The sequence below is a fragment of the Coregonus lavaretus genome (genome assembly GCF_964263955.1).
Source record: "Coregonus lavaretus genome assembly, contig: HAP1_SCAFFOLD_348, whole genome shotgun sequence".
Classification (NCBI taxonomy): domain Eukaryota; kingdom Metazoa; phylum Chordata; class Actinopteri; order Salmoniformes; family Salmonidae; genus Coregonus; species Coregonus lavaretus.
In genome coordinates this window covers 100,107-172,195 of record NW_028158992.1, presented here as the reverse complement: position 1 = coordinate 172,195, position 72,089 = coordinate 100,107, and the positions used below count along the sequence as shown (strand labels likewise).

The window sequence follows — 72,089 nt, the reverse complement described above, 5'->3', positions numbered from 1 at the left end:
TCTAACCACAGCAGTACCAGTCATGACTACAGTCTAACCACAGCAGTACCAGTAATGACTACAGTCTAACCACAGCAGTACTAGTCATGACTACAGTCTAACCACAGCAGTACCAGTCATGACTACAGTCTAACCACATCAGTACTAGTCATGACTACAGTCTAACCACAGCAGTATCAGTAATGACTATAGTCTAACCACAGCAGTACCAGTCATGACTACAGTCTAACCACAGCAGTACCAGTCATGACTACAGTCTAACCACAGCAGACCAGTAATGACTACGGTCTAACCACAGCAGTATCAGTAATGACTACAGTCTAACCACAGCAGTATTAGTAATGACTACAGTCTAACCACAGCAGTACCGGTCATGACTACGGTCTAACCACAGCAGTACCGGTCATGACTACAGTCTAACCACAGCAGTACCAGTAATGACTACAGTCTAACAACAGCAGTACCAGTCATGACTACAGTCTAACCACAGCAGTACCAGTCATGACTACAGTCTAACCACAGCAGTACCAGTCATGACTACAGTCTAACCACAGCAGTATCAGTAATGACTACAGTCTAACCACAGCAGTGCCAGTCATGACTACAGTCTAACCACAGCAGTACCAGTCATGACTACAGTCTAACCACAGACGTACCAGTAATGACTACATTCTAACCACAGCAGTACCAGTCATGACTACAGTCTAACCACAGCAGTACCAGTCATGACTACAGTCTAACCACAGCAGTACCAGTCATGACTACAGTCTAACCACAGCAGTACCAGTAATGACTACAGTCTAACCACAGCAGTACCAGTCATGACTACAGTCTAACTACAGCAGTACCAGTAATGACTACAGTCTAACCACAGCAGTACCAGTAATGACTACAGTCTAACCACAGCAGTACCAGTCATGACTACAGTCTAACCACAGCAGTATCAGTCATGACTACAGTCTAACCACAGCAGTATCTGTAATGACTACAGTCTAACCACAGCAGTACCAGTAATGACTACAGTCTAACCACAGCAGTATCAGTAATGACTACAGTCTAACCACAGCAGTACCAGTCATGACTACAGTCTAACCACAGCAGTACCAGTCATGACTACAGTCTAACCACAGCAGTACCAGTCATGACTACAGTCTAACCACAGCAGTACCAGTAATGACTACAGTCTAACCACAGCAGTACCAGTCATGACTACAGTCTAACCACAGCAGTATCAGTCATGACTACAGTCTAACCACAGCAGTATCAGTAATGACTACAGTCTAACCACAGCAGTACCAGTAATGACTACAGTCTAACCACAGCAGTATCAGTAATGACTACAGTCTAACCACAGCAGTACCAGTCATGACTACAGTCTAACCACAGCAGTACCAGTCATGACTACAGTCTAACCACAGCAGTACCAGTCATGACTACAGTCTAACCACAGCAGTACCAGTCATGACTACAGTCTAACCACAGCAGTACCAGTCATGACTACAGTCTAACCACAGCAGTACCAGTCATGACTACAGTCTAACCACAGCAGTATCAGTCATGACTACAGTCTAATCACAGCAGTATCAGTAATGACTACAGTCTAACCACAGCAGTACCAGTAATGACTACAGTCTAACCACAGACGTACCAGTCATAACTACAGTTGACAACTCATGTTTTGTTTTAAATCCGCAATCTGGATGGATCCCTGCACAGCCTCATAGAGGATCTAGTTAATTTCTCTAACCTCTCTGGATTACAACCGAACTATGCTAAGTGTACCATATTACCTATTGGATTGCAAAAAAATACTGCTTTTACATTACCGTGTAGTTTACCAATAAAATGTTCTGAATGTAAAGTGGACATACTCAGTATTCATATCCCGAAAGAAAGAAACGATTTCACAACAATACATTTCAATAGAAAGTTAGCAAATATAGATAAGCTCTTGCTGCCATGGAAAGGTAAATACCTGCCTGTTTAAAATCCCCCTGATTAACTCTTTAGTCATGTCCCAGTTACCCTATTTACTTATGGCCCTGCCTACACCGAACGACTTGTCTTTAAATTATATGAGCAAAAAATATTCCACTTTATTTGGAATGGCAAGCCAGACAAAATTAAACAGGCCTATTTATATAATGAATCTGAATTTCGAAGGGCTGAAATTATTAAATATTAAATCATTAGACCTCTCACTAAAGGCTTCAGTCATACAAAAGTTGTACTTAAATCCGAACTGGTTTTCCAGCAGATTGGTAAGAATGGCTCACCCCGTGTTCAAAAATGTCATTTTTTCCCTTTATTCAGATTATAACCTCTCACTTTCGGTTATTTGAAAATGAAAACATCTCCAGAATATTGCTATTTTTTTTAAATAAGCTATAGAAAAGCTGGTTGCAATTTCAGTTTAATCCACCAGAAAAGACAGAACAAGTATTACAACAAATATTATGGTTAAACTTAAATATCCTAATTTATTTATTTGTTCAAATTAATTTTTGAAGAAAAAAAATAAACATTTTATAGTCTTTGTTAATGATATCATAACTACGACTGGTAGAGTTATATTACACATGCAGCTAGCAGAAATCTATGGAAATGTCTGCTCTACCCCAAAAAAAGATGGAAGCCACAATCTATCTGCAAAAAAATAAAATAAATAAAAGCTGGAATTTTAGGAGGAGATATGCATCTTTCACATCATTTGCCACGGATATAAAGCGCTCCGCACGTCATTGTCGTTAACAGTTGGAAAGATGTCAGAGCACGACAGGGAAGTGACAGCAGTAATCCTGTACGTCAATATTTTAAGAAGTTAAATGAGAAGGTGATGAAATGCAAACTTTGCGAGGTGGCATTGGGCTACAGTGGCACTACAGGTGCAATGCTGAAAGGGAGGCACCGTGAGACCCAACCCGTTGCTGGCAGCGGTGCGATAAAATCCCGGCACTGATTACAGAAATGTTTGCTGTTGATATGCAGCAATTGTCAATGGTAGAGGATGTCGGCTTCAATACCCTTATGACATATCTAGAACCAGACTACAAGATGATAAGATGATAAGCCCTGATGGATAAGCTCTGCAAGTCTAAAGCGTGAGCTCTCTAACACCACACGTCTATGAACAGGCTGTCATACATCACTGCAACGAGCCATCACATTGACCAACAGTGGGACATGAAGCAGAAAATAAATCATTCTCTCTACTATTATTCTGACATTTCACATTCTTAAAATAAAAGTGGTGATCCTAACTGACCTAAGACAGGGAATTTTTTACTAGGATTAAATGTCAGGAATTGTGAAATTGTATGTAAACTTGTATGTAAACTTCTGACTTCAACTGTATATACACCTGTTCTGAAAGGCCCCAGAGTCTGCAACACCACTAAGCAAGGGGCACCACCAAGCAAGCAGCACCATGAAGACCAAGGAGCTCTCCAAACAGGTCAGGGACAAAGTTGTGGAGAAGTACAGATCAGGGTTGGGTTATAAAAAAATATACGAAACTTTGAACATCCCACGGAGCACCATTAAATCCATTATGAAAAAATGGAAAGAATATGGCACCAAGAGACATACAGTATGTAGCTCAATTGGTAGAGCATGGCGCTTGTAACGCCAGGGTAGTGGGTTTGATCCCCGGGACCACCCATACGTAAAAATGTATGCACACATGACTGTAAGTCGCTTTGGATAAAAGCATCTGCTAAATGGCATATTTATTAATTATATTTTTCCCATCGGCAGGGACTGGGAAACTGGTCAGAATTGAAGGAATAATGGATGGTGCTAAATACAGGGAAATTCTTGAGGGAAACCGGTTTCAGTCTTCCAGAGATTTGAGACTGGGACAGAGGTTCACCTTCCAGCAGGACAATGACCCTAAGCATACTGCTAGAGCAACACTTGAGTGGTTTAAGGGGAAACATTTAAATGTCTTGGAGTTGGAGCAGTTTTGCCTTGAAGAATGGGCAAAAATCCCAGTGGCTAGATGTGCCAAGCTTATAGAGACACCAAGAGACTTGCAGCTGTAATTGCTGCAAAAGGTGGCTCTACAAAGTATTGACTTTGGGGGGGTGAATAGTTATGCACGCTCAAGTTCAGTTTTTTTGTCTTATTTCTTGTTTGTTTCACAATGTTTTGCATCTTCAAAGTGGTAGGCATGTTGTGTAAATCAAATGATACAAACCCCCAAAAAATCCATTTTAATTCCAGGTTGTAAGGCAACAAAATAGGAAAAATGCCAAGGGGGGTGAATACTTTCGCAAGCAACTGAAGAAGTCTTCTGCCGAAGCTTGATTTTGTGAATATCTGGATAAAAACTGCCGAGCCTGACATATTTATGCTTTCTGAAACCTGGCTCAAAAAATTTATTACTGACAAAAATATTGCCATAAATGGTTACATAGTTTTTCGTGCAGATGGTAAACCTAAAGGTGGTGGGGTTGCTGTATATGTAAAAGACAAGTTCTCGGCGGTTGTTCTGACTTCTGTTACTAAACCTAAGCAATTTTAATATCTGTCGTTAAACCTCGGCTCATCTTTAAATATTGTTGTTTCTTGTTGTCATAGACCTCCATCTGCATTGTATTTTCGAATTGTTATCACAGCATGTCAACTCTGTTTGTCTTGATGGGTGATCTGAATCAGGATTGGTTAACATCTAGCTCTGATCAACTCAATTCTATGCAATACCTATAATCTCACTCAGATTGTCAACAGTGTAACCAGGTTGAGTATAAAGTGTCCTCTGAAATCCTCTTTGATTGATTTAATCTTAAACCATTGTTTTAATGCTTCTGGTGTTTTTCAAATGACATTAGTGATCACTGTGCTATTGCCAGTGTGAGAGATGGTAAAATTCCTAAGCGATCTCCACGTGTCATTACGAAAAGTAACTGGAAGCAGTTTGATATTCAAGTTTTTTTGTTACATTATGTATTTAGCATTGAATGGAATAGAATAGAATATAATTAATCCCTGATGTTGAATTAGCCTTTTCTTACTTCCAGGATGTAACAACAGGCCCCTTTCAAAACATTCAGGATTAAGGGCAGAGAGAATTGTTGGTTTACTGATGAACTTACTAAGATCATAAGGGAACTAAATGCTATGACGGCTAAAGCAAGAGGGTCTGGTTCAGCGGATGATTGGATGGCTTTTAAACGTCTTAGAGATTGGAACCGAGAGACCCTCTATTCTGAAAGCTTTAAATCAGCATTTCCTAGATGCAGGCAGTTTATTTGAAAAGGTTAAAGGTCTAAATGAGCCCCCTGTGAATTTACCAGACACCCCGGTGCCCTCCTTCGCCAGGTTCTCCTTCCCATCCTTCTCTGTTTCAGAAGTGCGTAAAGCCCTGAAAGAAATTGATAGAAGGAAATCCCCTGGCCCTGATGATCTAGAACCCCGCCTCCTACACCAAGCTGCAGACATCGTTGCTCCCCCCTTAACATGTATTTTTAACCTCACGCTTGACGTTAAGGAAATCCCGAAGTTACGGAGATCCTTCGCTACTTGACAACTATCGACCCATATCAAGATTGTCTGTACTGTCTAAGGTACTGGAGTAGACAGCTGAAGGCCTAACTCCAAGAAAACAACATCTTAAATGGAATGCAGTCAGGTTTTAGGTCTGGCCACAGCACTGTTTCAGCAACATTGAAGGTTTTAAATGACATCTACTGTGGGGAACCCTGACCCTGACTACCATGTTGAACATGGTGAGATTGTAGACTCCTAATATGATAGTGCAGTTTGATTCTGTGATTTTACCGCTAGCTAGCTACTTCACATGCTGATATTGACTTTGGTATTAATGTGTGTAGCTACATTTGCTAGCTAGCTAGCTAGCCAGCTTGACCAGAGAGAGCGAACACTGCATTGTGGATTTTGTAGTGGACTTAGCTGCAACAGATTTCCACACGCTGCTCCCAATCTTAATATAACAACAAAATGAAACAAATAAATGTTGTTCTCACAGAGTTATTGAACACAAATCAGGGATCATCAACTAGATTCGACCTTGAGCCAATGGTCGGGGCCAGAGCATAATTATTAATTAATTATAAATCATTTGTAGACTGCAGAAATTTGACAAACAATAATTTCAAACCTTGCTTACGTTTGTATACAATCACGTCTCTCTATTATTAGTGGGAATACTGGGGAACAGATTTCCAAAATAAAAATAATTTGGAGCTGATTTCCTGGTGTTTTTAAAGTATTTTTATGTCCAACAATAAAAATTACAACAACAACAAAAAATCTTGGGGGCCAAATTTGGCCGCGGGCTGCCAGTTGGGGAACCCTGCTGTAAATCATGGATTATTCCTTTAAGAGGAGGAAAGATCACCACATTAATGATAATTACAACAATACATTTTTCCTGGCCACTTGACGTGAAAAACTTAGGACATTTATGATAAAACACAACCTAATACACGGTAGAAAATTATCATTTAAATCAATGAAGAGTTTTGATTGAGAAATTAGTCAAAGTAAAGTCATACGTAAAGAAACATGGGGGGTAAAAAGAGGAGGGTGGAATGAGGTAAAGTACCTTTAGCAGAACTCTTTATGCCCCATAGATACTCCTCTCCATACCAAACAAACAGCTATGGGCTTACAGCTGCGGTACAGAATCCCTCCTCTGTACTGGAAGGCCACCAGATTCTGTTCCTCCTCACAACGGGGACAGTTAGCATATCTGACAGAGAGAGGGGATGGGATGGGAAGAGACAGAAATAAAGAGAAACAGAGAGAGGGGATGGGGAGAGAGACAGATGACAGGAAAACAACTGTAGTCCTCCACGTGTCTGACGGATCTGAGGAAAACAATTGTAGTCCTCCACGTGTCTGACGGATCTAAGGAAAACAACTGTAGTCCTCCACGTGTCTGACGGATCTGAGGAAAACAACTGTAGTCCTCCACGTGTCTGACGGATCTGAGGAAAACAACTGTAGTCCTCCACGTGTCTGACGGATCTGAGGAAAACAACTGTAGTCCTCCACGTGTCTGACGGATCTGAGGAAAACAACTGTAGTCCTCCACGTGTCTGACGGATCTGAGGAAAACAACTGTAGTCCTCCACGTGTCTGACGGATCTTAGGAAAGCAACTGTAGTCCTCCAAGTGTCTGAAGAATCTGAGGAAAACAACTGTAGTCATCCACGTGTCTGACGGATCTGAGGAAAACAACTGTAGTCCTCCACGTGTCTGATGGATCTGAGGAAAACAACTGTAGTCCTCCACGTGTCTGACGGATCTGAGGAAAACAACTGTAGTCCTCCACGTGTCTGACGGATCTAAGGAAAACAACTGTAGTCCTCCACGTGTCTGACGGATCTGAGGAAAACAACTGTAGTCCTCCACGTGTCTGACGGATCTGAGGAAAACAACTGTAGTCCTCCAAGTGTCTGACGGATCTGAGGAAAACAACTGTAGTCCTCCAAGTGTCTGACGGATCTGAGGAAAACAACTGTAGTCCTCCCAGTGTCTGATGGATCTGAGGAAAACAACTGTAGTCCTCCCAGTGTATTACGGATCTGAGGAAAACAACTGGAGTCCTCCCAGTGTCTGTTGGATCTGAGGAAAACAACACAACTTTAGAGTTTCGATCAAGTTTGAAACCTCAAGCCAGAGCCTATGACTGTGGCCAAAGCATGTTCAGAGCCTGAAGCACTGACTATGAACAACAGTCCAGACATTTAACCTATTCTTTGGACTAATCTTGTGCTAAAACCAGACTTTAATTATTAACATTTTAACCTACCCACTCACACACAGACAGACAGACAGACACACTACTCTCTCACCACCCAGGAGTCTTCAGTCTCCATGGCCTGGTCCTTGTCTGTGATCTCTCCTTCATAAGGTCCACAGTGTTTCCTTAGTTGAACACCCCCAGTCCTGCTCCAGCGATGCCTGACGTCCTGACCTCCAGGCCGGGTGGCTGGGTGAGTCTGGCTCTGTCGGGAACTCCTAGAAGGGCAGGGATGTCAGGGACGAAGAGGGGAGAACTGTGGCGCTCACACTCCTCGATGAAGTCTTCACAGTCTGGGAGAGAAAGATAAACAGAACATGGTAATTGTAAGACACCAGAGTGACTTGGAGAAAGGAAATGAAAGAGTTTAAGAGGGAGGAAAAGAATGAGGGAGGGAGGGAGGGAGGGCGGGAGGGAGGGAGGGGGGGAGGGGAAGAGAGGGTGGGAGGGAGGGAGGGTGGCAAGTGGCAATTTGAAAGCACAGAGATACCGTGACGAGAACCAAAGGCCCATTGTCGTGCAATTCATCTGCCGCCATCACCTCATGTTTCAGCATGATAATGCACAGCCCCCATGTCACAAGGATCTGTACACAATTCCTGGAAGCTGAACATGTCCCAGTTCTTCCATTGCCTGCATACTCACCAGACATGTCACCCATTGAGCATGTTTGGGATGCTCTGGATCGAGGTGCAGGACAGCGTGTTCCAGTTCCTGCCAATATCCAGCAACTTCACACAGCCATTGGAGTGGGACAACCTTCCACAGGCCACAATCAACAGTCTGATCAACTCTATGCGAAAGGAGATGTATCGCACTGCATGAGGCAAATAGCGGTCACACCAGATACTGACCGGTTTTCTGATCCATGCCCCAAACTTTTTTTATTTTATTTGTGACCAACAGATCCATAACTGTATTCACAGTCATGTAAAATCCATAGATTAGAGCCTAATGAATTCATTTCAATTGACTGATTCCCTTATATGAACTGTAACTCATTAAAATCTTTGAAATTGTTGCGTGATGCTTATTTTTTATCAGTATATGTTTGTTTTCGCCTCTGAATTTACGAACGCACCCAGAGCACACTGACACAATAGAGGCAATTTACGAACGAACCCAGAATTTCGGCCCAGCCGCCATTAAACATCAAAGAAGAAGAACATCAAGTGTCACGCTGTCAGGTGAAGGTGTCAACTAAAAAGGTTTGGTCGAGTTGAGCTCCAGCCAGTGAGTCTCATCAGTCACCGTAATGCCGCAGCAGCCGAGTCCTGTGTGGCTTCCCACCGACCTCAATGTCACCAAAAGATGTCTCATGTACAAACTGCTCATCTTGGAGAACGCCAGGACTACACTGGACAAACAACTAAGATGTTTCACCGAAAAGGTAATTGGGTAAATACAGCTAGTTAAATAGCTAGCTAGTCCCAACAATTCAATTGTAGCTTCATCGCTATACCGCATGGCAAGGCATGATCTAGCTAGCTAGCTGGCTATGCTAACGCTAGCTGGAAACTTGTGAATGCAGAGTTGGGGCCTCACGTTACCTAGTTAGCTAAACGCTAGATTGAGCCAAAGATACTGGTAAATTTCCCCCTTTTGTCTGTGATTGAACATTCAATCATGACTTACTCATTGCACGATAACTAGCTAGCAAGGTAATGAATATGGTAGTTGGTTTAGTGAACTTTAGGCAGTGTTGGGGAGTAGTGGACTAGCTGGGTGTACGGATCTCGTCGTAGGATACTCGTGATTGGAAACACGGTAGTGCCCGTTAACTGCCGGTAAAGCCTATACCTCAAGTGCGTTTACTGGGCTATCACTCAAGCACATCATTATGTTCCTTCACTCATTCGCATACATTGTTCAAAGGTAAACGACCCCCGACAGATGACAATGCACGATTTAGTCCTATTCAATTATCAACTAAATAGGCAATTAAATAGCCAAATGCATGGTTGGCTACTACTGTCATAATTGATTCCAGACACAGATTTAGACGAAGGTAGTCTAATTCGTTTAGTAGCTGTAATCAGCCAGCACTCACCTGCTTCTCTCCGTCTATTCTCCCTCAGTTTAAAATATATATAATTTAGCGATGGTGGGGATGCAGACCGAGACCCTGATGAGTCTTCTGTTAGATTTGTTACATTGGAGCAGCGAGCAATGTTGTATCATTTAATCGCCTGTTATAACAAAGAGCACAGACCGGTCTGAGTAGACTTTGCAAGTTCACTGTCAATCAGCCTCTGCGTGTCACAGAGAGGGAAAATGGACCACCGGTTCGAGACAGACATGCTTGTATCTTTACAGCAAAGAAAACGTATTGTCTCTAGCCTAAACGGTTCAATATGACCCATATTACCAGAGGTCTCTAGCCTAAACGGTTCAATATGACCCATATTACCAGAGGTCTCTAGTCTAAACGGTTCAATATGACCCATGTTACCAGAGGTCTCTAGTCTAAACGGTTCAATATGACCCATGTTACCAGAGGTCTCTAGTCTAAACGGTTCAATATGACCCATATTACCAGAGGTCTCTAGTCTAAACGGTTCAATATGACCCATGTTACCAGAGGTCTGGTCTCTAGTCTAAACGGTTCAATATGACCCATGTTACCAGAGGTCTCTAGTCTAAACGGTTCAATATGACCCATGTTACCAGAGGTCTGGTCTCTAGTCTAAATGGTTCAATATGACCCATGTTACCAGAGGTCTGGTCTCTAGTCTAAACGGTTCAATATGACCCATGTTACCAGAGGTCTGGTCTCTAGTCTAAACGGTTCAATATGACCCATGTTACCAGAGGTCTCTAGCCTAAACGGTTCAATATGACCCATGTTACCAGAGGTCTGGTCTCTAGTCTAAACGGTTCAATATGACCCATGTTACCAGAGGTCTCTAGCCTAAACGGTTCAATATGACCCATGTTACCAGAGGTCTCTAGTCTAAACGGTTCAATATGACCCATATTACCAGAGGTCTGGTCTCTAGTCTAAACGGTTCAATATGACCCATGTTACCAGAGGTCTCTAGCCTAAACGGTTCAATATGACCCATGTTACCAGAGGTCTCTAGTCTAAACGGTTCAATATGACCCATATTACCAGAGGTCTCTAGTCTAAACGGTTCAATATGACCCATGTTACCAGAGGTCTCTAGTCTAAACGGTTCAATATGACCCATGTTACCAGAGGTCTCTAGTCTAAACGGTTCAATATGACCCATATTACCAGAGGTCTGGTCTCTAGCCTAAACGTTTCAATATGACCCATGTTACCAGAGGTCTCTAGTCTAAACGGTTCAATATGACCCATATTACCAGAGGTCTGGTCTCTAGTCTAAACGGTTCAATATGACCCATATTACCAGAGGTCTGGTCTCTAGTCTAAATGGTTCAATATGACCCATGTTACCAGAGGTCTCTAGTCTAAACGGTTCAATATGACCCATATTACCAGAGGTCTGGTCTCTAGTCTAAACGGTTCAATATGACCCATGTTACCAGAGGTCTGGTCTCTAGCCTAAACGGTTCAATATGACCCATGTTACCAGAGGTCTCTAGCCTAAACGGTTCAATATGACCCATGTTACCAGAGGTCTCTAGTCTAAACGGTTCAATATGACCCATGTTACCAGAGGTCTGGTCTCTAGTCTAAACGGTTCAATATGACCCATATTACCAGAGGTCTCTAGCCTAAACGGTTCAATATGACCCATATTACCAGAGGTCTCTAGCCTAAACGGTTCAATATGACCCATGTTACCAGAGGTCTCTAGTCTAAACGGTTCAATATGACCCATGTTACCAGAGGTCTGGTCTCTAGTCTAAATGGTTCAATATGACCCATATTACCAGAGGTCTCTAGTCTAAACGGTTCAATATGACCCATGTTACCAGAGGTCTGGTCTCTAGTCTAAACGGTTCAATATGACCCATGTTACCAGAGGTCTGGTCTCTAGTCTAAACGGTTCAATATGACCCATGTTACCAGAGGTCTGGTCTCTAGTCTAAACGGTTCAATATGACCCATGTTACCAGAGGTCTCTAGTCTAAACGGTTCAATATGACCCATGTTACCAGAGGTCTGGTCTCTAGCCTAAACGGTTCAATATGACCCATGTTACCAGAGGTCTCTAGTCTAAACGGTTCAATATGACCCATGTTACCAGAGGTCTGGTCTCTAGTCTAAACGGTTCAATATGACCCATGTTACCAGAGGTCTCTAGCCTAAACGGTTCAATATGACCCATGTTACCAGAGGTCTCTAGCCTAAATGGTTCAATATGACCCATGTTACCAGAGGTCTGGTCTCTAGCCTAAACGGTTGTCACGATCGTCTGAGGAAACGGACCAATACGCAGCGCGTGGAGTGAACATGATGACTTTATGTAAATAAAAGCAACCACGAGAACAACAAACAAATGACGATAGTGAAGTCCTACAGTGACTATGACTGAACCTGGAACAAAAACCCACAACACCCAAAGGAAAACATACAGATAAATATGGCTCCCAATCAGAGATAACGAGCCGACAGCTGACACTCGTTACCTCCGATTGGGAGTCACATGACTACACAAGAACTAACCAAAACCACACACACCCAAATGAACACACCCTATTCCCAACCTAACCAAAACAAACCCCAACAAAACGAATACACCCTGGCTCAACTACAAGTCCCGGAGCCAGAGTGTGACAGTACCCCCCCCTAAAGGCGCGGACTGCGACCGCGCCTCAACTAGGGCTAACCAAGGGAGGGCTGGGTGGGCATACCTCTTCGGCGGTGGTTCTGGCTCTGGTCGTGGTCCCCACCCCACCATAGTCACTACCCGCTTTAGTAGCCTCCTCCAACTGACCCCCACCGGATTAAGGGGCAGCACCGGACTAAGAGGCAGCACCGGACTAAGGGGCAGTACCGGACTAAAAGGCAGCACCGGACTAAGGGGCAGCACCGGACTAAGGGGCAGCACCAGGATAAGGGGCAGCACCAGACTAAGGGGCAGCACCGGACTAAGGGGCAGCACCGGACTGAATGGCGGATCCTGGCTGGCTGGCTCTGGCGGATCCTGGCTGGCGGAAGGCTCTGGCTGATCCTGCCTGGCGGAAGGCTCTGGCTGATCCTGTCTGGCGGAAGGCTCTGGCTGATCCTGTCTGGCGGAAGGCTCTGGCTGATCCTGTCTGGCGGAAGGCTCTGGCTGATCCTGTCTGGCGGAAGGCTCTGGCTGATCCTGTCTGGCGGAAGGCTCTAGCGGCTCCGGTCTGGCGGACGGCTCTGAAGGCTCATGGCAGACGGGCGGCTTATGCAGCGCTTGGCAGACGGACAGTTCAGACGGCGTTGGGCAGACAGGCAGTTCAGGCGCCGTTGGGCAGACGGGCAGTTCAAGCGCCGTTGGGCAGACGGGCAGTTCAGGCGCCGTTGGGCAGAGGGCAGTTCAGGCGCCGTTGGGCAAACGGCAGACTCTGGCCGGGCGACGCGCACCGTAGACTTGGTGCGGGTGGCAGGAACAGGCCGGACCGGGCTGGCGACGCGCACCGTAGACTTGGTGCGGGTGGCAGGAACAGGCCGGACCGGGCTGGCGACGCGCACCGTAGTCTTGGTGCGGGTGGCAGGAACAGGCCGGGTCGGGCTGGCGACGCGCACCGTAGACTTGGTGCGGGTGGCAGGAACAGGCCGGACCGGGCTGGCGACGCGCACCGTAGACTTGGTGCGGGTGGCAGGAACAGGCCGGACCGGGCTGGCGACGCGCACCGTAGTCTTGGTGCGGGTGGCAGGAACAGGCCGGGTCGGGCTGGCGACGCGCACCGTAGACTTGGTGCGGGTGGCAGGAACAGGCCGGACCGGGCTGGCGACGCACACCATAGACTTGGTGCGGGTGGCAGGAACAGGCCGGACCGGGCTGGCGACGCGCACCGTAGTCTTGGTGCGGGTGGCAGGAACAGGCCGGGTCGGGCTGGCGACGCGCACCGTAGGTTTGGTGCGAGTGGTAGGAACAGGCCGGGTCGGGCTGGCGACGCACACCGTAGACTTGGTGCGGGTGGCAGGAACAGGCCGGACCGGGCTGGCGACGCGCACCGTAAGTTTGGTGCGAGTGGCAGGAACAGGCCGGGTCGGGCTGGCGACGTACACCGTAGGCTTAGTACGTGGAGCAGGAACCGGCCGGGCTGTACTGGCGACGCACACCGTGGGCTTGATGCGTGGAGTAGGAACTGGCCGGTCCGTACTGGGAACACACACCACTGGCTTTAACTGGGGATCAGGAACGGGCCGGACCGGACTGGTAACACACATCAGTCTCTCACGCCGTGCCGCAACAACTTCCCTTCCTCTACTCGCCAATGGCTCCCGTAATCCGATAGCCTTCTCTCCACATCTCCCTGTGGCAGCCTCCTGCTGCCCAACCGCCCAAGCCATGTGCCCCCCCCCAAAAACTTTTTGGGGTTGCCTCTCGTCCCTCCGACGATGGCCCTGCCGACGCCGTTGTTCCTCTCTCCGTCGCCTCTCCACTGTCTCGCTCCATGGACGGCGATCCATCCCCTCCAGGATTTCCTCCCAAGTCCAGGACCCTTTTCCGTCCAAAATCTCCTCCCATGTCCAGACCTTTGGAGCTGGGTCCTGTTGCCGCTTGACACGCTGCTTGGTCCTCTTATGGTGGGTTTTTCTGTCACGATCGTCTGAGGAAACGGACCAATACGCAGCGCGTGGAGTGAACATGATGACTTTATGTAAATAAAAGCAACCACGAGAACAACAAACAAATGACGATAGTGAAGTCCTACAGTGACTATGACTGAACCTGGAACAAAAACCCACAACACCCAAAGGAAAACATACAGATAAATATGGCTCCCAATCAGAGATAACGAGCCGACAGCTGACACTCGTTACCTCCGATTGGGAGTCACATGACTACACAAGAACTAACCAAAACCACACACACCCAAATGAACACACCCTATTCCCAACCTAACCAAAACAAACCCCAACAAAACGAATACACCCTGGCTCAACTACAAGTCCCGGAGCCAGAGTGTGACAACGGTTCAATATGACCCATGTTACCAGAGGTCTCTAGCCTAAACGGTTCAATATGACCCATGTTACCAGAGGTCTCTAGTCTAAATGGTTCAATATGACCCATGTTACCAGAGGTCTGGTCTCTAGTCTAAACGGTTCAATATGACCCATGTTACCAGAGGTCTGGTCTCTAGTCTAAACGGTTCAATATGACCCATGTTACCAGAGGTCTCTAGTCTAAACGGTTCAATATGACCCATGTTACCAGAGGTCTGGTCTCTAGTCTAAATGGTTCAATATGACCCATGTTACCAGAGGTCTCTAGTCTAAACGGTTCAATATGACCCATGTTACCAGAGGTCTCTAGTCTAAACGGTTCAATATGACCCATGTTACCAGAGGTCTCTAGTCTAAACGGTTCAATATGACCCATGTTACCAGAGGTCTGGTCTCTAGTCTAAACGGTTCAATATGACCCATGTTACCAGAGGTCTGGTCTCTAGTCTAAACGGTTCAATATGACCCATGTTACCAGAGGTCTGGTCTCTAGCCTAAACGGTTCAATATGACCCATATTACCAGAGGTCTCTAGCCTAAACGGTTCAATATGACCCATGTTACCAGAGGTCTCTAGCCTAAATGGTTCAATATGACCCATGTTACCAGAGGTCTGGTCTCTAGCCTAAACGGTTCAATATGACCCATGTTACCAGAGGTCTCTAGCCTAAACGGTTCAATATGACCCATGTTACCAGAGGTCTCTAGCCTAAACAGTTCAATATGACCCATGTTACCAGAGGTCTCTAGCCTAAACAGTTCAATATGACCCATGTTACCAGAGGTCTCTAGTCTAAATGGTTCAATATGACCCATGTTACCAGAGGTCTGGTCTCTAGCCTAAACGGTTCAATATGACCCATATTACCAGAGGTCTCTAGTCTAAACGGTTCAATATGACCCATGTTACCAGAGGTCTGGTCTCTAGTCTAAACGGTTCAATATGACCCATGTTACCAGAGGTCTCTAGTCTAAACGGTTCAATATGACCCATGTTACCAGAGGTCTGGTCTCTAGTCTAAACGGTTCAGTATGACCCATATCACCAGAGGTCTCTAGTCTAAATGGTTCAATATGACCCATGTTAACAGAGGTCTCTAGTCTAAACGGTTCAATATGACCCATGTTACCAGAGGTCTCTAGTCTAAACGGTTCAATATGACCCATGTTACCAGAGGTCTCGAGCATAAATGGTTCAATATGACCCATGTTACCACAGGTCTGGTCTCTAGTCTAAACGGTTCAATATGACCCATGTTACCAGAGGTCTGGTCTCTAGTCTAAACGGTTCAATATGACCCATATTACCAGAGGTCTCTAGTCTAAACGGTTCAATATGACCCATGTTACCAGAGGTCTCTAGCCTAAACGGTTCAATATGACCCATGTTACCAGAGGTCTGGTCTCTAGTCTAAACGGTTCAATATGACCCATATTACCAGAGGTCTCTAGTCTAAACGGTTCAATATGACCCATGTTACCAGAGGTCTGGTCTCTAGTCTAAATGGTTCAATATGACCCATGTTACCAGAGGTCTGGTCTCTAGTCTAAACGGTTCAATATGACCCATGTTACCAGAGGTCTGGTCTCTAGTCTAAACGGTTCAATATGACCCATGTTACCAGAGGTCTGGTCTCTAGTCTAAACGGTTCAATATGACCCATGTTACCAGAGGTCTCTAGTCTAAACGGTTCAGTATGACCCATATCACCAGAGGTCTCTAGTCTAAACGGTTCAGTATGACCCATATCACCAGAGGTCTCTAGTCTAAACGGTTCAATATGACCCATGTTACCAGAGGTCTCTAGTCTAAACGGTTCAATATGACCCATGTTACCAGAGGTCTCTAGTCTAAACGGTTCAATATGACCCATGTTACCAGAGGTCTCTAGTCTAAACGGTTCAATATGACCCATGTTACCAGAGGTCTGGTCTCTAGTCTAAACGGTTCAGTATGACCCATATCACCAGAGGTCTCTAGTCTAAATGGTTCAATATGACCCATGTTACCAGAGGTCTCTAGTCTAAATGGTTCAATATGACCCATGTTACCAGAGGTCTCTAGTCTAAATGGTTCAATATGACCCATGTTACCAGAGGTCTCTAGTCTAAACGGTTCAATATGACCCATGTTACCAGAGGTCTGGTCTCTAGTCTAAACAGTTCAATATGACCCATGTTACCAGAGGTCTCTAGTCTAAACGGTTCAATATGACCCATGTTACCAGAGGTCTGGTCTCTAGTCTAAACGGTTCAATATGACCCATGTTACCAGAGGTCTGGTCTCTAGTCTAAACGGTTCAATATGACCCATGTTACCAGAGGTCTCTAGCCTAAACGGTTCAATATGACCCATGTTACCAGAGGTCTGGTCTCTAGTCTAAACGGTTCAATATGACCCATGTTACCAGAGGTCTGGTCTCTAGTCTAAATGGTTCAATATGACCCATGTTACCAGAGGTCTCTAGTCTAAACGGTTCAATATGACCCATGTTACCAGAGGTCTCTAGTCTAAATGGTTCAATATGACCCATGTTACCAGAGGTCTCTAGTCTAAATGGTTCAATATGACCCATGTTACCAGAGGTCTGGTCTCTAGTCTAAATGGTTCAATATGACCCATGTTACCAGAGGTCTGGTCTCTAGCCTAAACGGTTCAATATGACCCATATTACCAGAGGTCTCTAGTCTAAACGGTTCAATATGACCCATATTACCAGAGGTCTGGTCTCTAGTCTAAACGGTTCAATATGACCCATGTTACCAGAGGTCTCTAGCCTAAACGGTTCAATATGACCCATGTTACCAGAGGTCTCTAGTCTAAACGGTTCAATATGACCCATGTTACCAGAGGTCTGGTCTCTAGTCTAAACGGTTCAATATGACCCATGTTACCAGAGGTCTCTAGTCTAAACGGTTCAATATGACCCATATTACCAGAGGTCTGGTCTCTAGTCTAAACGGTTCAATATGACCCATGTTACCAGAGGTCTCTAGCCTAAACGGTTCAATATGACCCATATTACCAGAGGTCTCTAGCCTAAACGGTTCAATATGACCCATATTACCAGAGGTCTCTAGCCTAAATGGTTCAATATGACCCATGTTACCAGAGGTCTCTAGTCTAAACGGTTCAATATGACCCATATTACCAGAGGTCTCTAGTCTAAATGGTTCAATATGACCCATGTTACTAGAGGTCTGGTCTCTAGTCTAAATGGTTCAATATGACCCATGTTACCAGAGGTCTCTAGTCTAAACGGTTCAATATGACCCATGTTACCAGAGGTCTCTAGTCTAAACGGTTCAATATGACCCATGTTACCAGAGGTCTGGTCTCTAGTCTAAACGGTTCAATATGACCCATGTTACCAGAGGTCTGGTCTCTAGCCTAAACAGTTCAATATGACCCATATTACCAGAGGTCTCTAGTCTAAACGGTTCAATATGACCCATGTTACCAGAGGTCTCTAGTCTAAACGGTTCAATATGACCCATGTTACCAGAGGTCTGGTCTCTAGCCTAAACGGTTCAATATGACCCATGTTACCAGAGGTCTCTAGTCTAAACGGTTCAATATGACCCATGTTACCAGAGGACTCTAGTCTAAACGGTTCAATATGACCCATGTTACCAGAGGTCTGGTCTCTAGTCTAAACGGTTCAATATGACCCATGTTACCAGAGGTCTCTAGTCTAAACGGTTCAATATGACCCATATTACCAGAGGACTCTAGTCTAAACGGTTCAATATGACCCATGTTACCAGAGGTCTGGTCTCTAGTCTAAACGGTTCAATATGACCCATGTTACCAGAGGTCTCTAGTCTAAACGGTTCAATATGACCCATGTTACCAGAGGTCTGGTCTCTAGTCTAAACGGTTCAATATGACCCATATTACCAGAGGTCTCTAGTCTAAACGGTTCAATATGACCCATGTTACCAGAGGTCTCTAGTCTAAACGGTTCAATATGACCCATGTTACCAGAGGTCTCTAGTCTAAATGGTTCAATATGACCCATGTTACCAGAGGTCTGGTCTCTAGTCTAAATGGTTCAATATGACCCATGTTACCAGAGGTCTCTAGTCTAAACGGTTCAATATGACCCATGTTACCAGAGGTCTCTAGTCTAAACGGTTCAATATGACCCATGTTACCAGAGGTCTGGTCTCTAGTCTAAATGGTTCAATATGACCCATGTTACCAGAGGTCTCTAGTCTAAACGGTTCAATATGACCCATGTTACCAGAGGTCTCTAGTCTAAACGGTTCAATATGACCCATGTTACCAGAGGTCTGGTCTCTAGTCTAAACGGTTCAATATGACCCATGTTACCAGAGGTCTGGTCTCTAGTCTAAACGGTTCAATATGACCCATGTTACCAGAGGTCTGGTCTCTAGTCTAAACGGTTCAATATGACCCATGTTACCAGAGGTCTCTAGTCTAAACGGTTCAATATGACCCATGTTACCAGAGGTCTCTAGTCTAAACGGTTCAATATGACCCATGTTACCAGAGGTCTGGTCTCTAGTCTAAACGGTTCAATATGACCCATGTTACCAGAGGTCTCTAGTCTAAACGGTTCAATATGACCCATGTTACCAGAGGTCTATAGTCTAAACGGTTCAATATGACCCATATTACCAGAGGTCTCTAGTCTAAACGGTTCAATATGACCCATGTTACCAGAGGTCTGGTCTATAGTCTAAACGGTTCAATATGACCCATATTACCAGAGGTCTCTAGTCTAAACGGTTCAATATGACCCATGTTACCAGAGGTCTCTAGTCTAAACGGTTCAATATGACCCATGTTAAAAAGAGGTCTCTAGTCTAAACGGTTCAATAGCCTGAAACAATGAGGTTCATCATCACTGCTAATAGCCTGAAACCGTGAGGTTCGTCTAACCCGATCCTTAGGTGGTTGATGAGACTTTATTTGGTGGTCTTTTCTCCTACTTTTGTAGGTACTCAACAGCTTTTCGGAATCTTAAAAGCAGGGCTAGTTAGCTAATTGAAGATGTCTGTTGGAATGAGCTCTTTGGCTGATAATCGTGACGTACATTCCATGCAACAGTGTGTTCATGCTAACATTTTTACGTTTAGAAGGAAAGTGTTTTTAGGTATGATGTAGTTTGTTGATTAAGACATGGAAGCGTGTTAAAAATGACCAACCAAGCATATCCCAAATGTTAATAGGACGATTTTTTTTTTGAATACAGCCGTTGTCGGGTTATGAGTAAAGTAGGCAATTTAACATGGAAGTACCATATGGCTGCGCCCTACTCCAAAGTGTGGTCACGTTAAGCCTTGACGCGCCGTGTGTATCTATGTTGGATTGCAAAAACGGTTTGAGTGTTCCGCTGAGAGCGGAACCAAGATTTTGATTGGATGGATGGGGTGCTGTGTGTTATGTGCGTCATTGTTTTGCGTCCGGGTAATTGTTGTTGCTAGTTTCAAGTGCGTCCGACAGTCGTCTGCAATTTTATATTTATTGAAAGTGGATTACGCTGGTAAAGGAACACGTCACAACATGTTCTGAACCGCTCTGCTGACAAACACTTTTATTCTTGACTCCATTTGTCCACATGGCTGCTGATATCTTGGTCCTGCAACAGGCCATTTTTAAAATTACCATTTTATATTGAAAATGTTGACTTTTAATGTTACAGATAGCCATCTAACGTTAAAAGTCTAAATTGTTAACATAAAGGGTAATTTAAATAGCTAGTTGTGGGACAAAGCTAGGCTGCGCTTTGCTACCACCGAAAATATCGTGAAGATTGCCCATTATTTTTTATATTGTAAGGACACCAAAAAACGGAGGCAGTGGGAAAACATATTCAAGTAAGTAAATACATTTTTGTAATGTTTAAAAAAAAAAGCAATGTATTATTAGCTAGCTGGTGTCACGCCCTGGCTCTGGGGACTCTCGTATGTTGAGCCAGGGTGTTATATTCTATGTTTGTATTTCTAGGTTGGCTTGAGTGACTCCCAATCAGAGGCAACGAGTGTCAGCTGGTTGTCTCTGATTGGGAGCCATATTTAACTGTCTGTCTTTCACTTTGTGTTTGTGGTTTCTTGTTCCTTTTGATTTGTGTTTGTGTCGAAGGACTTCACGTTTCGTTTGGTGTTGTGTTCGCTGTGGTGTACAATAAAATAAATATGTACGCATCTCACGCTGCGCCTTGGCCCGCTACTTTTCAAGACGATCGTGACAGAAGAAACCACCACGACTGGGTCAAGCAGCGTGATGAGGAGAAAGGCTGGAATTACGAGAAGTGGAGAAAGAATTGGACGAGAACCATGGAGGCCTGGTCCACGGGGGAGAGACAAGCCCAGAAAATGTTTAGGGGGGGGCTCACGCCGTGGACGACGGGGCAGCAGGAGTACGGGATAGAGTGGTGCAGAGGGTTGGCAGAGAAGGCCGCCAGGTTAAGGGGGCCACTGGTCACAGAGGAGAGGGAAAGTGTGGAGGCACGGCGAGAGGTACTGGGGTGTGTTACCAGTCCGGTCCGGCCCGTTCCTGATCCCTGCGTAGGGCCAGTGGTGTGTGTCCCCAGTACGGTCCGGCCTGTTCCTGTTCCTCGCATCGAGCCTGTGGTGCGTGTCGTCAGCCCGGCCCGGCCTGTTCCTGCTCCCCGCACCAAGTCTGTGGTGCGTTTCTTCAGCCCTGTCCGGCCTGTTCCTGCTCCCCGCACCAAGTCTGTGGTGCGTTTCGTCAGCCCTGTTCGGCCCGTTCCTGCTCTCCGCACCAAGTCTGTGGTGCGTGTCGCCAGCCCAGTCCGGCCCATTCCTGCTCCCCGCACCAAGTCTGTGGTGCGTTTCGTCAGCCCTGTCCGGCCCGCGCCTGCTCTCCACATCAGGCCAGTGGTGTGCGTCGTCAGTCCAGCACGGCCCGCGCCTGTTCCCCGCACCAAGCCAGGGGTGCGTATCGTCAGCCCGGTCCGGCCAGTGGCTACTCCACGCACCAAGCCAGGGGTGCGCTGCGTCCGACAGTCGTCTGCAATTTTATATTTATTGAAAGTGGATTAAGCTGGTAAAGGAAAACGTCACAACACGTTCTAAACCGCTCTGCTGACAAACACTTTTATTCTTGTCCACATGGCTGCTGATATCTTGGTCCTGCAACAGGCCATTTTTAAAATTACCATTTTATATTGAAAATGTTGACTTTTAATGTTACAGATAGCCATCTAACGTTAAAAGTCAAAATTGTTAACATAAAGGGTAATTTAAATAGCTAGTTGTGGGACGAAGCTAGGCTGCGCTTTGCTACCACCGAAAATATCGTGAAGATTGCCCATTATTTTTTTTATTGTAAGGACACCAAAAACGGAGGCAGTGGGAAAACCTATTCAAGTAAGTAAATACATTTTTGTAATGTTAAAAAAAAAAGCAATGTATTATTAGCTAGCTGGCTACTGTAGGGCACTTTGTAGCCTAACTCAACTGAGCTGCTAGCGAGCTAACTTTACACACTGTTTAGCTAAGTGAATGAAATGTAATCAGCTAGCTATTTTGATGTAATCATTGTAAATTAAAAAACACAGCCTCCAAATGCGTTTGTAGATAACAGTCATGACATTTGCAGCTCCAGCTGTCAGTAAAGGGAGAGTGCAGGCTACTGGGCAGGACATGTCATTTCGTGGGAGGACATTATGAAAAGATTCTCCAGTTCCAGTCCCTGGAGGGGACAACTTTGAGGACAGAGATGTCAACATAATATTCGTTGCTGTCTAATTTGAGTATAATGAAGCCTGTTTCTTTGTGATGTTTTCTGTCCTCAAATATAGAAAGCTGTGAAAGCCTGTTTGCCGATGGAGAGGTCCCTAGGCTAAGGGTGTCTCCTATATGCCATGGCTTGTATGTATAGGCATACCTATGTTAGCAAATGTTAGCCAGGACACCGGGGTTAACACCCCTACTCTTACGATAAGTGCCTTGGGAGCTTTAGTGACCACAGAGAGTCAGGACACCCGTTTAACGTCCCGTCCGAAAGACGGCTGTAAGTAATAATAACCTATGGGTTACTACTCAGTGATCTAGTGTTGTTTAGACTTAAGATGTCTAATCTTTACACATCAGTTAGCTTATTTGGACATTTTGAAGTGATGAAGTGTTGATTCTTTGAAGTTGTTTTTAAACTTGTTTTAATTGTTAAACTATTAGTCAAAATGAACTAGTGTCAATGTTGATTAATCACAGATCCCAATCCTGCCATAAAGAGAGGAAGGGATTCTGTCTCTAATGTGTTTCTGTGTTGTATTCTCAAATAAACATTTCCTTTTTGTCTAGTTGTAAGATCTCCAATCTGTTGTATTGGATTGTCACTCTCAGTCAGTATGTCAGTGTCACGAGAATTTATATCTCTAATTAATCAAACTTAATGCTTTGAATAATTCCCAGAGGGTGTAAGGCTCTGGTTTAATCATGAATTAAACGAAGGTCCACAACCGGCAAGAATGATCTGTATGTTTAATCATGGAGAGCTCTGGCGCCAAAAAACATACAGCCTTTATACCCCCTGACACACAAAGGCACTTTGCTCCGCCCACCTTTAAACAGCTCCTCAGTCCCCTTCACCCTGGAATGCTTTCTCAGCGGTTTCTAACTCCTCCCCTCTGTTAGTGGGTTGCCACTACATTATAACTCTAACACCGTTCACACATTTATACTGTATTTGGGGTGAAATCCTTTAGTCATTATTCTTAAAATACAAATTAATCTATCAGTCAGCTATGTGAATCCATTTAGCAGCTTATCATATGGCTTTCATCGCCACGGCAGCCATAGTCCTACAGTATGATGTCATTACTGGCCTTGTGGGCATCTGTCATCTGAAGCAGAGAACCGCTAAACTCACACGTTGTTTTCATGTTGAGCTGTACTGTATGTTCTCAGTTTAAAATGATACCAGTAGACAATGGATATGATGCAAATATTATATGAACCTCGTGATTTTGTACATGTAAGTGCTGATATACAATTGTTTAGTGCAATATATTATTATATTATGTTTAGTGCAAATTCAACCCTTGTAATTTAGGTACAGTATGACAATAAGATGACAGTTAGGCTACAGGAGATGATGACAGTTAGGCTACAGGAGATGATGACAGTTAGGCTACAGGAGATGATGACAGTTAGGCTACAGGAGATGATGACAGTTAGGCTACAGGAGATGATGACAGTTAGGCTACAGGAGATGATGACAGTTAGGCTACAGGAGATGGTGACAGTTAGGCTACAGGAGATGGTGACAGTTAGGCTACAGGAGATGATGACAGTTAGGCTACAGGAGATGATGACAGTTAGGCTACAGGAGATGATGACAGTTAGGCTACAGGAGATGGTGACAGTTAGGCTACAGGAGATGATGACAGTTAGGCTACAGGAGATGATGACAGTTAGGCTACAGGAGATGATGACAGTTAGGCTACAGGAGATGGTGACAGTTAGGCTACAGGAGATGATGACAGTTAGGCTACAGGAGATGATGACAGTTAGGCTACAGGAGATGATGACAGTTAGGCTACAGGAGATGATGACAGTTAGGCTACAGGAGATGATGACAGTTAGGCTACAGGAGATGATGACAGTTAGGCTACAGGAGATGACAGTTAGGCTACAGGAGATGACAGTTAGGCTACAGGAGATGATGACAGTTAGGCTACAGGAGATGATGACAGTTAGGCTACAGGAGATGATGACAGTTAGGCTACAGGAGATGACAGTTAGGCTACAGGAGATGACAGTTAGGCTACAGGAGATGATGACAGTTAGGCTACAGGAGATGATGACAGTTAGGCTACAGGAGATGACAGTTAGGCTACAGGAGATGACAGTTAGGCTACAGGAGATGATGACAGTTAGGCTACAGGAGATGATGACAGTTAGGCTACAGGAGATGATGACAGTTAGGCTACAGGAGATGATGACAGTTAGGCTACAGGAGATGATGACAGTTAGGCTACAGGAGATGATGACAGTTAGGCTACAGGAGATGATGACAGTTAGGCTACAGGAGATGATGACAGTTAGGCTACAGGAGATGATGACAGTTAGGCTACAGGAGATGACAGTTAGGCTACAGGAGATGACAGTTAGGCTACAGGAGATGATGACAGTTAGGCTACAGGAGATGATGACAGTTAGGCTACAGGAGATGATGACAGTTAGGCTACAGGAGATGATGACAGTTAGGCTACAGGAGATGATGACAGTTAGGCTACAGGAGATGATGACAGTTAGGCTACAGGAGATGATGACAGTTAGGCTACAGGAGATGATGACAGTTAGGCTACAGGAGATGATGACAGTTAGGCTACAGGAGATGGTGACAGTTAGGCTACAGGAGATGGTGACAGTTAGGCTACAGGAGATGGTGACAGTTAGGCTACAGGAGATGATGACAGTTAGGCTACAGGAGATGATGACAGTTAGGCTACAGGAGATGATGACAGTTAGGCTACAGGAGATGATGACAGTTAGGCTACAGGAGATGACAGTTAGGCTACAGGAGATGACAGTTAGGCTACAGGAGATGACAGTTAGGCTACAGGAGATGACCGTTAGGCTACAGGAGATGACCGTTAGGCTACAGGAGATGATGACAGTTAGGCTACAGGAGATGATGACAGTTAGGCTACAGGAGATGGTGACAGTTAGGCTACAGGAGATGGAGAACAGTTAGGCTACAGGAGATGATGACAGTTAGGCTACAGGAGATGATGACAGTTAGGCTACAGGAGATGATGACAGTTAGGCTACAGGAGATGACAGTTAGGCTACAGGAGATGACAGTTAGGCTACAGGAGATGACAGTTAGGCTACAGGAGATGACCGTTAGGCTACAGGAGATGACCGTTAGGCTACAGGAGATGATGACAGTTAGGCTACAGGAGATGATGACAGTTAGGCTACAGGAGATGGTGACAGTTAGGCTACAGGAGATGGAGAACAGTTAGGCTACAGGAGATGATGACAGTTAGGCTACAGGAGATGATGACAGTTAGGCTACAGGAGATGATGACAGTTAGGCTACAGGAGATGATGACAGTTAGGCTACAGGAGATGATGACAGTTAGGCTACAGGAGATGATGACAGTTAGGCTACAGGAGATGGTGACAGTTAGGCTACAGGAGATGGTGACAGTTAGGCTACAGGAGATGGTGACAGTTAGGCTACAGGAGATGGTGACAGTTAGGCTACAGGAGATGATGACAGTTAGGCTACAGGAGATGATGACAGTTAGGCTACAGGAGATGATGACAGTTAGGCTACAGGAGATGATGACAGTTAGGCTACAGGAGATGACAGTTAGGCAACAGGAGATGACAGTTAGGCTACAGGAGATGACAGTTAGGCTACAGGAGATGATGACAGTTAGGCTACAGGAGATGATGGCAGTTAGGCTACAGGAGATGATGACAGTTAGGCTACAGGAGATGACAGTTAGGCTACAGGAGATGATGACAGTTAGGCTACAGGAGATGATGACAGTTAGGCTACAGGAGATGATGACAGTTAGGCTACAGGAGATGACAGTTAGGCTACAGGAGATGATTACAGTTAGGCTACAGGAGATGATGACAGTTAGGCTACAGGAGATGATGACAGTTAGGCTACAGGAGATGATGACAGTTAGGCTACAGGAGATGACAGTTAGGCTACAGGAGATGATGACAGTTAGGCTACAGGAGATGATGACAGTTAGGCTACAGGAGATGATGACAGTTAGGCTACAGGAGATGATGACAGTTAGGCTACAGGAGATGATGACAGTTAGGCTACAGGAGATGATGACAGTTAGGCTACAGGAGATGGTGACAGTTAGGCTACAGGAGATGATGACAGTTAGGCTACAGGAGATGATGACAGTTAGGCTACAGGAGATGATGAGAGTTAGGCTACAGGAGATGATGACAGTTAGGCTACAGGAGATGGTGACAGTTAGGCTACAGGAGATGGTGACAGTTAGGCTACAGGAGATGGTGACAGTTAGGCTACAGGAGATGGTGACAGTTAGGCTACAGGAGATGATGACAGTTAGGCTACAGGAGATGATGACAGTTAGGCTACAGGAGATGATGACAGTTAGGCTACAGGAGATGATGACAGTTAGGCTACAGGAGATGACAGTTAGGCTACAGGAGATGACAGTTAGGCTACAGGAGATGACCGTTAGGCTACAGGAGATGACCGTTAGGCTACAGGAGATGATGACAGTTAGGCTACAGGAGATGATGACAGTTAGGCTACAGGAGATGGTGACAGTTAGGCTACAGGAGATGGTGACAGTTAGGCTACAGGAGATGACAGTTAGGCTACAGGAGATGATGACAGTTAGGCTACAGGAGATGATGACAGTTAGGCTACAGGAGATGATGACAGTTAGGCTACAGGAGATGGTGACAGTTAGGCTACAGGAGATGATGACAGTTAGGCTACAGGAGATGAGCGTTACAGGTAACATTTTATGAGATTCATTTTATTTCATTCATTTTTAGCAATGCTGCTTGCAAAATGATTGCAGTTGTTCCCATAGACAGTACATGGTTGCTCCATGTATCACTGACCCTGGATCAGCTGGCGACTGGGCTAACACAGCTACCTTTTTAGGTCAACAATGCTGTTTTTATTAAAATGTTGTTGGCTTTATAATTGTGAGAGAACTTGAGCTAGCTAGTAGCTACTTCTTGTCTGTCACGCTAGCCTAAAACATTATGTCCAGCACTGTAGACCATCTCTCCCCTCTTGCTGCAGCTGTAGCTTGTCTCAAAATGCTGTGAGAATGTTTAGTCACCAGTGCTTGTTTTGTTGACGTGTTTCGTCCTCACGCACTGTTGCTCCTACGGCACTAATCTGGTGAGCACCTTTTGGAGCTCCGCCCAAGCAAGGCATTTGATTGGTTTGACGCGTTACGAGGCGTCACCGATTTCCACTGGGGTTCCGACCCCTCTCTTTAGCTGATCTCTTCCCTGGTTTGTGACGCGGCTACGGTGTAGCGAACTGTACAGTACACTACTTTTTTTTTTTTTGCAACAAGAAAATATGGTAAGCAATCATTTTAGTTTTTTTTTCCGGCATCAGACCTGCTTAATTTTCACTTGAACAATTAGTTTTTCTGTTTTTTAATAGGTTAAATTCCACTTCAGTTAACATATGACCCCAAAGTGATCTGTTCTTGCGTTTCATAGTCTCAAGCTAGGTTTCCATCCAATTGGCGACCAGATTTTCATGTGAATTATAAAATCCGCAGTAAGAAAATATGCGCGTTTTCACCAAAGTGCGTGATGTGGTGCACCCAATGTACTTTTTCGCGTAGGTTTTCATGTACCGAATAAATGACGAACGTTCACTGTGTTTCCGTTGCATTTTCAACTCTACGGATAGTTTTCTCACAAACTGTTGCGTTAAATAGATAAATGTACCTACTCTGGTCTTGGCACCTGCGCTGTAGCCAACAGCTGGCAGATACAGTGTGGGTAGTCTAGTCTACATGATGAGATTATTATGGATAAGAGAGAGAGTGTTTTTATTTGTTAAACAGCATCATCACGTCACCAGAATAAAACCCTCTATATTTATTGGAAAGGAGCATCAAGCTCATCACCGTGCCCTTTCACCACCCTGTGAAGTTCATCATAACTTGTTAAATCAGTAGCCTAATAAACTGGATGGTTTCCTGAGTGGTCATTGGGAGGACCACACACCATATCAATCAAATTTACTTTGATATGATGGTTATTATATCAATATTTGCACATAAAGGCTTTTCCACAGCCGTTTCTCTCATAATTAATTTTACAGACACAAAAAGATCCCACTATGTCGAACTAACAAATGATCTGTCTGCATTTATAAAATTGTACGGAAACGTCCTGTTTCCATCATAGCTGTCAATTTTTATTTTATACGGTATGACTTTACTTGCATAAAAACTGTGGCTTGAAACGTGTTTTATGACATTTTAGATTTAAAACATACAGTGCCTTCAGAAAGTATTCACACCCCTTGACTTTTTCCACATTTTGTTGTTACAGCCTGAATTTCAAAGTTATTTAAATTGAGTTTTATTTTTGTCACTGGCCTGCCAGATAATGTCAGTGGAATTGTGTTTACAAATGAATAAAAAATGAAAAGCTGAAATGTCTTGAGTCAAGTATTCAATTCCTTTCTTATGGCAAGCCTAAATACATTCATGAGTAAAAATGTGCTTAAAGTCACATAATAAGTTGCTTGGATTCACTCTGTGTGCGATTTAATAGTGTTTAACATGATTTATAAATGACTACCTCATTTCTGTTCCCCACACATACAATTATCTGTAAGGTCCCTCAGTCGAGCAGTGAATTTCAAACACAGATTCAACCACAAAGACCAGGCACCTCGCAAAGAAGGGCACCTATTGGTAGATGGGTAAAAATTCAAAAAGCAGACATTGAATATCCCTTTGAGCATGATGAAGTTATTACAGTTTGGATGGTGGGTCACTAAAAAGATACAGGTCTCCTTCCTAACTTAGTTGCCAGAGAGGAAGGAAACCGCTCAGGGTTAGGGAGGCCAATGGTGACTTTAAAACAGTTACAGAGTTTAATGGCTGTGATAGGAGAAAACTGAGGATGGATCAACAACATTGTAGTTATTCCACAGTACTAACCTAAATGACAGAGTGAAAAGAAGGAAGCTTTATCATGTTCTGGAGATGCTTGTCATCGGCAAGGACTAGGGAGTTTGTTAGGATAAAAATAAACGGAATAGAGCTAAGTACAGGGAAAATCCTGGAGGAAAACTTTGTTCAGTCTGCTTTCCAACAGACACTGGGAGACAAATTCACCTTTTCAGCAGGACAATAACCTAAAACACAAGGCCAAATCTACACTGAAGTTGCTTACCAAGACTACATTGAATGTTCCTAAGTGGCCTATTTACAGTTTTGATTTAAATCGGCTTGACAATCTTTGGCAAGACATGAACATGGCTGTCTTGCATTGATCAACAACCAGAGCTTGAAGACTTTTTTTAAAGAATCATGTGCAAATATTGTACAATCCAGGTGTGCAATGCTCCTAGACTTACCCAGAAAAATAAATACATAAATAAAAGACTCACAGCTGTAATCACAGTGAAAGGTGATTCTAACATGTATTGACTCGGGTGTGAATGCTTATGTAAATTAGATATTTATGTAAAATGTTCTAAAAACATGTAGTCATTATGGGGTATTGTGTCATTATGGGGTATTGTGTCATTATGGGGTATTGTGTGTAGATGGGTGAGAAATTCAATTTAATCCATTTTGAATTCAGGCTGTTTAACGCAACAAAGTGGAATAAGTCAAGGGGTGTGAATACTTTCTGAAGGCGCTGTAGGTATTCACTGTATAACCATTTTCAAAGTCGTTTGGCTTTAGTGATCTATTTTTATCAAAGTAACTTTAGTTACGTAAACTATATTTTTCTTAAGGGTAGCTTCAGTGTAGCTTAACTTCATCCAGTGTGAAGTAATGTGTAGCTTGGTAAACTATATTTTCAGACTGTCTTCCCCAACACTGACTTTGTGGGGTAACTTGTCCATAAAGCTATATTTTGTAATAAAAGATCCCAAGACTGATGCATTTCTGACTTCCTACAGGCCAATGTGGAGGTCCAAAGCTTCCTGAGCGAGCCTCATCCTACCAATGGGCTGGACTGTGATAACCTCGTCAGGTCTTTGGATGCTAAATGTTATGCCATTGAGAAACTTTCAGCTGCATTCAAAAACCTGACGACGGGTAAGTTCGACTGAGTGATTTGTTACGTTGTATCGGTCATCGTGAACACAAAGCATATTGAAAACACTTGTGTAGCTATAGCAACATCATGCCCCATACCCAACTGGACCCGAGACCCTCTATGGATTTGAGAGGATTTGATTGGTAGAAGCAATATGGTGAAACTTTCCACTTGGCCTATCAGAGGGCAAGGTGGTGCTATTACCATATTGATTGGGTTGGACGGTATCTAGATTTTCATATCCTTCTCTCCCCAGGATATATTGTAGTACCGACTTAGTACACAAGGAGGCGCAAGAAAAAACGCAACTTTGGATCAGACAACTGATCCAAAGGGCTTTGATTTCTCAAACACGGCAGAAGGCTGTACAGACAACTGATCCAAAGGGCTTTGACTTCTCAAACACGGCAGAAGGCTGTACAGACAACTGATCCAAAGGGCTTTGACTTATGAAACACGGCAGAAAGCTAACGCAATATGATGCCCCGTCACCGTATTAATTCAGCCACTTACTTAGATAGCAAGTTTAAACTAGGGGTTGTGATAACGCATTATTCTGCGTTATTGACACAGGTAAAAAAATATATATAAAATGCTTAAGAAATATCTTGCTTCGTTTTGTAAATGCAGATCGAAAAAGCTTCTTATTGTAATTTCTGCTCAGCTTCAGACATGCTGTGCTTCAGTTGCACTTCTAACCTCAGATGAGAATTCACCAATGGGGCATTTTATCAGTAGACAGCTCTCTGACTGATGTGGAGATACTCTATCAGTAGACAGCTCTCTGACTGATGTGGAGATACTCTATCAGTAGACAGCTCTCTGACTGATGTGGAGATACTCTATCAGTAGACAGCTCTCTGACTGATGTGGAGATACTCTATCAGTAGACAGCTCTCTGACTGATGTGGAGATACTCTATCAGTAGACAGCTCTCTGACTGATGTGGAGATACTCTATCAGTAGACAGCTCTCTGACTGATGTGGAGATACTTTTCTCAGTGTAACCAGCCTAGTTTTCCCTGATAAAATGCTAAAAAGTCTAACTTTAAGCAAAACATCAGGAAATGTAGCTGGCTACATTCTTTCTATGATAGGCCTAAACATTAGAAAAATTATGGCCATGCATCGTTTTTGCAAAAAATACTTTTTCATTGTAAGCTCATTTATTTGTGTGGCTGCCAGCCAAATAGCTTTGCACTTCTGTTGTCATCTGATGAAAATGAAGCTATTTTCTGGCGAATTTGTTGCACTAATGTATTTTCTGTGAAGGAAAACTATAGTTGCTCGTCCCTGATCACTCTATTGAAGCAAAAAAAACACTGACTTTCAATATAAAAGGCGACCCCTGTCAATACACAGCTGGACTCCCCTGCTTCCACTTTCTCCTGTTGTGCTGTTTACAAACAAACACCTGACTGGCTCAACCGTTCTGGGGAACTACGTAAGCTTCATAATGTGATAGGTGAGATAAGAATGCAATCTGCTTTATATCATAACACATTGCACAAGTTGACTGCTGGTATTTACTTAAAAAATAGCTACAAATATTAAAATGAATTAAAAATGAAAAACTTAGTTTAAAAATTGTTTCGATGGTATTGGAAAACCATCCCTTGGCTATTTCCAAATACACCGGACGGTATTTACCGCCCAACAACTAATTGCACACTCAAATCCTCTCTCATCTCCACCAGTGGGTATCTATGTGCCGTGGAGTCTAGAGCAGAGCTCACCAACCTTTTCTGAGTCCAGATCACTTTCTGAGTCCCAAAGCAAGCAGAGATCTACCGCTCAGATTAGTTATTTAATACATTTTATGGCTTATAAAGGTGTTGAAGAAAGTGTTGACATTGCTGAATAACAACTTAAACATTAACTTATGAAAACAGCAGCGCTTCGCCGTATTCGTTGATTCACAGTATCAACTTTGCTGTGCGCTCGAGGAAACTGCAGAGACGGTGATCTGAGCTATCTGATTGGCCAGCCGTAGGCCAATAGGTGCACTTGATTTGGTCTCTGGGTCTGCCGGGTAGGCAGAGTTCTACCTTCAGACACATGAAATGGTTCAACACGTTGCCTTCCCGGCGCTAGGGCTGTTGAATCAAGTGCACCTGCAGCCAACAGCGCTAAACAAAGAAAAATAAATAAGACAAGGGATCCCCAAACTCTGTTCTGCTCTGGTTTGCACACACTGCAGCAGGGATTTTGGCCCACTCCTCCATACAGACCTTCTCCAGATCCTTCAGGTTTCGGGGTTGTCGCTGGGCAATACGGACTTTCAGCTCCCTCCAAAGATTTTCTATTGGGTTCAGGTCTGGAGACTGGCTAGGCCACTCCAGGACCTTGAGATGCTTCTTACAGAGCCACTCCTTAGTTGCCCTGGATGTGTGTTTCGGGTCGTTGTCATGCGACCCAGCCTCGACCCATCTACAATGCTCTTACTGAGGGAAGGAGGTTGTTGGCCAAGATATCGCGATACATGGCCCCATCCATCCTCCCCTCAATACGGTGCAGTCGTCCTGTCCCCTTTGCAGAAAAGCATCCCCAAAGAATGATGTTTCCACCTCCATGCTTCACGGTTGGGATGGTGTTCTTGGGGTTGTACTCATCCTTCTTCTTCCTCCAAACACAGCGAGTGGAGTTTAGACCAAAAAGCTCTATTTTTGTCTCATCAGACCACATGACCTTCTCCCATTCCTCCTCTGTATGATGGTCATTGGCAAACTTCAGACGGGCCTGGACATGTGCTGGCTTGAGCAGGGGGACCTTGCGTGCGCTGCAGGATTTTAATCCATGACGGCGTAGTGTGTTACTAATGGTTTTCTTTGAGACTGTGGTCCCAGCTCTCTTCAGGTCATTGACCAGGTCCTGCCGTGTAGTTCTGGGCTGATCCCTCACCTTCCTCATGATCATTGATGCCCCACGAGGTGAGATCTTGCATGGAGCCCCAGACCGAGGGTGATTGACCGTCATCTTGAACTTCTTCCATTTTCTAATAATTGCGCCAACAGTTGTTGCCTTCTCACCAAGCTGCTTGCCTATTGTCCTGTAGCCCATCCCAGCCTTGTGCAGGTCTACAATTTTATCCCTGATGTCCTTACACAGCTCTCTGGTCTTGGCCATTGTGGAGAGGTTGGAGTCTGTTTGATTGAGTGTGTGGACAGGTGTCTTTTATACAGGTAACGAGTTCAAACAGGTGCAGTTAATACAGGTAATGAGTGGAGAACAGGAGGGCTTCTTAAAGAAAAACTAACAGGTCTGTGAGAGCCGGAATTCTTACTGGTTGGTAGGTGATCAAATACTCATGTCATGCAATAAAATGCAAATGAATTACTTAAAAATCATACAATGTGATTTTCTGGATTTTTGTTTTAGATTCCGTCTCTCACAGTTGAAGTGTACCTATGATAAAAATTACAGACCTCTACATGCTTTGTAAGTAGGAAAACCTGCAAAATCGGCAGTGTATCAAATACTTGTTCTCCCCACTGTATGTAGGCTGATCATATATTTTATACTTGTCTCCTGTATTATTATATGACCTAATAAAAGATAGTCCTCTCATCCCAGGTGCGCCCAGTGGATGGGTGTGGCTGGACCCAGCAGTCAGTGTCTTGGTTCAGAGACATGGTGGACAACAGGTCGCTGTACGCACGGCTCTACCCTCAGGGAGATGGAGACACCACCACGGTGGAACTCTTCATAGAGAAGGGCAAACTGGGGGCAATGAGGTATTAGTCAACCTGAGCACCAGAATGCTATACTCTACAACTTGATTGGAGTCCACCTGTGGTACATTCAATTGATTGGACATGATTTGGAAAGGCGCGCACACACACCTGTCTATATAAGGTCCCACAGTTGACAGTGCATGTCAGAGCAAAAACCAAGCCATGAGGTCGAAGGAATTGTTTGGAACCACCAAGACTCTTCCTAGAGCTGGCCGCCCGGCTAAACTGAGCAATCGGATGAGAAGGGCCTTGGTCAGGGAGGTGACCAAGAACCCGATGGTCACTCTGACAGAGCTCCAGAGATCCTCTGTGGAGATGTGAGAACCTTCCAGAAGGACAACCATCTCTGCAGCACTCCACCAATCAGGCCTTTATGGTAGAGTGGCCAGACGGAAGCCACTCCTCAGTAAAAGGTACATGACAGCCCGCTAGGAGTTTGCCAAAAGGCACCTAAAGGACTCTCAGACCATGAGAAACAAGATTCTCTGGTCTGATGAAACCAAGATTGAACTCTTTGGCCTGAATGCCAAGCGTCACGTCTGGAGGAAACCTGGCACCATCCCTACGGTGAAGCATGGTGGTGGCAGCATCATGCTGTGGGGATGTTTTTCAGCGGCAGGGACTGGGAGACTAGTCAGGATCGAGGCAAAGATGAATGGAGCAAAGTAGAGAGAGATCCCTGATGAAAACCTGATCCAGAGCGCTCAGGACCTCAGCCTGGGGCGAAGGTTCACCTTCCAACAGGACAACGACCCTAAGCACACAGCCAAGACAACGCAGGAGTGGCTTTGGGACAAGTCTCTGAATGTCCTTTAGTGGCCCAGCCAGAGCCCGGACTTGAATCCGATCTAACATCTCTGGAGAGACCTGAAAATAGCTGTGCAGCGACGCTCCCCATCCAACCTGACAGAGCTTGAGAGGATCTGCAGAGAAGAATGGGAGAAACTCCCCAAATACAGGTGTGCCAATCTTGTAGCGTCATACCCAAGAAGACTTGAGGCTGTAATCGCTGCCAAAGGTGTTTCAACAAAGTACTAAGTAAAGGGTCTGAATACTTATGTAAATGTTATATTTCAGTTTTTTTATTTTTAATACATTTGCAAATGTTTCTAAAAACCTGTTTTTGCTTTGTCATTATGGGGTATTGTGTGTAGATTGATGAGGGGTAAAAACTATTTAATACAGTTTAGAATAAGGCTGTAACGTAACAAAATGTGGAACAAGTAAAGGGGTCTGAATACTTTCCGAATGCACTCTGTACTTTTGACCAGAGCCCTTTTTGCTTGGTCATTCTGTCCCTTTCAGGAGAGGAGCCTCTCTGTCTCTGAGACTGGCTCAGAATGGACATGCTGAACATGACAAGCTGAGGAACCTGGGAATCAAGAGAGGTAGGTGCCATCTACAGTGTTGCCTGGTGATCATTCTGAGTTTGCCCACTAGAGGGCACCAGCCTATATACAATAGTCTTGAAGCCCAACTCTCATTGCTCTCTCTCTCTCTCTCTCTCTCTCTCTCTCTCTCTCTCTCTCTCTCTCTCTCTCTCTCTCTCTCTCTCTCTCTCTCTCTCTCTCTCTCTCTCTCTCTCTCTCTCTCTCTCTCTCTCTCTCAATTCCATTTAAGGACTGTATTGGCATGGGAAACGTATGTTAACATTGCCAAAGCAAGTGAAGTAGATAGTAAACAAAAGTGAAATAAACAATAAATATTAACAGTAAACATTACACTCAGAAGTTCCAAAAGAATAAAGACATTTCAAATGTCATATTATGTCTATATACAGTGTTGTAATGACGTGCAAATAGTTAAAGTACAAATGGGAAAATAAATAAACATAAATATGGGTTGTATTTACAATGGTGTTTGTTCTTCACTGGTTGCCCTTTTCTTGTGGCAACAGGTCACAAATCTTGCAGCTGTGATGGCACACTGTGGTTTTTCACCCAGTAGATAAGGGAGTTTAGCAAAATTGGGTTTCTTTTCAAATTCTTTGTGGATCTCTGTAATCTGAGGGAAATATGTGTCTCTAATATGGTCATACATTTGGCAGAAGGTTAGGAAGTGCAGCTCAGTTTCCAGCTCATTTTGTGGGCAGTGTGCACATAGCCTGTCTTCTCTTGAGAGCCAGGTCTGCCTACGGCGGCCTTTCTCAATAGCAACGCTATGCTCACTGAGTCTGTACATAGTCGAAGCTTTCCTTAAGTTTGGGTCAGTCACAGTGGTCAGGTATTCTGCCACTGTGTACTCAATGTTTAGAGCCAAATAGCATTCTAGTTTGCTCTGTTTTTTTGTTAATTCTTTCCAATGTGTCAAGTAATTCTCTTTTTGTTTTCTCATGATTTGGTTGGGTCTAATTGTGTTGCTGTCCTGGGGCTCTGTGGGGTCTGTTTGTGTTTGTGAACAGAGCCCCAGGACCAGCTTGCTTAGGGGACTCTTCTCCAAGTTCATCTCTCTGTAGGTGATGGCTTAGTTATGGAAGGTTTGGGAATCGCTTCCTTTTAGGTGGTTGTAGAATTTAACGGCTCTTTTCTGGATTTTGATAATTAGCTGGTATCGGCCTAATTCTGCTCTGCATGCATTATTTTGTGTTTTTCGTTGTACACAAAGGATCTTTTTTACAGAATTTGTCGTAGAAATATTTGACTAATATATAATCAACTCAAAAATATCTCTCAAGACACCGGAGCTTGTGAATTCAAGAATTAGACTTTATTGCAAAACAAAGCCGAGTTTGCTCCATGGAGCAACAACTGCTTGTCCTGAACCGGAGTGCTCCTTTTTATACAGACACATTGATACAACTGAATCAATAGCATCTTTCAGTATCACATGTTGGCTGCTCATGAGGGCTACTTGCGCTTCTCTAAGTGGGGCCACTGTGTCTTATTAGTGGCATGACTCAAAAAATTATGTACATACGTACGTTAAAGAACAATCACACTCTGTATTGACTATATTCACTATCCAGGCATGCATCTGGAGTACAAAGTATCATTCATGTTCATTCTGTTTCACCATTATCATTTCATAACACATTATAAAACATATCCATTTATACTTAAACATGATTTAAACATTTATCATTTACCATCCTCCCTGGCCCTTGAGATTATGTGCATGTGGCCATGTGTCAGGTCATAAGGTCATAAGCACAAAGAAATGATAACACTAGTTCCATTGTTACTCCAATCTCCACACAGCCATCACGAGGAGTTGTATCTCCATCACATGTCATTGACATGCCCAGACCATCTGCAGGGAGTTTATGATAAACACATAAATGTCTCTGCTCTGTATTAACCCTTCAACTGGTTCTCAATCCATAAACATTTTAAGGCATATAGGTGTTTAATTCTACAACATATGTACTTGAAAATCATCTATATATTTCCCCCCTCTGGGACTTTTAAGTCCCAACCAATAAAACAAAAGATAACATAAAATGAGTGTAAGCATGTGCATATACTTATTCTTAGCCTTGCCATCTGTGGTTACATTTTATAAGAATATATATTCAGACCAATGTATCTTCCTCATAACGAGATTTACCACAGATCAGTACCCCAATGCATTGTCCAAATTACTATAAATTTAGTAGTGTATAATACCTCCTTAATCAACATACTACCTCAACTAACACTCCCTTCCTCTACCGGCACTCAATCTTCTGGCGTCTTCATTATGTTCTTCAGATAGCTTCATAGCTCATCTTGGATTGCCCATAGCAATGTCCCAATTCCAATGTCACACCTGAACCGCCACACCTCCACTATCATCCTGTTTTGTCCATGTGCAAACCAGTATATTGCTTTGATTTGATGCTGGATTCAGGTCTCCTGGCAGAAGTGGTTCAGACAGGAACGTCTTCAACGCCTTTGTTGTTCCTTTTCAGCCGAGTAGAGGATTTTTGTTTTTTATTGAGGTTTACACCGTTCTGGGCCAAATGATCTCTGCAATGCATTACGACACCATCCGTAGCAACCTCAGGAAAGGACAGATCATAACAGTTCAGTTGAGTTAATTTCCAATCCAAAACATCCCTATTAGCATTGTCTACATGACAAATCATTATGTTTCATCACTCATTCTTATACCCATTTCTATCTAACACCTGATAGATTTTTCTTTGAGGGGCCCCTGTATTCCAAAGGCTATCTGTTTAAACACCCCCTAGTTTCACATTCTCCCTTGAATTCTCCCAAATTATATAACCCAATTGTTTTATTATAACATTCCTATATTTTTGCTCATACTCTATTTGACATTACTCTGGTGTTTCCCTTTCCTTGTTCCTATTCTAACAATTGCTTACACTTCTCTCCTCATCCTGGTTGATCATAAAATTGTTTATATTTAGGATTTCCTAAATATTACAAACATTCTGCTGGCCAATATGGTCTTTCCGAGTTCCTTATATGACAAAAGTTGTAGTTGAATCATAACACAGTCCTAGTAACTGTGAAGATTTTGAACTACTGTTAATTCATTAAACGGAGATGTGGTGCATATTAGACTATTTTCTTTATTTAATTGTAATATAATATATTGTACTCATCTATATCAATCATTGTTTAACGGCTCCTTCAATTCCCTTTCTTCTGTATTTGGTATGGCTCTAACATATACAGGGTTTAATGCACTTTCCCAAGGAATAACTACTCCAATAACACTTCCCCCTGGAAATCTAACACCAAATACTACATCAAATTGTTTATCTAGGTCTTGGACTGTTCTCCTTATTTCTATGATTCACCTGTCTCTTTGTTTCATTATCTTAAGGTCACACTACCCCATGTGACTTCCCCATACTCTTTGTGCTGGTTTCTCACACACCAATAATATTTTAACCCTTGTATTTTAATAGTGATCCCTTCTGTGTCTTTTCCTTCTGCTCTTTATTATTATCAGTACTCCATTCCCCTTATTCTCAGGTAACTAGTCAAGTGTAGAGAAGTCAATGATAAGGATATCTGGTGCGTCTTGGAGGTCTGGAATCTCTCGGTTGTCTGGAATCTCTCGGTGGTCTGGAATCTCTCGGTGGTCTGGAATCTCTCGGTGGTCTGGAATCTCTCGGCGATCTGGAATCTCTCGGTGGTCTGGAATCTCTCGGCGGTCTGGAAGGTCCTTAAAGTCTCTTAATCATCAGTTCCCTCACTCTGGTACAATGGTTAAGATGATACCCTATACTCCCCTCTATCCATACCATCGTTGGTATAACCTGGACAACAATGTGTATGGTCACTTCAGTTGTTAACCTTCCCCCGTCACTAGGGTCTCCGGATCAGCCAGAGTCCCTCTCAATCTATCGACATCTGTCTGTGAAAAGTGTCCTTCAATCAGCCTACCCATAGGGAAGCTCAGAGTTACTGCTGCAAAGACACAAACACAGACACACACAAAAGACAACAATGCTACCCAATGGCTGAGGTTGGAACACTCCTATAGTGGGAAACATGAATCTAAGTATCTGTCTCCACCACTTTTACCATCCTTAAGGTAGCCAACAACACCTGGTACAGGCCCCTCCACATAGGGTCTTTCCAGCTCTTTCTTCTGTAGTCTTTTGCCATCACATAGTCTCCAGGGCACAGAAAATACTCAGATTATCCTACTCAGTTGGGCAGAGTTATCTTCACCCATGAAAAGAAAATATTAAGAACATTGTTAGGTTAGGTGAGACACAGTATGCTACTCATGTCCTCTCATCCGTCAAGAGAAGCCTTGAGATTATGAAGCACACCTGCTTCCAGCTTGTTGTAGTCCACTTATCTCATAGACAGACCCACCTCTACACCATGCCTCCTATCACAAAAACAAAAATGATTTAACCTAACCCATAACACATTATTACTACTGCTCATATCCTTAATACACCTTGCATATTTCCCCACAAAACCATAATAAACCATTAAAACCTCTGTAATCCCAATTTCCCCCCTTGGACACATGCATCACATCATGATTAATTAGAACAGCGTTCTAATTATTCAATGAATTGTTTCATCCAATAGTATACTACTCCTAACAACCATCAAGACCTTTCATAAATGTTGTAAGTCCTTAGTACAGCTCTTTTCAAAATAAATCACACATATTTACTTATCCCTCAGTAAATAAAACCCAAATTACATGTGTATGCCCCTTTAAGATATTTCACTTCCATCCCATCAAAAAAACCCAAATAGAAATAAAAATCCTATACAACTAACATTTCATACTAAGTAGTTTGTTTGTGGTTATTCGAACACCATATAGTAAAACAATAAACAAACAAAAATGGCCAGGCCTTATTTATTGTGGTAGCTCCCTATGACAACCTAAAAATAAAACTACTTAATTTTACTAACTAGTTCCACCCTAGCCTACAGACTTTTTTAACCTCCCAATAAAAAATCCCCATGTTCCTGGAAGAGAAAGTATACATGTCATTAACATATAATAAACAATCCAAAGATAGTAATTACACACAAAACATCATACATATATCCCCAGTCCTATCTCGTCAACAATCATTAACCCCAGCATCAATTTAAAATTGTTTGATACGTCGTGTCCTACCTTACCCCTAACATAATATTATAGGAGACTTCCATCAACCCTTAAAAGAAACTCCCACTTAGAAGACACTAGATAATAACACGTTTTATTATGTTAACTACACCTTCCACTATAACCCCATTTTAGTAATTTAACGTCGCAAACTGTTGCATTGATGTTTTTTTTTTTTCTAAATATAAACTTATTGTTTCATAATCCAAAACCCATAAAAAGATGTCTACTTAATCCATCAAGCCAAAAGCAACAACTACCTCCCAAGGTTCAACGTACTATAAACAAATTATCGTTAACTGAAGTAATAAAACTTCATCATAACTCACTGCTGTTTAAACAACCTATATAATGTCATAATAAAATGATCAATTATCAAATATCGTTCCGTATTCAACTATCGAGACATGTTCTTCATTAGTAAATCATCTCCACAAAGCAATACTACCTAATAACATATTCTCATTCTCCTAAATATAAATAATTACTTCTATTAAACAATCCCATTCAACATCAAGTCAACCTGTCTCATCACCCAATTAACTTTTTTTTTTTTTACCCTCTACAATATCTATCATACTCTACCGCTAATTTCCCTCATAATGGTACCTCAACAGATGACAAATTATTTTATATTTATAGTAAAAACCAATAAAACATCCAATTCACCAATATGCAATTTTAATTACTATGTTATCCTATCCAACATGGATTGGTAGGACAACATCTTTCCTATAATGTTATCAATGAAACCAGTAATTCACATCAATGTAAAAGATTTGCTTTCTGTCCATCACTGGATTCGAACCAGGGACCCTCTGCACACATTGACAACATTCACCACCGAAGCACCGTTACCCGTCGCTCCACCAATGCCACACAAAGCATCTACTTCCAGTTCATAGAGCAAGTGACGTCACCCAACGAAAACCGCACTAGCTCTCACCGCTAACTAGCTAGCAATTTCCTGCCGATAATATTCAACCTTCTACGACTTCCTACAAAATACTACAAAATACGCGATCCTTGTACACCTAACTTAACCATAATGTCCCTTATAGCACTCTCACGTTTCAGCAAGCCCCAATGTTTAACACCCACAGACAAAAATTGAAATTCTTCCATTTTTCCTAGCAGACCCAATAAAACACACTTTCAAACAGCGTTCTGCATTTACCTCTATCATAGGGTTTAAAAACGAACTTAACAACATTAATCATGCTAAATTTCCATAGTAACGTCATGTTTGGTTCAGTTGATCTATTACCATAAAAGACATTCACTTCTCCATGCGTCGTAAACTATATCCTATTTCTCTTCATCCTAAATTATAGCCACGCAATTAAACCATCACCCCGCCATTACAGAATGAATGAGATCTATTAATCTATCATTTCTAAGTAAGCTACAAGTAACACCAAACACTTGCTGTAGTTTACCATCATATATTGAAATCATCCATTTATCACAATCCAATTTATTTATAGACATATTCCACCTTTGTCACTCGTTTAATCTAGCAAAACCTTATTCAATGACTAATAATTACTACCACGTACTCTCCGTTAACATTTTAGCAGATGCTCTTATTCCAAACGACATTATTATACTTATACTAGCCCCCCTTGGGAATCGAACACCCAACCCTGGCGTTGCAAGCACCGTGCTCTACCAACTGAGCTACAGAGGACCACAGATGAGCGTATAGTGCCCTTTTCTGATAATGCTATAATTGTAGCCTATTGCATTACTTTAGTTTAAAATATAAGTTTGTTTATTCAACAAATCTAGAACCCACTATAAATTGGTGCTATTCACTCAGCATAATAGCCAAAGCTCCTTGCATCCCCTAGTTCACGTAACGAAAATACATTATCATTCTACAATTCACAGACGTCATATGACCACACCGGTACACGTGACCTGTTCCTCCAACAGGTTTTATTCTACCCCTCCTGGTAACGTGAATTTTCTACACTCAGTTGGTCAATGAATATCCACGCACCATTTATTCTTCTCTTTCCTAATGTGAGATTGGGCACGCCCTTTCTCCATCAGACAGAAGCTTCAAACAACCTCAAATATATTTCCTTTCCTTACAGAAAGGCTATTTACTTGCAGGATTTCTTATTATTCTCACTCACACAGATGAGCAGCCACTTGTGCCCAAATGAATCAGACAGTTGAACGACTCACAGCCGCCCAAGTAACCCATTCACCATACGAGATGAGCAGACCTACTCTTTAACACTTTCTCAATATTTTGAAGCCCTTGTAGCTATTTAACCCGTTCACCTACTCAGGATGACCGGTGTTACTCCAATTTATGGTGTCACCTACGCCGGATGACCTAACTTTTTTTACCTGATCGACCCTACCTAATTTTGGCATCACCACAACACAGGATGATGCCCTACCTGCCCGTTCAGACCTCTGGAGTGCTAATTTTAGCTCTCCAAAGCGGTATCCACAGGATTTCTATTTATTTAGCCCCCTAGGTGTTACACTTCCTCGACACACCTGGACTTCTACTACGCTTTCCTAAGCGACCTGTAAATTCTGCCCTATTTTTTCTGTTACACTTCCTCAACACAGAAAAAGGAGCGGTATTACACAGGATTTTTGCCTACCTAAGCAGTCCTCAAGACGATTCACTTCCACTACACGTCTAGAGAGGTATCCACAGGACTTAACATGTTATTGTCTGATCGCTCAACCAGCTGGACAGCCGCCCGTGTCGAAATGACCCAGACAGAGCGATCAGCAAGATGAATCAAATGAATCAAATCAATTGAACAGACGGTTCAGACAAACAACAGCGACATGTATTCTTAAATTCAAAAGCTCCTAGTCTTTAATTTTCTGGTTCTTAAATTTGGAGAGACCTATTTGGTATTTCTTTAGATGTTGCCGAGCCCCGGATCGGACCACACAAACGTTATACTATATAAGTAAGAACTTGGCTTACCTTTTAAAAGCGGCCGCTTTTGTTTGTATGGTCCGTCCAAGCCGTTTCACAACTGCAGATGTATACCGTCTCTGATCCCTATTTTTCAACTCCTGGCAAAAGCTCGCCAATTATGTGGTAGAAATATTTGACTAATAATTAATCAACTCAAAAATATCTCTCAAGACACCAGAGCTTGTGCATCCAAGAATTAGACTTTATTGCATAACAAAGCCGAGCTTGCTCCATGGAACATCTGTCTCTCTCTGGCTTAGAGATCTCTTATATACACACAAATGAACAAACATGCGTACATTCCTAACTTATTTGAGTTCTGCACCACCCTTCTTTTTCAACGTCCAGCTGTCACACAATGTCCACTCCAAAAGGTCATGAATGCTTTTTTCTATATGAAGCCTCTCATTCTATCATTCTATTGGCTGCGTGGCTTAGGCCCCTTCTTAAAAAAGAACTAATGTAATGCACACTGTTGAGAGCCTCTGTGAAAGAACACATGCATTCATTTAAAACACAGCATATACTACATGTCTATATTCCTTATTTAAGCATGTATCTGGATTATAAAATATCAAACATGTTTATTATATTTTACCTTTGGCATCTCCCTACATGTGCCTTAATGATACATAAAATAATACCATATCCCCAGCATCGATGCCGTGTCCCTCCGCGGGCTGCTGGAGGGGGAAGACCCGGGCTGTCTGGTCCTGGACTGCCGCTCATTCTTCTCCTTCAACTCCTCTCACATCTCCGGGTCCACCAACGTCCGCTTCAGTACTGTAGTCCGCCGGAGGGCCCGAGGGGGGCTGGGGGTGGGACACATCGTGCCCAACGAGGACACGCGGAACCGGCTTCTCTCAGGGGAGTATCGGTCGGTGGTGTTTCTGGATGATCGGAGTTTGGACTTCGGCCAAGTGAAGAATGACGGGACTCTAATGCTCGCCGTGACAGCTCTGTGCCGAGACCCGTGTGGAGCCAGTGTCTTCTTTCTCAAAGGTAATTTGATTTATTATAAACGTGTTATAGTAGCCTATATCTATATTGATTACGCACTCATGGTAATGACGAACGGCTCACAACAAACGTGCCGTAGCGTAGGCCTACGTCAGTTATGAGGTGAACGCTGTGACTGTGCCAAAATAGCCACTATACAGCTGCTTGTAACTGAGATGGTGACGGGACTGTTGGACGGTATCCTTACGTCCTGTAACTGAGATGGTGACGGGACTGTTGGACGGTATCCTTACGTCCTGTAACTGAGATGGTGACGGGAATGTTGGACGGTATCCTTACGTCCTGTAACTGAGATGGTGACGGGACTGTTGGACGGTATCCTTACGTCCTGTAACTGAGATGGTGACGGGACTGTTGGACGGTATCCTTACGTCCTGTAACTGAGATGGTGACGGGACTGTTGGACGGTATCCTTACGTCCTGTAACTGAGATGGGGACGGGACTGTTGGACGGTATCCTTACGTCCTGTAACTGAGATGGTGACGGGACTGTTGGACGGTATCCTTACGTCCTGTAACTGAGATGGTGACGGGACTGTTGGACGGTATCCTTACGTCCTGTAACTGAGATGGTGACGGGACTGTTGGACGGTATCCTTACGTCCTGTAACTGAGATGGTGACGGGACTGTTGGACGGTATCCTTACGTCCTGTAACTGAGATGGTGACGGGACTGTTGGACGGTATCATTACGTCCTGTAACTGAGATGGTGACGGGACTGTTGGACGGTATCCTTACGTCCTGTAACTGAGATGGGGACGGGACTGTTGGACGGTATCCTTACGTCCTGTAACTGAGATGGTGACGGGACTGTTGGACGGTATCCTTACGTCCTATCTTGACATTGTTTAGGTGGGTTTGACACGTTCTCCTCGGAGTATCCAGAGATGTGCACCAAGCCGTCAGCTCCACAGGGACTGAGTCTGCCCCTCAGCGCCCGGCCAGACAGCGCCGACCCCGGCTGCAGTCCATGCAGTACAGCTCTCTATGACCAGGTAGGTTTTCTTTTAAACGTGTATTTTGTATGTTATTACTGTGTAACAACACTTTTACCTGTATAGTAAATAAACCAATGTCAGTGTGTCATCAAACAATAGATTCTGCCATCTTAAACTAACCTGTCTGGTAGGCATAAGTATTTATAGGCTTTTTATTGTATTTATTTTTTAGTCATTTTAGCAGATGCTCTTATCCAGAGTGACTTACAGTTAGTGAGTGCATATATTTTCCATACTGGCCCCCCCGTGGGAGTCGAACCCACAACCCTGGCGTTGCAAGCGCCATGCTCTACCAACTGAGCTACACGGGGCTTGGATTTGACATTGGTTTCTGTTCCTATCTTCATCTCCAATAACACTTTGACACGTTATTACTCTCAAAACAGTGTCAGTGTGTCATCAAACTATATATTTTGACATCTTAGACTAACTTTATTACAGCCTAACTCTTTAGGGCTGGTGGTTGACTGTTTTCTGACCTGTTCCACTCCTCCTCTCCAGGGTGGTCCAGTGGATATCCTTCCCTTCCTCTACCTGGGCAGTGCCTACCATGCCTCCAGAAAGGACATGTTAGACATGCTGGGTATCACTGCTCTTATCAACGTATCAGCTAACTGCCCCAACCACTTTGAAGAGTCCTTCCAGTACAAGAGTATCCCTGTAGAGGACAACCACAAGGCTGACATCTCCTCCTGGTTCAACGAGGCCATAGAGTTTATCGGTGAGTGTCTTAACTGTCTTAGGCTACATTTACATTACATTTAGATTACATTAACATTACATTTACATTACATTTACATTACATTTACATTACATTTAGATAGCATTTACATTACATTTACATTACATTTACATTACATTTACATTACATTTTGGTAATTTAGCAGACACTCCTATCCAGAGCGACTAACCGTCAGTGTATTCAACTTCAGGTAGATAGGTAAGAAAACACCTCGGGACTAAAAATGAATTATTCACATATAATTGATCTTTAAATGGTTCTTTCATATGTCTGTGAAGTTAGATTTTAAGTGATCAAAAGTATAACTAGAAAGTTCGATCTGCATAAACCCATTTGAACTTGGCGCTCTAAGGTTCTATCTGCAATCCAATTACAAGCCTGAAAAATACAGACGGACCAATCAGAACATGTCTTTGCCACCTCCCTCTATTTTACCTTTATTTAACTAGGCAAGTCAGTTAAGAACACATTCTTATTTACAATGACGGCCTACACCGGCCAAACCCAGACGACGCTGGGTCAATTGTGCGCTGCACCTATGGGACTCCCAATCACGGCCGGTTGTGATACAGCCTGGAATCGAACCAGGGGGGTCTGTAGTGACGCCTCAAGCACTGAGATGCAGTGCCTTAGACCGCTGCGCCACTCGGGAGTCTGGTCTAAGCTAGTCTAGCCAGCGATAATGGCACTCAAGCAAAAAAACAACACTGACAGAAATCTTAAAGCAAATCTTAAAGTAAATGATGTTGTCACATCGTTGTTCAGTGATGACAGTCATTTGTCTGATGATCATAATACATTTCTTAATGTATTGGATGATGTGTTCTGACTCTATCTTGGTACCCCCCTTTGTCCCCTTCTGCCCCCCTCTCCTTGGGGAATAACCCCCCTGATCAACCCCCAACCCCCCGTCTAACTGACCCCTTTCCTGGGTTATTGAGATGGGTCCGTTAGCAACACCATTAGTTAGCAACACTATGGAGGGTGATTTGCAACTGAAAGTCACCTACTTTTCGATTGGTCACTTCCTACTGTGGCTTAGTAGGCCTACTGCCTGAGCAAAGAGGATGTTGGTAACTTCCTGCTGTGGCTTAACGCTTCCGCATGCTTCAGTTCGGCTGGCGCCTAGCTGACGTCAGCTAGGGGAACCCAACGAGTGTGCTCCACACTCCCTTAACAGACCTTCGCTTCAAAAACTAGAAAAAAGCAGCAATAGTACTGTTTGTCCATCTTTACATTTACATTTACGTCATTTAGCAGACGCTCTTATCCAGAGCGACTTACAAATTGGTGCATTCACCCTATAGCCAGTGGGATAACCACTTTACAATATGTTTTTTTTCTTTTTTTTTTCTTTTTTTTTAGGGGGGGGGCGGGGGGGTAGAAGGATTACTTTATCCTATCCCAGGTATTCCTTAAAGAGGTGGGGTTTCAAATGTCTCCGGAAGGTGGTGAGTGACTCCGCTGTCCTGGCGTCGTGAGGGAGCTTGTTCCACCATTGGGGTGCCAGAGCAGCGAACAGTTTTGATTGGGCTGAGCGGGAACTATGCTTCCGCAGAGGAAGGGGAGCCAGCAGGCCAGAGGTGGATGAACGCAATGCCCTCGTTTGGGTGTAGGGACTGATCAGAGCCTGAAGGTACAGAGGTGCCGATCCCCTCACAGCTCCATAGGCAAGCACCATGGTCTTGTAACAGATGCGAGCTTCAACTGGAAGCCAGTGGAGTGTGCGGAGGAGCGGGGTGACGTGAGAGAACTTGGGAAGGTTGAACACCAGACGGGCTGCGGCATTCTGGATGAGTTGTAGGGGTTTAATGGCACAGGCAGGGAGCCCAGCCAACAGCGAGTTGCAGTAATCCAGACGGGAGATGACAAGTGCCTGGATTAGGACCTGTGCCGCTTGCTGTCTAAGGCAGGGTCGTACTCTCCGAATGTTGTAGAGCATGAACCTGCAGGATCGGGTCACCGCCTTGATATTATCGGAGAACGACAGGGTGTTGTCCAGGGTCACGCCAAGGCTCTTCGCACTCTGGGAGGAGGACACAACGGAGTTGTCAACCGTGATGGCGAGATCATGGAACGGGCAGTCCTTCCACAGGAGGAAGAGCAGCTCCGTCTTGCCAAGGTTCAGCTTGAGGTGGTGATCCGTCATCCATACTGATATGTCTGCCAGACATGCAGAGATGCGATTCGCCACCTGGTTATCAGAAGGGGGAAAGGAGAAGATTAGTTGTGTATCGTCAGCGTAGCAATGATAGGAGAGGCCATGTGAGGATATGACAGAGCCAAGTGACTAGGTGTATAGGGAGAATAGGAGAGGGCCTAGAACTGAGCCCTGGGGGACACCAGTGGTGAGAGCACGTGGTGCGGAGACAGCTTCTCGCCACGCCACTTGGTAGGAGCGACCGGTCAGGTAGGACACAATCCAGGAGTGAGCCGCGCCGGAGATGCCCAGCTCGGAGAGGGTGGAGAGGAGGATCTGATGGTTCACAGTATCAAAGGCAGCAGACAGGTCTAGAAGGACAAGAGCAGAGGAGAGAGAGTTAGCTTTAGCAGTGCGGAGAGCCTCCGTGACACAGAGAAGAGCAGTCTCAGTTGAATGACCAGTCCTGAAACCTGACTGGTTTGGATCAAGAAGGTCATTCTGAGAGAGATAGCAAGAGAGTTGGCTAAAGACGGCACGCTCAATAGTTTTGGAAAGAAAAGAAAGAAGGGATACTGGTCTGTAGTTGTTGACATCAGTGGGATTGAGTGTTGGTTTTTTGAGAAGGGGTGCAACTCTCGCTCTCTTGAAGACGGAAGGGACATAGCCAGCGGTCAAGGATGAGTTGATCAGCGAGGTGAGGTAGGGGAGAAGGTCACCGGAGATGGTCTGGAGAAGAGAGGAGGGGATGGGGTCAAGCGGGCAGGTTGTTGGGCTGCCTGCAGTCACAAGTCGCATGATTTTATCTGGAGAGAGAGGGGAGAAAGAAGTCAAAGCATAGGGTAGGGCAGTGTGAGCAGGACCAGCAGTGTCATTAGACTTAACAAACGAGGATCGGATGTCGTCAACCTTCTTTTCAAAGTGGTTGACGAAGTCATCCACAGAGAGAGAGGAGGGGGGGGGGGGATTCAGCAGGGAGGAGAATGTGGCAAAGAGCTTCCTAGGGTTAGAGGCAGATGCTTGGAATTTAGAGTGGTAGAAAGTGGCCTTAGCAGCAGAAACAGATGAAGAAAATGTAGAGAGGAGGTAGTGAAAAGATGCCAGGTCGGCAGGGAGTTTAGTTTTCTTCCATTTCCGCTCCGCTGCCCGGAGCTCTGTTCTGTGAGCTCGCAATGAGTCATCAAGCCACGGAGCTGGAGGGGAGGACCGAGCCGGCCGGGAGGATAGGGGACACAGAGAGTCAAAGGATGCAGAAAGGGAGGAGAGGAGGGTTGAGGAGGCAGGATCAGGAGATTGGAGGGAGAAGGATTGAGCAGAGGGAAGAGATGATTGGATGGAAGAGGAGAGAGTAGTGGGAGAGAGAGAGCGAATATTGCGGCGGCGCATTACCATCTGTGTAGGGGCAGAGTGAGTAGTGTTGGAGGAGAGCGAGAGAGAAAAGGATACAAAGTAGTGGTCGGAGACATGGAGGGGAGTTGCAGTGAGATTAGTAGAAGAGCAGCATCTAGTAAAGATGAGGTCAAGCGTATTGCCTGCCTTGTGAGTAGGGGGGGACGGTGAGAGGGTGAGGTCAAAAGAGGAGAGGAGTGGAAAGAAGGAGGCAGAGAGAAATGAGTCAAATGTAGACGTAGGGAGGTTGAAATCCCCCAGAACTGTGAGGGGTGAGCCATCCTCAGGAAAGGAACTTATCAAGGCGTCAAGCTCATTGATGAACTCTCCAAGGGAACCTGGAGGGCGATAGATGACAAGGATATTAAGCTTAAATGGGCTAGTGACTGTGACAGCATGGAATTCAAATGAGGAGATAGACAGATGGGTTAGGGGAAAAATTGAGAATGTCCACTTGGGAGAGATGAGGATTCCTGTGCCACCACCCCTCTGACCAGATGCTCTCGGGGTATGCGAGAACACATGGTCAGACGAGGAGAGAGCAGTAGGAGTAGCAGTGTTTTCAGTGGTAATCCATGTTTCCGTCAGCGCCAGGAAGTCGAGGGACTGGAGGTTAGCATAGGCTGGGATGAAGTCAGCCTTGTTGGCAGCTGAACGGCAGTTCCAGAGGCTGCCTGAGACCTGGAACTCCAGGTGTGGGGTGCGTGCAGGGACCACCAGGTTAGAGAGGCAGCAACCACGCGTTGTGAGGCGTTTGTGTAGCCTGTGCAGAGAGGAGAGAACAGGGATAGGCAGAGGCATAGTTGACAGGCTGTAGCAAATGGCTACAATAATGCAGAGGAGATCGGAATGAAATGAACTAAACATCTGGGAAAGGAGAGAGTAGGGCCTCCCTCACCAAAACTCCCAAATATAACTCACCCAACTTCCACCTCAGAAACTATAATTGTTTCACTGAACCACCCGAATAAAAACTCTCCCAACTTCCACTTTAGAAATTAGAATTGTTGTGAACTACAGCGGTTCAATGTTTCAAGGAATAGACTCAACTTACTTTATTCAGCTAGCTAACTGTCATGAGCCTCTCACTCCACCGGGTTACCACCTTAATTTTCTTCCACTCTGCTCACCACTCTCTCTACTCAGCCTAACTAGCTCCACCTGTCCCTGCTCTGCTCTGCTCTTATTACTCTGCCAGCTGCGCTGCATTACCCACTACCTCTCCCAGTATTTAAAGCCCTGTCTTTCAGCTCTCCTTTGTCAGATCGTCTGCAAAGCTCACACCCGGAACCTGTTTGCTCGCGCTTCTGGCTCACCCTGGTTTTGTGTTCCCGGACCTGCCTGATGTTTGGATACTCTTCTGCCCCAGGAGATCCAGACCTGCTTTTTGCCATAACGACTCCTGACTACTCTTCGATCCCGGTAACTCTGACCAGCCTTCTGCCTTGCTACTACGTATTTGGATTTCCCTTGAACTGTACTGCTGCCTTGTTTCATCCGCCCTGTTGTGTCTGTGTCTCCCCCCCCCCCAGGACTTCTGGACCACCCACCACCGGCTTCATAGGACGCATCGCTGCCACTGGGGGGGGGCACAGACCCAGCACATTGGACGGGATCCCTGTTACCCCTGGAGCCTTCACTCACTCCCTACTTCCCTTTTCCCTTAAGTTTTAATAAACTTTCTGGTGTGACGCAATTGTGGTCCTCTGGTCGTCTGTCTGAACCGTGACAGTACGATCTGACCATTATGGACTCAGCGCACACCTCCCCCGACATGGAAACCGACGAGCATGAGCAGCAGTTCCAGCAGCAGCAACAACAACTCGCCATGATCATTCAACTCCTCACCAACCTTACCCCAGCCAGTCTGCCCACCAGCCCTGCCCCCGAGTTACCTGCCCCGGTCATTGCAGCCGCTGCTCCGGAACCCAAGATTGGAAACCCCGAGCGGTTCAACGGCGATTCAACCCAGGTCCGGCCATTCCTGACTAGCTGCCGACTTCAGTTCTCCTTGCAGCCAAGGACCTTCGCCACGGAGGGGGCTAAAGTTGGGTATGCCATCACTCACCTGACGGGCCGAGCTCGACTCTGGGGAACAGCAGAGTTCGAACGTCAAACCCCCGCATGTGCAACCTTCGACCTGTTTGCTGAGGAGATGCTGAAGGTGTTTGACCTGGATTCACCAACCGCAGAGGCGTCTCGTGAACTGTTCAGTATTCGACAAGGCAGACGTACAGTCGCAGACCATTCCATCGACTTCCGAACCCTGGCTAGACGAAGTTCTTGGAACACACCATCGTTGGTGGACGCGTTCTTCCATAGTTTGGCTGACTATATCAAGGACGAGTTGGTCTCCCATGAACTGCCTTCCACTCTTGATGAAGCCATCGCACTGACTGTCAGGATCGACAGAAGGATACAGACCCGTCGTCGTGAGAGGGGGCGCCAAGGTCCACCTACTACCGGCATTCGGAGAGATCCGACTGGGCTCCTGTCATCTACTGCCACTCACCCAGGTCAGCTTGATCCGTCTGAGCCTATGGAGATTGGGCGAGCCTCTCTCACTCCTGCAGAGCGCCAGCGCCGCTTCACCTCAAACCTCTGCCTCTATTGTGGAGGTGATGGACATCGTGTGGTAACCTGCCCTTTAAAGGGCCGAAGCTCACCGGGCATAGGGGGAGTCCGGTTGAGTTCAATGACCATCCAGTCCTCCGACCGCAAACCCCTGCTGCAAGTTCACCTCCGCCTCTCTGACTCAACTCACACCCTGGCTGCTCTGGTGGATTCTGGCGCCGAAGCCAACATAATGGACATCAAGCTGGCACGCCAACTGGGACTGGAGAACCTCCGTTTGACACCTCCTATTCCTGCCCGGGCACTGGACGGACACTTACTCGGATCGGTCACTCATGTCACGGCCCCGGTCTCGATGGGTCTGTCCGGAAACCATCAAGAAACTATCCAGTTTCACCTGCTCCCCTCTCCAGGCCAACCCCTCATCCTGGGTTACCCATGGCTCCGCCGGCACAACCCTCAGCTCGACTGGGTGACCGGGGTGATCAGGGAGTGGGGAGAGGACTGCCACCGAACCTGCCTGCTTGCTGCCGCACTACCCCCTCGGCCAGTACCTACTAACTCCGCTCCTGACCTCTCCAATGTCCCAGAATGCTACCATGGTCTCAGAGAAGTGTTTAACAAAGCAAGAGCCACATCTCTGCCCCCTCACCGACCGTACGACTGTGCCATCGACCTCCTCCCTGGAACAGCCCCTCCAAAGGGCCGTCTTTATTCGTTGTCTGCTCCTGAAAGAAAGTCCATGGAGGACTACATCAATGGCTCTCTGTCCGCAGGATTAATCCGTTCATCTTCATCTCCTGCTGGTGCTGGCTTCTTCTTTGTGGGGAAGAAGGACGGATCTCTTCGCCCCTGCATCGACTACAGGGGACTCAACGACATCACAGTGAAGAACCGTTACCCTCTGCCTCTGCTCACCTCTGCTTTTGAGTTGCTCCAGGGAGCCACTGTTTTTACCAAGTTGGATCTCAGAAACGCTTACCACCTAGTGCGGATCCGGGAGGGAGATGAATGGAAAACCGCATTCAATACACCAACAGGCCACTACGAGTATCTGGTTATGCCTTTTGGCCTCACCAATGCTCCTGCTGTGTTCCAGGCTCTTGTGAATGATGTACTGCGGGACATGTTAAACAAGTTTGTCTTCGTTTACCTGGATGACATCTTAATCTACTCCAGAAACCTGTCTGAACACACCCGCCATGTCCAGCAAGTCCTTCACCGTCTTCTGGAGAATTCCCTCTACGCCAAGGCAGAGAAATGTGAGTTTCACGTCAAGACAGTGGCCTTCCTGGGGTACATAGTGGCAGAGGGAAGTATCCAAATGGATCCTGCCAAAGTATCAGCAGTCACTTCATGGCCAGTTCCGGAGAACAGAAAGAAGCTGCAACAGTTTCTGGGGTTTGCTAACTTCTATAGAAAGTTTATCCGGAACTACAGTACCGTTGCTGCCCCTCTCACTGCTCTAACCAGCACCAAGCAACCCTTCACCTGGACCCCAGCAGCCGACAAAGCCTTCAGTACCCTCAAGGTGAGGTTCACCTCCGCTCCCATCCTCCAGATGCCTGATGTGGACCGGCAATTCATTGTGGAGGTGGACGCCTCGGATGTGGGAGTTGGTGCTGTGATTTCTCAGTGGGCTGCGGAGGATAGGAAGCTCCATCCCTGTGCCTTTTTCTCACGTCGGTTGTCCCCCTCTGAGTGCAATTACGACATAGGGAACCGTGAGCTGCTGGCTGTGAAGCTTGCCTTGGAGGAGTGGCGTCACTGGCTGGAGGGGTCCACCATTCCATTTCTCGTTTGGACCGATCATAAGAACTTGGAGTACATCCGCACGGCCAAACGGTTGAACTCCAGGCAGTCCCGCTGGGCCCTGTTCTTCACCAGGTTTAATTTCACTCTGTCATACCGGCCTGGATCACGCAACACCAAGCCAGACGCCCTCTCCCGTCAATTCCAGAAGGATGACACCCCCTCCAAGGACCCTGTGTCGATTCTGCCAAGTCCCTGCATCGTAGCAGCTCTGACCTGGGCTGTTGAGGAACAGGTGCTGGAAGCTCTCCGTAACCAGCCAGGTCCCAGCACTTGCCCAGCTGACCGCCTTTTTGTCCCCGAAAACCTGAGGTCCCAGGTCGTTCAGTGGGGACATGACTCCCGCCTAGCTTGTCACCCTGGCTCCACCCGCACTTACAACCTGCTCGCCCAGAGGTTCTGGTGGCCCTCTCTGAGAAAGGATGTACGGGAATTCGTCCAAGCCTGCCCCATCTGCAACCAACACAAGTCGTCCTGCCAGCCCCCAGCCGGATTGCTGCAGCCCCTGCCTGTGCCCAGACGTCCCTGGTCTCACATCGCCCTTGACTTTGTCACGGGGCTGCCCCCTTCAAGTGGCATGACCGTCATTCTCACCATAGTTGACCGATTCAGCAAGATGGCACACTTCATTCCCCTCCCCAAGCTCCCAACCGCCAAGGAGACCGCCCAGGTGGTCCTGGAACACGTCTTCCGGATCCACGGACTGCCAAAGGATGTAGTTTCTGACCGTGGTCCACAATTCTCCTCCGCTTTTTGGAAGGAGTTCTGTCACCTGCTGGGAGCCACAGTCAGTCTGACTTCCGGATTCCATCCCCAATCCAATGGGCAGTCAGAGCGGGCAAATCAGGAGCTCGAGAAGGCACTGCGATGCATGACTTCACGCAACCCCCACTCCTGGTCGCAGCAATTGACATGGGTGGAGTACGCACACAATTCTCTGACCTGCTCTGCCATCGGTATGTCCCCTTTCCAATGTGTTTATGGATACCAGCCTCCTCTATTTGCCAGCCAGGAAGAGGAGGTTACTTGCCCATCTGCACTTGCTTTTGCCCGTCGATGTCGCCGCACCTGGTCACAAGCCCGAGCCACACTCCTCAGATCCGTTGCCAGCTACACTACCGGGGCCAACCGTCGGAGAATTCCTGCTCCCACCTACCATGTTGGTCAAAGGGTGTGGTTGTCATCGAAGAACCTGCCACTCAGGGTGGAGTCGCAGAAGCTGGCACCTCGGTTCATTGGCCCATTCCCTATCATAAGAGTGATTAGCCCAACTGCTGTCCGGCTCCAACTGCCTAATTCCCTGAGGGTGCACCCCACTTTCCATGTGTCTAAGATTAAGCCCATTCATGAGAGTCCGCTGGTCCCTGCTGCGCCTTGTCCTCCTCCTCCACGGCTCGTCGATGGTGGTCTGGTTTACACCGTCCGCCGCCTGCTTCGGTCCAGACGGAGGGGTAGGGGTCTCCAGTACCTCATTGACTGGGAGGGCTATGGACCTGAGGAAAGGACCTGGGTGCCAGCTAGTCGGATTGTGGATAGGACTCTCATCACCGCCTTCCACCAACGGCATCCGGATCAACCTGCAATCCGTAGGGGCCGCCCCAGAGGGGTCCCTAACCGTCCTGCCCGCTCGGCTTCCTGTCCTGTGCCTGATCCTGTCTCGGGACCTGTCCCATCTCCCGACCACGGCCCTCCGGCTTCCTCCGAGGATGAGGACGTTCACTCGGACCGTTCGGAGGAGTTCTAGCCCTCCTCCGGCTCCCCTCCTCCCGCCCGGCGTGGTGTTGCTCTTGGGACTTCTGGGGCCGTCCCTTGGGGGGGGGGTTCTGTCATGAGCCTCTCACTCCACCGGGTTACCACCTTAATTTTCTTCCACTCTGCTCACCACTCTCTCTACTCAGCCTAACTAGCTCCACCTGTCCCTGCTCTGCTCTGCTCTTATTACTCTGCCAGCTGCGCTGCATTACCCACTACCTCTCCCAGTATTTAAAGCCCTGTCTTTCAGCTCTCCTTTGTCAGATCGTCTGCAAAGCTCACACCCGGAACCTGTTTGCTCGCGCTTCTGGCTCACCCTGGTTTTGTGTTCCCGGACCTGCCTGATGTTTGGATACTCTTCTGCCCCAGGAGATCCAGACCTGCTTTTTGCCATAACGACTCCTGACTACTCTTCGATCCCGGTAACTCTGACCAGCCTTCTGCCTTGCTACTACGTATTTGGATTTCCCTTGAACTGTACTGCTGCCTTGTTTCATCCGCCCTGTTGTGTCTGTGTCTCCCCCCCCCCCAGGACTTCTGGACCACCCACCACCGGCTTCATAGGACGCATCGCTGCCACTGGGGGGGGGCACAGACCCAGCACATTGGACGGGATCCCTGTTACCCCTGGAGCCTTCACTCACTCCCTACTTCCCTTTTCCCTTAAGTTTTAATAAACTTTCTGGTGTGACGCAATTGTGGTCCTCTGGTCGTCTGTCTGAACCGTGACAGCTAACTATGACGCCATAGCTAACTAGCATGCTAGCATCCAATAACACACAGTTTAGCACCAATACTTGGTTACAACAAACTACCAATAGTGTGTTAACACACTAAACAGATAATTTGTGTCCGTGTCTAGTTCCTTTCATAACGCAGCAATAATTAAACGTTGGCTAGCTAGCACAAATATATTGTATTTAGCTGCTACAGTACAGCTAGCTGGTCATGTTGGCTAGCTTGCAATGGCTGCTGTGTTGACTTTGTTTGAAAAACGGCGGCGCTGCGAACAAATGTAGCTGGCTAAAAGGATATTGTATCTAGTTGCTACCGTTGCTAATAGCTACTCGCCAGCTAGTCCAGGAGGTGAGTTAGCTAGCTAGCTAGCTTCATGCTACACTCGGCACCACCGAATACAATGCTAACCTACAATAACTACCCACAACAGCCCACGATGCCTACCTACAATACCTAACTACAATCTAAATACATAATTGAAGCCTTACTCGACAAAGCCCAAGCTATGTATGAAGCCAAACTTACCCGACGCCAGCTGTCTGGGTGGCAGACAAGAAGACATTTGTCTTCTGCAATCAGTAGCTGTAATTAAGTACAGTAGCTACTAACTACCTAACGTTGATGCCTCAGATAATGAGGTTAGAAAAACAGCTGAATGGTAGGTAGCTAGCTGGCTTAATTACAGGTACTCTTAAGCGTGAAATAACATTGGAAACAACTATCCACCATTGCTAAAAGTTACCAGTAGCTACCCGCTATTTCTTGAGACGCAGTAGCCAGTATACACTTCCTCAAAATAGTCAGAGTTAATCTAAGATAACTCAAGAAATCTGTCATTCATTTGGATGTTTTTGCAGAGGAGATCTTAGTCGCGCAATTTTACATCTAACTAAGATGTTTGGTGCAGTATTTCGCAATGAATTTTTTTTGCATGAAAGCGAGTCGTCTCTGAATGACAACAAATACTTTATTGAAGAAATCCCTACTGCTGACCAATCACCGACGAAAGGGGTGTAGACTTCGGCTACCAACTTCGGCTTGCATTGAGAAAAATGTTTGTTTGCCCAAACAGCCGAAAAAACCCTTACCGAAGTCCAAAACGAACAAAAAACGTGCACAAACTGTTCCGGCTGGGAAGCACGCAGATGCGTTTAGTAGGTCTACTGACTGAGCAAGGAGAACAGTGTAGACAGACGGACGACAGACTTGTTAGTATCACTGGAATAACAATAGCTAGGTAATGGTAATATATAATATTGTAAACGCCTTTTTAGAAGCCACTTTCATCCAAAGCATTTTACAGTCACGTGTATATACATTTTACATATGTGTGGTCCCGGGAATCGAACCCACTACGCCGTCATTACAAGCGCCATGCTCTACCAACTGAGCTACAAAGGACCAACGGTGTTCTAACACAGTCAAGAGAAACCTTTCAGAATCTGGCAACTTACACAACTGTCCTACACTTACACCATAACTAAGTTGAATATGTTGTATTGAAACAAAGTTGAACGTTGTACTAATCTCCCCTCTCCTTCTCTCTCTCCTATAGACTCCATCCGTACTAATCTCCCCTCTCCTTCTCTCTCTCCTATAGACTCCATCCGTAATAATCTCCCCTCTCCTTATCTCTCTCTCCTATAGACTCCATCCGTAATAATCTCCCCTCTCCTTCTCTCTCTCCTATAGACTCCATCCGTAATAATCTCCCCTCTCCTTCTCTCTCTCCTATAGACTCCATCCGTACTAATCTCCCCTCTCCTTCTCTCTCTCCTATAGACTCCATCCGTAATAATTTCCCTTCTCCTTCTCTCTCTCCTATAGACTCCATCCGTACTAATCTCCCCTCTCCTTCTCTCTCTCCTATAGACTCCATCCGTAATAATCTCCCCTCTCCTTCTCTCTCTCCTATAGACTCCATCCGTAATAATCTCCCCTCTCCTTATCTCTCTCTCCTATAGACTCCATCCGTAATAATCTCCCCTCTCCTTCTCTCTCTCCTATAGACTCCATCTGTACTAATCTCCCCTCTCCTTATCTCTCTCTCCTATAGACTCCATCCGTAATAATCTCCCCTCTCCTTCTCTCTCTCCTATAGACTCCATCCGTACTAATCTCCCCTCTCCTTCTCTCTCTCCTATAGACTCCATCCGTACTAATCTCCCCTCTCCTTCTCTCTCTCCTATAGACTCCATCCGTAATAATCTCCCCTCTCCTTATCTCTCTCTCCTATAGACTCCATCCGTAATAATCTCCCCTCTCCTTCTCTCTCTCCTATAGACTCCATCCGTACTAATCTCCCCTCTCCTTCTCTCTCTCCTATAGACTCCATCCGTACTAATCTCCCCTCTCCTTCTCTCTCTCCTATAGACTCCATCTGTAATAATCTCCCCTCTCCTTCTCTCTCTCTCCTATAGACTCCATCCGTACTAATCTCCCCTCTCCTTCTCTCTCTCCTATAGACTCCATCCGTACTAATCTCCCCTCTCCTTCTCTCTCTCCTATAGACTCCATCTGTAATAATCTCCCCTCTCCTTCTCTCTCTCCTATAGACTCCATCCGTACTAATCTCCCCTCTCCTTATCTCTCTCTCCTATAGACTCCATCCGTACTAATCTCCCCTCTCCTTCTCTCTGTCCTATAGACTCCATCTGTAATAATCTCCCCTCTCCTTCTCTCTCTCCTATAGACTCCATCCGTAATAAAGGCGGCCGTGTGTTTGTCCACTGCCAAGCCGGCATCTCCCGCTCCGCCACCATCTGTCTGGCCTACTTGATGAGGACCAACCGCGTGAAGCTGGACGAGGCCTTCGAGTTCGTCAAGCAGCGGCGCAGCATCATCAGTCCTAACTTCAGCTTCATGGGCCAACTGCTGCGGTTTGAGTCCCAGGTCCTGGCTACGTCGTCCTGCTTGTCGGAGGCCGGGAGTCCTGCCCTGGGGAAGAGCAGTACGGTCTTTAACTTCCCAGTGTCTATCCCCATCCACGGCTCTGCTGGACATGGACAGCTCTCCTTCCTCCACAGCCCCATCACCACCTCACCCAGCTGCTAAGGTGGAGAGTAGGATCATATGGAGGGTTGTCTGTCTTCGCCTGGACTTGAACTGTACTGTCACAATACTGGTAGTGCCAGGGTAGTGCCAGGGTAGTGAGTGAAAGGGTAGTAACAGGGTAGTAACAGGGTAGTAACAGGGTAGTAACAGGGTAGTGACAGGGTAGTAACAGGGTAGTGCCAGGGTAGTGCCAGGGTAGTGACAGGGTAGTGACAGTGTAGTGCCAGGGTAGTGACAGGGTAGTAACAGGGTAGTGCCAGGGTAGTGCCAGGGTAGTAACAGGGTAGTGACAGGGTAGTGCCAGGGTAGTGACAGGGTAGTGACAGGGTAGTGCCAGGGTAGTAACAGGGTAGTGACAGGGTAGTGCCAGGGTAGTGCCAGGGTAGTGCCAGGGTAGTGCCAGGGTAGTGCCAGGGTAGTGCCAGGGTCATTGCCACTGTACTGTCAGTGTCACTCAACTACAGGTGACTAATCGTTGAGTTCTAGAACTGATGGAACCCTCATTGATGCCCTTCCTGGTGTAAAGGTCATTGATGCCCTTCCTGGTGTAAAGGTCACTGATGCCCTTCCTGGTGTAAAGGTCACTGATGCCCTTCCTGGTGTAAAGGTCACTGATGCCCTTCCTGGTGTAAAGGTCACTGATGCCCTTCCTGGTGTAAAGGTCACTGATGCCCTTCCTGGTGTAAAGGTCACTGATGCCCTTCCTGGTGTAGAGGTCATAAAGAAGTGATCCTGGCATCACTGGACAAAAGGGCAAACTTTTGGAGAGACAATCCAAGTGGCCCAGTTTATGGGTTAAATCCACAGGTCTGCCCCATCGCCTTGAAAGGAGTTTCTCTCGCTACCAATATGTCAGTATGGTTATCACAACATCCTCTGTAGAAGGTAAATGACACCCACAGATCTACCTAGAATACCCTCAACTTCTAGTCTAGGAAAAGACAGAGAAGTCAATGGCTGAAGGTGACTTGGGGAAGGGTCAATCCATTAAAAGAAGTTAGAAGTATTTTAATTGGATGAAGAGAAGAGATTGTAGTCAAATAATTTTTTGGACCTGCCACAACTCTTAACAAAATGTAAACCCTCCCTTGGTCACTCACAGACAGTTGTCATATGTATTGATACCAATAGACTCTCAGGAATCATTAATTACTTTCAATGTCCCTTTTTTTTCTCATGTTTTTTTATTTCACCTTTATTTAACCAGGTAAGCCAGTTGAGAACAAGTTCTCATTTACAACTGCGACCTGGCCAAGATAAAGCAAAGCAGTGCGATAAAAACAACAACACAGAGTTACATATGGGACAAACAAAACATAAAGTCAAAAATACAACAGAAAATATATATACAGTGTGTGCAAATGTAGTAAGTTATGGAGGTAGGGCAATAAATAGGCCATAGTGCAAAATAGTTAAAATTACAATTTAGCTTCGTTCACTGTCTTCCTGAGGGAATCCCGCTAATGCCTCGCCGAACCACGCAGGTTTGGATAAATCACTCCTCAGACTCTTTATTGTTGACGAACAATGAATGTATCTCTGGCCAATCAGCCAGCTCGGCTCGGAGAGCGCCAGAAGGTTTAGTTTAAAGTGGACATTCAGATGCAAATGGCGGCCTTTTAAAAAACACCATGAGACCCTGACGATCCTGACAACCAACCATCAGATACCTCTGAAACGCCACCATGCCTCTGTAGTGCTAGCAGCTGTTAGCTAACGCTAGCTCTGTTAGTATCATGCTAGCTCTGTTAGCATCATGTACTGTTAGCAGCTGCTAGCTCTGTTATCATTATTAGCCTGCTAGTTCTGTTAGCATCGTGTACTGTTAATAGCAGGTCAGTTAGCATTATTAGCATGCTAGCTCTGTTAGCATCTTGTACTATTAACAGCTCTGGGAGAGAGTCAGAACCCCTAAAGCACTAAGACAGGGAACAGACTCACCAGAGACTGCTGTCTGTCTGATTACCTATGTGATATTTATTGAACTAAAGTAATATATTTCTTATCATATCATATCTATTTTTGCATATGTTTGTTAGTAGTTGTTTTTGATACCACTGAATAAATCCTATTAGTCTTTTGTACTTCGTTGCAGAACTTTATCTTAAATATAGTAGACCCAAATGAACCATCATCTATGTTATATACATTAAGATAGGAAGACTACACACATAGTCCTACATCATCAATCTACTGTAACACTGATATCTAGGCCTACAAATAGGATAAACATTACAGTGTAGCAGTGTTGGGACTGATCTGTCAGGATAAACATTACAGTGTAGCAGTGTTGGGACTGATCTTTCAGGATAAACATCACAGTGTAGCAGTGTTGGGACTGATCTGTCAGGATAAACATTACAGTGTAGCAGTGTTGGGACTGATCTTTCAGGATAAACATTACAGTGTAGCAGTGTTGGGACTGATCTGTCAGGATAAACATTACAGTGTAGCAGTGTTGGGACTGATCTGTCAGGATAAACATTACAGTGTAGCAGTGTTGGGACTGATCTGTCAGGATAAACATTACAGTGTAGCAGTGTTGGGACTGATCTGTCAGGATAAACATTACAGTGTAGTAGTGTTGGGACTGATCTGTCAGGATAAACATTACAGTGTAGCAGTGTTGGGACTGATCTGTCAGGATAAACATTACAGTGTAGCAGTGTTGGGACTGATCTGTCAGGATAAACATTACAGTGTAGCAGTGTTGGGACTGATCTTTCAGGATAAACATTACAGTGTAGCAGTGTTGGGACTGATCTGTCAGGATAAACATTACAGTGTTGGGACTGATCTGTCAGGATAAACATTACAGTGTAGCAGTGTTGGGACTGATCTGTCAGGATAAACATTACAGTGTAGCAGTGTTGGGACTGATCTGTCAGGATAAACATTACAGTGTAGCAGTGTTGGGACTGATCTTTCAGGATAAACATTACAGTGTAGCAGTGTTGGGACTGATCTGTCAGGATAAACATTACAGTGTAGCAGTGTTGGGACTGATCTGTCAGGATAAACATTACAGTGTTGGGACTGATCTGTCAGGATAAACATTACAGTGTAGCAGTGTTGGGACTGATCTTTCAGGATAAACATTACAGTGTAGCAGTGTTGGGACTGATCTGTCAGGATAAACATTACAGTGTAGCAGTGTTGGGACTGATCTTTCAGGATAAACATTACAGTGTAGCATTGTTGGGACTGATCTGTCAGGATAAACATTACAGTGTAGCAGTGTTGGGACTGATCTGTCAGGATAAACATTACAGTGTAGCAGTGTTGGGACTGATCTGTCAGGATAAACATTACAGTGTAGCAGTGTTGGGACTGATCTTTCAGGATAAACATTACAGTGTAGCAGTGTTGGGACTGATCTGTTAGGATAAACATTACAGTGTAGCAGTGTTGGGACTGATCTTTCAGGATAAACATTACAGTGTAGCAGTGTTGGGACTGATCTTTCAGGATAAACATTACAGTGTAGCAGTGTTGGGACTGATCTGTCAGGATAAACATTACAGTGTAGCAGTGTTGGGACTGATCTTTCAGGATAAACATTACAGTGTAGCAGTGTTGGGACTGATCTGTCAGGATAAACATTACAGTGTAGCAGTGTTGGGACTGATCTTTCAGGATAAACATTACAGTGTAGCAGTGTTGGGACTGATCTGTCAGGATAAACATTACAGTGTTGGGACTGATCTGTCAGGATAAACATTACAGTGTTGGGACTGATCTTTCAGGATAAACATTACAGTGTTGGGACTGATCTGTCAGGATAAACATTACAGTGTAGCAGTGTTGGGACTGATCTGTCAGGATAAACATTATAGTGTAGCAGTGTTGGGACTGATCTGTCAGGATAAACATTACAGTGTAGCAGTGTTGGGACTGATCTGTCAGGATAAACATTACAGTGTAGCAGTGTTGGGACTGATCTGTCAGGATAAACATTACAGTGTAGCAGTGTTGGGACTGATCTGTCAGGATAAACATTACAGTGTAGCAGTGTTGGGACTGATCTGTCAGGATAAACATTACAGTGTAGCAGTGTTGGGACTGATCTGTCAGGATAAACATTACAGTGTAGCAGTGTTGGGACTGATCTGTCAGGATAAACATTACAGTGTAGCAGTGTTGGGACTGATCTGTCAGGATAAACATTACAGTGTAGCAGTGTTGGGACTGATCTGTCAGGATAAACATTACAGTGTAGCAGTGTTGGGACTGATCTGTCAGGATAAACATTACAGTGTAGCAGTGTTGGGACTGATCTTTCAGGATAAACATTACAGTGTAGCAGTGTTGGGACTGATCTGTCAGGATAAACATTACAGTGTTGGGACTGATCTGTCAGGATAAACATTACAGTGTTGGGACTGATCTGTCAGGATAAACATTACAGTGTAGCAGTGTTGGGACTGATCTGTCAGGATAAACATTACAGTGTAGCAGTGTTGGGACTGATCTGTTAGGATAAACATTACAGTGTAGCAGTGTTGGGACTGATCTTTCAGGATAAACATTACAGTGTAGCAGTGTTGGGACTGATCTTTCAGGATAAACATTACAGTGTAGCAGTGTTGGGACTGATCTTTCAGGATAAACATTACAGTGTTGGGACTGATCTGTCAGGATAAACATTACAGTGTAGCAGTGTTGGGACTGATCTGTCAGGATAAACATTACAGTGTAGCAGTGTTGGGACTGATCTGTCAGGATAAACATTACAGTGTAGCAGTGTTGGGACTGATCTTTCAGGATAAACATTACAGTGTAGCAGTGTTGGGACTGATCTGTCAGGATAAACATTACAGTGTAGCAGTGTTGGGACTGATCTTTCAGGATAAACATTACAGTGTAGCAGTGTTGGGACTGATCTTTCAGGATAAACATTACAGTGTAGCAGTGTTGGGACTGATCTGTCAGGATAAACATTACAGTGTAGCAGTGTTGGGACTGATCTGTCAGGATAAACATTACAGTGTAGCAGTGTTGGGACTGATCTTTCAGGATAAACATTACAGTGTAGCAGTGTTGGGACTGATCTGTCAGGATAAACATTACAGTGTAGCAGTGTTGGGACTGATCTGTCAGGATAAACATTACAGTGTAGCAGTGTTGGGACTGATCTGTCAGGATAAACATTACAGTGTAGCAGTGTTGGGACTGATCTGTCAGGATAAACATTACAGTGTAGCAGTGTTGGGACTGATCTGTCAGGATAAACATTACAGTGTAGCAGTGTTGGGACTGATCTGTTAGGATACACATTACAGAAAAAAGCAACATTTATCTTGAAATACTCTTGAAACATCTGAAAAATAAGTTTTAAAAATACAACGTGTCTGAACACAAAAAGGTTAGATCCTGAACCCATACAACATGTCGGAAGCACAAAGCGATTCCCATACCTAGTATAGTTCCCATTCCTAGTATAGTTCCCATTCCTAGTATAGTTCCCATTCCTAGTATAGTTCCCATTCCTAGTATAGTTCCCATTAATAGTATAGTTCCCATACCTAGTATAGTTCCCATACCTAGTATAGTTCCCATTCCTAGTATAGTTCCCATTCCTAGTATAGTTCCCATTCCTAGTATAGTTCCCATACCTAGTATAGTTCCCATACCTAGTATAGTTCCCATTCCCAGTATAGTTCCCATTCCTAGTATAGTTCCCATACCTAGTATAGTTCCCATACCTAGTATAGTTCGCATTCCTAGTATAGTTCCCATTCCTAGTATATTTCCCATACCTAGTATAGTTCCCATTCCTAGTATAGTTCCCATTCCTAGTTTAGTTCCCATTCCTAGTATAGTTCCCATACCTAGTATATTTCCCATTCATAGTATAGTTCCCATTCCTAGTATAGTTCCCATTCCCAGTATAGTTCCCATACCTAGTATAGTTCCCATTCCTAGTATAGTTCCCATTCCTAGTATAGTTCCCATACCTAGTATAGTTCCCATTCCTAGTATAGTTCCCATACCTAGTATAGTTCCCATTCCTAGTATAGTTCCCATACCCATTCCTAGTATAGTTCCCATTCCTAGTATAGGTCCCATTCCTAGTATAGTTTCCATTCCTAGTATAGTTCCCATTCCTAGTATAGTTCCCATACCTAGTATAGTTCCCATACCCATTCTTAGTATAGTTCCCATTCCTAGTATAGTTCCCATTCATAGTATAGTTCCCATACCTAGTATAGTTCCCATACCTAGTATAGTTCCCATTCCTAGTATAGTTCCCATACCTGGTATAGTTCCCATTCCTAGTATAGTTCCCATTCCTAGTATAGTTTCCATTCCTAGTATAGTTCCCATTCCTAGTATAGTTCCCATACCTAGTATAGTTCCCATTCCTAGTATAGTTCCCATACCTAGTATAGTTCCCATACCTAGTATAGTTCCCCTTCCTAGTATAGTTCCCATTCCTAGTATAGTTTCCATTCCTAGTATAGTTCCCATTCCTAGTATAGTTCCCATACCTAGTATATTTCCCATTCCTAGTAGAGTTCCCATTCCGAGTATAGTTCCCATACCTAATACAGTTCCCATTCCTAGTATAGTTCCCATTCCTAGTATAGTTCCCATACCTAGTATAGTTCCCATTCCTAGTATAGTTCCCATACCCATACCTAGTATAGTTCCCATTCCTAGTATAGTTCCCATTCCTAGTATAGTTCCCATACCTAGTATAGTTCCCATTCCTAGTATAGTTCCCATACCCATACCTAGTATGGTTCCCATACCTAGTATAGTTCCCATACCAATACCTAGTATAGTTCCCATACCAATACCTAGTATAGTTCCCATATCTAGTATGCTGTAGTTCCCATATCTAGGACATTTTGGGTACCTTGAAATCCCCAACCAGATGTCCTGTTTTGAGGTTCAAGACGTAACAAAACAGCATTTTTTGTTGTTGACATAAACTGGATCAATGAAGAACTTTTCATTGAAGTTATATTTTTACACATTGATCCACATCACGATCTTAACTCAGTGAGAGTCTCTTTGGTAATGGGCTGTGAAAGAGAACAATGACTGGCTATTGAATCAGACTACTGGAATACTCTGGTATTCTTATCTTCACATTGCCGATAAACCTCATCATCCCTCAATAACTTCCAACGAAGACTGGGGGGTCAGCCTGATGAACCAAACTACTCAGTAATCTCCTCCATGAAGACTGGGGGTCAGCCTGATGAACCAAACTAATCAGTAATCTCCTCCATGAAGACTGGGGGATCAGTCTGATGAACCAAACTACTCAGTAATCTCCTCCATGAAGACTGGGGGTCAGCCTGATGAACCAAACTAATCAGTAATCTCCTCCATGAAGACTGGGGGTCAGCCTGATGAACCAAACTACTCAGTAATCTCCTCCATGAAGACTGGGGGTCAGCCTGATGAACCAAACTACTCAGTAATCTCCTCCATGAAGACTGGGGGATCAGCCTGATGAACCAAACTACTCAGTAATCTCCTCCATGAAGACTGGGGGTCAGCCTGATGAACCAAACTACTCAGTAATCTCCTCCATGAAGACTGGGGGATCAGCCTGATGAACCAAACTACTCAGTAATCTCCTCCATGAAGACTGGGGGTCAGCCTGATGAACCAAACTACTCAGTAATCTCCTCCATGAAGACTGGGGGATCAGCCTGATGAACCAAACTACTCAGTAATCTCCTCCATGAAGACTGGTCGTTCAACTGAGACTGCTCTTCTCTGTGTCACGGAGGCTCTCCGCACTGCTAAAGCTAACTCTCTCTCCTCTGCTCTTGTCCTTCTAGACCTGTCTGCTGCCTTTGATACGGTGAACCATCAGATCCTCCTCTCCACCCTCTCCGAGTTGGGCATCTCCGGCGCGGCTCACTCCTGGATTGCGTCCTACCTGACAGGTCGCTCCTACTAAGTGGCGTGGCGAGAATCTGTCTCCGCACCACGTGCTCTCACCCCTGGTGTCAGTTCTAGGCCCTCTCCTATTCTCGCTATACACCAAGTCACTTGGCTCTGTCATATCCTCACATGGTCTCTCCTATCATTGCTACGCAGACGACACACAATTCATTTTCTCTTTTCCACCTTCTGATAACCAGGTGGCGAATCGCATCTCTGCATGTCTGGCAGACATATCAGTGTGGATGTCGGATCACCACCTCAAGCTGAACCTCGGCAAGACGGAGCTGCTCTTCCTCCCGGGGAAGGACTGCCCATTCCATGATCTCGCCATCACGGTTGACAACTCCGTTGTGTCCTCCTCCCAGAGTGCAAAAAGCCTTGGCGTGACCCTGGACAACACCCTGTCGTTCTCCGCTAACATCAAGGCGGTGACCCGATCCTGTAGGTTCATGCTCTACAACATTCGGAGAGTACGACCCTGCCTTACACAGGAAGCGGCACAGGTCCTAATCCAGGCACTTGTCATCTCCCGTCTGGATTACTTCAACTCGCTGTTGGCTGGGCTCCCTGCCTGTGCCATTAAACCCCTACAACTCATTCAGAATGCCACAGCCCGTCTGGTGTTCAACCTTCCCAAGTTCTCTCACATCACCCCGCTCCTCCGCACACTCCACTGGCTTCTAGTTGAAGCTCGCATCTGCTACAAGACCATGGTGCTTGCCTACGGAGCTGTGAGGGGAACGGCACCTCTGTACCTTCAGGCTCTGATCAGTCCCTACACCCAAACGAGGGCATTGCGTTCATCCACCTCTGGCCTGCTGGCCCCCCTACCTCTGCGGAAGCACAGTTCCCGCTCAGCCCAGTCAAAACTGTTCGCTGCTCTGTCACCCCAATGGTGGAACAAGCTCCCTCACGACGCCAGGACAGCGGAGTCACTCACCACCTTCCGGAGACACTTGAAATCCCACCTCTTTAAGGAATACCTGGGATAGGATAAAGTAATCCTTCTATCCCCCCTTACCCCACAAAAAAAAAAAAAAAACATATTGTAAAGTGGTTATCCCACTGGCTATAAGGTGAATGCACCAATTTGTAAGTCGCTCTGGATAAGAGCGTCGGCTAAATGACGTAAATGTAAATGTTGTGTTACAGCCTGAATTCTAAGCCACTCAAGGACTTTCACATTCTTGTTCTGAATAATTCAAGCGTTGCTTTGGCTATATGCTTGGGGGCATTGTTCTATTGAAACGTAAATCTTCGGGGCAGTCTAAGGTCGTTTGCACTCTGAAGCAGGTTCCCATCAAGGATTTGCCTGCATTTGGCTCCATTCATTGTTCCCTCTATCCTTACCAGTCTCCCAGTCCCTGCCGCTGAAAAGCATCCCCATAGCATGATGCTGCCACCACCATGCTTCACAGTAGGGATAGGAGTTAGATGGGTGATGAGCTGTGCCTGGTTCTCCAGAAATAGCGCTTTGCATTCAGGCCAAAGAATTCCATTTTGTCTCATCAGACCACAGAATCTTCTGCCTTATGATCGGAGTCTTTCACCTGCCTTTTTGCTAACTCCAGGCGTGCTGTCATGTGCCTTTTTCTCAGGAGTGGCTTCCATCTGGCCACTCTCCCTTAAAGCCCAGATTGGTGAAGTGCTGTAGAGACTGTTGTCCTTCTGGCAGGTTCTCCCATCTCAGCCAAGGAACTCTGTAGTTCTGTCAAGAGTGGCCATTGGGTTCTTGGTCACCTCTCTGACCAAGGTCCTTCTTGCCCGGTTCCTCAGTTTGGTCGGAAGGCCAGCTCTAGGAAGAGTCTGCGTAGTTCCATTTTTTACGATTTCCCAATGATGGAGACCACTGTGTTCTTGGAAACTTTCAACACCCTAGACATTGTTTTATACCCTTCCCCAGATATATGCCTCATCACAATTCTATCTCTGAGATTTACGGACAGTTCCTTGGACTTCATGGTATAGTTTCTGCTCTGACATGACCTGTCAACTGTGGGACCTTATATAGACAGGTGGGTTGCTTTCTAAATCATGTCCAAACAATTGAATTGGCCACAGGTGGACTCCAATCAAGATGTAGTGACATCTCAAGGATGATCAAAGGAAATTGGATGTGCCAGATCTCAAAGTGTGATAGCAAAGGGGTGTGAATACTTACACTACCAGTCAAGTTTGGACACACCTACTCATTCAAGGGTTTTTCTTTATTTTTACTATTTTTTATATTGTAGAATAATAGTGAAGACATCAAAACTATGAAATAACACATATGGAATCATTTAGTAACCAAAAAAGTGTTAAACAAATCAAAATATATTTTATATTTGAGATTCTTCAAATAGACACCCTTTGCATTGATGACAGCTTTGCACACTCTTGGCATTCTCTCAACCAGCTTCATGCGGTAGTCACCTGGAATGCATTTCAATTAACAGGTGTGCCTTGTTAAAAGTTAATTTGTGGAATTTCTTCCTTCTTAATGAGTTTGAGCCAATCAGTTGTGTTGTGACAAGGTAGGGGGGGGGGGGTATACAGAAGATTTGGTAAAAGACCAAGTTCATATTATGGCAAGAACAGCTCAAATAAGCAAAGAGAAACAACTGTCCATCATTACTTTAAGACATGAAGGTCAGTCAACACGGAAAATGTCAAGACCTTTGAAAGTTTCTTCATGTGCAGTCGCAAAAACCATCAAGTGCTATGATGAAACTGGCTCTCATGAGGACCGCCACAGGAATGGAAGACCCAGAGTTAACTCTGCTGCAGAGTATAAGTTCATTAGAGTTACCAGCCTCAGAAATTGCAGCCCAAATAAATGCTTCACAGAGTTCAAGTCACAGACACATCTCAACATCAACTGTTCAGAGGGGACTGTGTGAATCAGGCCTTCATGGTTGAATTGCTGCAAAGATACCACTACTAAAGGACACCAATAAGAAGAAGAGACCTGCTTGGGCCAAGAAACACGAGCAATGGACATTAGACCGGTGGAAATGTGTCCTTTGGTCTTGAGTCCAAATGTGAGATTTCTGGTTCAAACTGCCGTGTCTTTGTGAGACGCGGTGTTCACACCGTGAAGCATGGAGGAGGTGTTATGGTGTGGGGGTGCTTTGCTGGTGACACTGTCTGTGATTTATTTAGAATTCAAGGCACACTTAACCAGCATGGCTACCACAGCATTCTGCAGCGATACGCCATCCCATCTCGTTTGGGCTTAGTGGGACTATCATTTGTTTTTCAACAGGACAATGACCCAACACACCTCCAGGCTATGTAAGGGCTATTTTACCAAGTGATGGAGTGCTGCATCAGATGACCTGGCCTCCACAATCACCCAACCTCAACCCAATTGTGATGGTTTGGGATGAGTCGGACGGCAGAGTGAAGGAAAAGCAGCCAACAAGTGCTCAGCATATGTGGGAACTCCTTCAAGACTGTTGGAAAAGCAATCCAGGTGAAGCTGGTTGAGAGAATGCCAAGAGTGTGCAAAGCTGTCATCAAGGCAAATGGTGGCTACTTTGAAGAATCTCATATATCTAGATTTGTTTAACACTGTTATGGTACTACATGATTCCATATGTGTTATTTCATAGTTTTGATGTCTTCACTATTATTCTACAATGTAGAACCCTTGAATGAGTAGGTGTCCAACCTTCTGACTGGTACTGTATATAAGTTAGATATTTCTGGATCTCATTTTCAATACAAACATTTGCCAAAATGTCTAAAAACATGATTTCACTTTGTCATTATGGGATATTGTTTGTAGATGGGTGAGGATGAAAAATCTATTTACTCCATTTTGAATTCAGGCTGTATGACTAAATGTGGAGTAGGTCAAGGGGTATGAATACTTTCTGAAGGCGCTGTAAATATACATTGAAACATTAAGACTATCAGTGAGGAATGGTTAATATTGCACATTGAACTTGCTATTAAAGAGAGGTCTATGCAGAGACAGAGACAATGTCAGCAGGCCTAAACAAAACAGACATTTCAGGCAAATTTCAACCAGGTCAAATCCTTGAGGTCATGAGGGGAGTTCAGAGTAATGCTAATGTGAAGACCGTATTTACTA

General features: G+C 45.0%; 1 protein-coding gene across 1 annotated transcript; it reads left to right on the top strand.

Moving 5' to 3' along the window:
• Positions 1-34,265: 34,265 nt before the first annotated feature.
• LOC311123382 (dual specificity protein phosphatase 1-like) lies at positions 34,266-60,160 on the top strand (the record flags this gene model as incomplete). The annotated part of the gene is made up of 6 exons (XM_084197653.1): positions 34,266-34,369; positions 35,675-35,757; positions 44,523-44,879; positions 45,751-45,893; positions 46,398-46,617; positions 59,736-60,160. 6 exons carry the CDS (start codon positions 34,266-34,268, stop codon positions 60,095-60,097), a joined length of 1,269 nt encoding a protein of 422 aa, XP_084053779.1. The 3' UTR covers positions 60,098-60,160.
• Positions 60,161-72,089: the final 11,929 nt, after the last annotated feature.